Source organism: Mytilus trossulus, unplaced genomic scaffold (genome assembly GCF_036588685.1).
Source record: "Mytilus trossulus isolate FHL-02 unplaced genomic scaffold, PNRI_Mtr1.1.1.hap1 h1tg000253l__unscaffolded, whole genome shotgun sequence".
Lineage (NCBI taxonomy): Eukaryota > Metazoa > Mollusca > Bivalvia > Mytilida > Mytilidae > Mytilus > Mytilus trossulus.
Window position 1 is genome coordinate 5315 of NW_026963320.1, and position 72089 is coordinate 77403.

Below are 72089 nucleotides of genomic sequence, written 5' to 3' on the forward strand. Positions count from 1 at the left end.
CGGGACAGTTAAAATGGTGCAAGATCTTTACTATATGCGTTCGACCGAATTTACGGATGAAATCCAATCATTGAAAAATGAAAAACAAGCTTTAGAAAAAGAAAAAGCTGACCTATGTTCAAAGGTAAATTTTCAAGCGGATTCGATTTCTCATTTGACTTTTCAACTTCAGGACCTTAACCACGAACTCCATCTTGTATCCTGCCAAAACCAACAGCGACCCAATCATAACAGACACTATAAAAACCGAAGAGGCGGCCGATTCAGATAGTGCTAAGTCCGAGGACGGACTTAATTGGGAGGAGAGGCATATGTGACAGTGGAAAAAGCAGCTTCGCTTATTATTTTGGACTTTAATTTAAAATTCTCAATTTTGATATTTTAGACTTTAATTCTCTGTGTTTTATAATTCATTGTATTTTATATTTTCGTTTCTATTTACATTTCGTATCCAGGACTTAAATTCAACATGCTTTTAATTCTCAGTTTGGACATTGAGTGACATGTTGTAATCTGTTAGCTATTTAGCGACATTTTACCTTATTCATAATGTATGTTTTTAATTGTCTTAATCAGATTATTATTTAATATCTTTTCTTCAAGTTCTAAAAATAGTTTATTCTTTGTCAGTGAACAATATCACTCAAATTAATTGTTATATGTTATGTCTATACTTGTCATTTCAATTGTGTATAAATACTTGTTTATAATTTTTATAAGCAAGATTTGGACTCAGGACTTTACCCTGAACACAGTCCATCTGTAATAAAAGTATTAGTATTCCACGCTGAAGTATTGGTTTATTCGTCGCTAGTTCCAGAGTCTCAGTAGTTAGTTTCACCAGAGTTTTCGTATTCAGAGTTCTCATTGCTATTCACAGCAATCATTCGTTCGTGTGATCAGGTGCATCACACAATTTCCGTAACAAGAGACCATTCAGTCAGGCTCTTGTTACACACACTCAAAAGTCACCCTTATTTCCCCGGTGACAGATTGGTGGACGACGACGGCGTGCTGACTTCTATGCTCAGCACACGATCCAGAGACCTCAAGCAGCCAAGCGAGTTCCCAGACAAGTAGCATAAACAATATTCAGTGATGGAGTACAGCTTCCGACCACAATGGAGACCATGGAACATCCAGTCAGGTTATAGTCCAGCATGTGGAAGGTGTGGCAAATTTCACAAACATTATATTTGTAACTCTTTCAATCAGAGATGTTACTCGTGCGGAAAATTCGGACATTATTCTAGTAAGTGTTTTTCTAAAGTAGCAAAGAACAGTCAAAGAAAACCAGTGATTGTAAAATCTAAAAAGCAAAAAGAGCGCGATACAGCTAGAATACACAGCTACATTCAGAGTAAAAATAGTATACGTGCTTTACCGTTCTCTAGTATGAGAAATTCACCGTTCATTCAATATTTAGATATTTCAAATGTGCTCAAGACAGAACTAAAAAGTGTGAAGCAGAAAATTTCAAAGGAAAAGAATACAAATCTAGAACAGCAAAAGTGCATCGAGGCACTCAAAATTCAATTGAAGAACCAGCAAATCATCGAATCAGAGAGAGACCAGTTCAAGCAAGAACTTGAAAACCTGCGTCAACAGAAAGAAGAAAGTGCTTCGCGCATAAACGTACAGGAATATGTGGATCAAATTCAAGAATTAAAGGACCAAGTAATCGAAAAAGACGGGACAGTTAAAATGGTGCAAGATCTTTACTATATGCGTTCGACCGAATTTACGGATGAAATCCAATCATTGAAAAATGAAAAACAAGCTTTAGAAAAAGAAAAAGCTGACCTATGTTCAAAGGTAAATTTTCAAGCGGATTCGATTTCTCATTTGACTTTTCAACTTCAGGACCTTAACCACGAACTCCATCTTGTATCCTGCCAAAACCAACAGCGACCCAATCATAACAGACACTATAAAAACCGAAGAGGCGGCCGATTCAGATAGTGCTAAGTCCGAGGACGGACTTAATTGGGAGGAGAGGCATATGTGACAGTGGAAAAAGCAGCTTCGCTTATTATTTTGGACTTTAATTTAAAATTCTCAATTTTGATATTTTAGACTTTAATTCTCTGTGTTTTATAATTCATTGTATTTTATATTTTCGTTTCTATTTACATTTCGTATCCAGGACTTAAATTCAACATGCTTTTAATTCTCAGTTTGGACATTGAGTGACATGTTGTAATCTGTTAGCTATTTAGCGACATTTTACCTTATTCATAATGTATGTTTTTAATTGTCTTAATCAGATTATTATTTAATATCTTTTCTTCAAGTTCTAAAAATAGTTTATTCTTTGTCAGTGAACAATATCACTCAAATTAATTGTTATATGTTATGTCTATACTTGTCATTTCAATTGTGTATAAATACTTGTTTATAATTTTTATAAGCAAGATTTGGACTCAGGACTTTACCCTGAACACAGTCCATCTGTAATAAAAGTATTAGTATTCCACGCTGAAGTATTGGTTTATTCGTCGCTAGTTCCAGAGTCTCAGTAGTTAGTTTCACCAGAGTTTTCGTATTCAGAGTTCTCATTGCTATTCACAGCAATCATTCGTTCGTGTGATCAGGTGCATCACACAATTTCCGTAACAAGAGACCATTCAGTCAGGCTCTTGTTACACACACTCAAAAGTCACCCTTATTTCCCCGGTGACAGATTGGTGGACGACGACGGCGTGCTGACTTCTATGCTCAGCACACGATCCAGAGACCTCAAGCAGCTAAGCGAGTTCCCAGACAAGTAGCATAAACAATATTCAGTGATGGAGTACAGCTTCCGACCACAATGGAGACCATGGAACATCCAGTCAGGTTATAGTCCAGCATGTGGAAGGTGTGGCAAATTTCACAAACATTATATTTGTAACTCTTTCAATCAGAGATGTTACTCGTGCGGAAAATTCGGACATTATTCTAGTAAGTGTTTTTCTAAAGTAGCAAAGAACAGTCAAAGAAAACCAGTGATTGTAAAATCTAAAAAGCAAAAAGAGCGCGATACAGCTAGAATACACAGCTACATTCAGAGTAAAAATAGTATACGTGCTTTACCGTTCTCTAGTATGAGAAATTCACCGTTCATTCAATATTTAGATATTTCAAATGTGCTCAAGACAGAACTAAAAAGTGTGAAGCAGAAAATTTCAAAGGAAAAGAATACAAATCTAGAACAGCAAAAGTGCATCGAGGCACTCAAAATTCAATTGAAGAACCAGCAAATCATCGAATCAGAGAGAGACCAGTTCAAGCAAGAACTTGAAAACCTGCGTCAACAGAAAGAAGAAAGTGCTTCGCGCATAAACGTACAGGAATATGTGGATCAAATTCAAGAATTAAAGGACCAAGTAATCGAAAAAGACGGGACAGTTAAAATGGTGCAAGATCTTTACTATATGCGTTCGACCGAATTTACGGATGAAATCCAATCATTGAAAAATGAAAAACAAGCTTTAGAAAAAGAAAAAGCTGACCTATGTTCAAAGGTAAATTTTCAAGCGGATTCGATTTCTCATTTGACTTTTCAACTTCAGGACCTTAACCACGAACTCCATCTTGTATCCTGCCAAAACCAACAGCGACCCAATCATAACAGACACTATAAAAACCGAAGAGGCGGCCGATTCAGATAGTGCTAAGTCCGAGGACGGACTTAATTGGGAGGAGAGGCATATGTGACAGTGGAAAAAGCAGCTTCGCTTATTATTTTGGACTTTAATTTAAAATTCTCAATTTTGATATTTTAGACTTTAATTCTCTGTGTTTTATAATTCATTGTATTTTATATTTTCGTTTCTATTTACATTTCGTATCCAGGACTTAAATTCAACATGCTTTTAATTCTCAGTTTGGACATTGAGTGACATGTTGTAATCTGTTAGCTATTTAGCGACATTTTACCTTATTCATAATGTATGTTTTTAATTGTCTTAATCAGATTATTATTTAATATCTTTTCTTCAAGTTCTAAAAATAGTTTATTCTTTGTCAGTGAACAATATCACTCAAATTAATTGTTATATGTTATGTCTATACTTGTCATTTCAATTGTGTATAAATACTTGTTTATAATTTTTATAAGCAAGATTTGGACTCAGGACTTTACCCTGAACACAGTCCATCTGTAATAAAAGTATTAGTATTCCACGCTGAAGTATTGGTTTATTCGTCGCTAGTTCCAGAGTCTCAGTAGTTAGTTTCACCAGAGTTTTCGTATTCAGAGTTCTCATTGCTATTCACAGCAATCATTCGTTCGTGTGATCAGGTGCATCACACAATTTCCGTAACAAGAGACCATTCAGTCAGGCTCTTGTTACACACACTCAAAAGTCACCCTTATTTCCCCGGTGACAGATTGGTGGACGACGACGGCGTGCTGACTTCTATGCTCAGCACACGATCCAGAGACCTCAAGCAGCCAAGCGAGTTCCCAGACAAGTAGCATAAACAATATTCAGTGATGGAGTACAGCTTCCGACCACAATGGAGACCATGGAACATCCAGTCAGGTTATAGTCCAGCATGTGGAAGGTGTGGCAAATTTCACAAACATTATATTTGTAACTCTTTCAATCAGAGATGTTACTCGTGCGGAAAATTCGGACATTATTCTAGTAAGTGTTTTTCTAAAGTAGCAAAGAACAGTCAAAGAAAACCAGTGATTGTAAAATCTAAAAAGCAAAAAGAGCGCGATACAGCTAGAATACACAGCTACATTCAGAGTAAAAATATTATACGTGCTTTACCGTTCTCTAGTATGAGAAATTCACCGTTCATTCAATATTTAGATATTTCAAATGTGCTCAAGACAGAACTAAAAAGTGTGAAGCAGAAAATTTCAAAGGAAAAGAATACAAATCTAGAACAGCAAAAGTGCATCGAGGCACTCAAAATTCAATTGAAGAACCAGCAAATCATCGAATCAGAGAGAGACCAGTTCAAGCAAGAACTTGAAAACCTGCGTCAACAGAAAGAAGAAAGTGCTTCGCGCATAAACGTACAGGAATATGTGGATCAAATTCAAGAATTAAAGGACCAAGTAATCGAAAAAGACGGGACAGTTAAAATGGTGCAAGATCTTTACTATATGCGTTCGACCGAATTTACGGATGAAATCCAATCATTGAAAAATGAAAAACAAGCTTTAGAAAAAGAAAAAGCTGACCTATGTTCAAAGGTAAATTTTCAAGCGGATTCGATTTCTCATTTGACTTTTCAACTTCAGGACCTTAACCACGAACTCCATCTTGTATCCTGCCAAAACCAACAGCGACCCAATCATAACAGACACTATAAAAACCGAAGAGGCGGCCGATTCAGATAGTGCTAAGTCCGAGGACGGACTTAATTGGGAGGAGAGGCATATGTGACAGTGGAAAAAGCAGCTTCGCTTATTATTTTGGACTTTAATTTAAAATTCTCAATTTTGATATTTTAGACTTTAATTCTCTGTGTTTTATAATTCATTGTATTTTATATTTTCGTTTCTATTTACATTTCGTATCCAGGACTTAAATTCATCATGCTTTTAATTCTCAGTTTGGACATTGAGTGACATGTTGTAATCTGTTAGCTATTTAGCGACATTTTACCTTATTCATAATGTATGTTTTTAATTGTCTTAATCAGATTATTATTTAATATCTTTTCTTCAAGTTCTAAAAATAGTTTATTCTTTGTCAGTGAACAATATCACTCAAATTAATTGTTATATGTTATGTCTATACTTGTCATTTCAATTGTGTATAAATACTTGTTTATAATTTTTATAAGCAAGATTTGGACTCAGGACTTTACCCTGAACACAGTCCATCTGTAATAAAAGTATTAGTATTCCACGCTGAAGTATTGGTTTATTCGTCGCTAGTTCCAGAGTCTCAGTAGTTAGTTTCACCAGAGTTTTCGTATTCAGAGTTCTCATTGCTATTCACAGCAATCATTCGTTCGTGTGATCAGGTGCATCACACAATTTCCGTAACAAGAGACCATTCAGTCAGGCTCTTGTTACACACACTCAAAAGTCACCCTTATTTCCCCGGTGACATATTCCACCAACAGAAAAATTAGAGGTGGATACTCAACCCTTGACCCGCGTGAAAATAAAACCACTAGGGCTTCAGTGTCCCTTGAGTCAAAGGTTTCATATCCAAATTAAAATAAAAATTATTAATCTTTTAATATTAATATTACCCTGATAAAGTAACACAAACATTACAAAACATGCTTTACAACATTCCTTCTTTAAATATCTCTAATCAATCTGCTATGTAATGACCCTTTCTTTCACAATAGTGACACCTTTCTTTTCTTACACAACAAGGTTAGACATATTTGTCATTTTTCACTTAGTATTCTAAAACACCGAAGAGCAGTCAAACAAACCATTAAACATCACAACAGGCTATGCCATGCACCGTTTTCCCTTTCAATATTTTATTTTATTAACATAAAAAATATGTTGTAGTTGTCCAACTGTCAAGTTTGTTCAATATCTAATTTATCGGCCTCATATTCAAGATACTAAAAATATGTAATTTAACCATAAAGCCAACCAAACCTTACTGACCATACTTCTTATAACAAACACACAATCATGTACATGTACCAGCAACATTACTCGTATAGATCTGTAAATGTTCAACTGAATGACAATTAACTTATTGCATTTGTCATCAACGCAGTGGTAGTAAGCTATGCACCTCTTTCTCTAGAAAGGTAGGTGAACACGACATGCAAGTTATAGTTAAGAATGAAACTGCCTCAGTCCCACCATCAATTTAAGCAGCTGTACTCGGTAATCACGTTTGTACACGAGATGTTTTCTTCAACACTTTCATATTGATGCATCAACTATCATTAACTACAGGTTTGAATGCAATAGCATTCAGACATTTTCCAGATGTATATCTTTCCCTGTCAGCACCATCACACTATTCACTGTTCCTCCTGTTAAACCATCATACTCATAAACACGTTTCTCTACAGAGTAATCTATAAAAATATTGCTCCTTTCAAGCTATTCAAATCTTGAATCTGATATCTGCTCCCCTTGAGACCGCACTACAGGATAACCTGGATAAACAGCTTTCCTATCAGCTAAGTTTCAACAGACCAGCAATATAAATCAACTGAAAGAAACAAAAAGCTAACGGTCATAAAGCTATTCTACAAAGTTGACAAATATTCAAAGTCTGTATTCATTAAGACATGATGCAAAATAAGTTATGACACTTATCAAATATACAACAACCAAAAAAGGTCTACTCGACTATACACACCTCAAAAGAAAATTTTAGTTCTAACTATACAATTTACAAGTTCCCTTCTAAATTATGTAATAAAATCAGACTTATAAAGTTAAAGAACATCTTTATTGATTTTTAAATAAAAAATCCAACCTTTCGTCAATTTCATAAAAACAAACATGTTCTCCCTTTTTTGTCTAATATGATACCCACGTGTAACATTATTGCAACAAATACTAAACAAACATCATAACTAAAACAATCTTGAACGTTTTCCCAAAAGTCGAACGCACCTTAGAAGTTGTACTCGTAAATGTCCAAATTTCACTTTAATAAAGAAAGTTACTAGGGAAAAATGCTACTTGCATCAATTATTCAATATTATGCATAATGTAAATATAACATTGAAGGAAAAGGGATGTCGATTTTCGATATAATGTGAACAACAGAATGATGCATAGTCGGCCGTATAATCACTTTTCCACCTGGCACAGTAAAAAAAAAATTAACAACAATATCCCGAATTGCGAATGATCAATCTAGACAACAATTTAATGTCCGTCACACAAACAATAAAGAACATTATTCCATATTGATAAAATATTAGTAGGTTTTTCTATTTGAATGGGATTTTGAATAAATAAGCATATTCACCGGCGGAAAAAGGATATTCACCGCGCAAAACGTCGCGTGCTTTTACGTGTATAAATTTGGTAAAAAACGTTTGATGTACAATTGGTTTTGGTAAATATTTTCCATTACATTAATTTCTCTCGGAATATGGAATAAAACAATTACTGTCTTTTTTTTCGGTAAATATGGGGTTTAATTGACTTTTGAAAAACTGATATTCACTTCGGCCGTCGGCCTCAGTGAATATCAGTTTTTCAAAAGTCAATAAAACCGCATATTTACCTCATCAAAAGACAGTAATTGTATAAGATCGTATCAGAGTAAAGTTACGTTTTTTTTTCTTCTTCTCCCTATTATTTAAATAACATAATACAATAACATATATATAACAATATACGTAAACAATTTAACGTTACAATTCAATTAACAACTTCTAACAGGCACATGCCAACACTCTGCACGAGAAAAGATGGCGGTTCTCAACAATATCCGAAAATGTAAACAGAAATACCGAGCATAACCCTTAATAACTATCTCTATGTCTAAATATAATTCCAATACATACTTTCTCTTCCAATATTCAACTACTTTAAACTAAATTCCAACGCACGCTTCTCTTCCAATGTTAAATTATCTTAAAATAAAGGCACAAAATTGCCTCGTTCAACTTTATCGAATACACCTGTGACTACATTCCGCATGTAAAACAGCGTGTAATAAAAACACTAGTACTACTCGTCTACTAGGTACACAACTATTGCAATTCTTAGGCCGCACCTATCTATTGCCAATAATTTAATTTAAACACTTTCATACACCTGTAGCTACATTGAAAAACATGTACAACAGCGTGTAATAAAAACACTAGTCCTACTCATAAAAACATATTGCAATTCTTAGGCCGCACCTATCTATTGCCAACAATAAAAGTAAATAACTTACTCAGTTAGTGCACTCAGCATAATGTCCCAAATGGACAGAATAACAGGCCAACTGTTCAGGCCGACAGTTCAGCAAAGAATGACAGGATAACTCACCTTGTCTATTCTCGCGAGATCTCATTTAAGATATCAGTATATCAATAATAGTAATTAAATAAATTTTCGGTTTGTTTGTATTCTGTGTAGATTAGTTTTCATTAAACTGGTGCGAGTTTTTATTCTTAATTATATATATATATATATATTAATCTAAATATTTAATTATTACCGTTTTTTTATAAGTAGAGCGAGTTGGAGGAGTAATATTAAACATGATTTAACCAATTTCACATGTGGGGCGATTTGATAAATTAGTTTGTGGCGTTTTTTTTTTTAAAGTGGGGCGATAAGCCAGTGGGGCGACTTTCCCTTCTTCCATTTGAAGGCCCCCTTGAAGGTTTTGTATGACTATATGAACCAACTTTCACGTAAAACCCCCATGTGCATTTTGAAAAGTTGGCAGATATGTTTCTAACTCCAGGCAAAATCTACCGGTATGAATGAAAAAAAAAGTTTTCAATTAAGGCTCTGTGGCCTTAACAGCTGTTTCATTAGCATTTTAACCACTTCCCATACTTGCAATTAAAACAATAGAAGAAAATTATTCAACGCAAAAACAAAACTTACTTGTAAATATGAAATTCTCTTTACGGTATGAGTTTTTCTCATTGTTTGAGATTGTACAGTAGTACCTGTAACTGCTTAAACCTATTTCTTATTCACTTTTGCTTGATAAACTATGGAACGCCATAGCTGTCTTATGTGTCTTTTTTAATGCTTTTCTTTTATAAGATGGTGCTTTTCTATTATAAGATGATGGTTTTCTATTATAAGATGGTGGTTTTCTATTATAAGATGGTGGTTTTCTATTATACGAAGGTGGTTTTCGATTATAAGAAGGTGCTTTTCTATTATAAGATGGTGCTTTTCTATTATAAGATGGTGGTTTTCTATTATAAGGTGCTTTTTTATTATGAGGTGCTTTTCTATTATAAGGTGCTTTTCTATTATAAGGTGGTTTTTTATTATAAGGTGGTTTTCTATTATAAGGTGGTTTTCTATTATAAGGTGCTTTTCTATTATAAGGTGCTTTTTTTATTATAAGGTGCTTTTCTATTATAAGGAGCTTTTCTATTATAAGGTGCTTTTCTATTATAAGGTGCTTTTTAGCTCACCTGGCCCAAAGGGCCAAGTGAGCTTTTCTCATCACTTGGCGTCCGTCGTCCGTCGTCCGTCGTCCGTCGTCGTCCGGCGTTAGCTTTTACAAAAATCTTCTCCTCTGAAACTACTGGGCCAAATCAAACCAAACTTGGCCACAATCATCATTGGTGTATCTAGTTTAAAAAATGTGTGGCGTGACCCGGTCATCCAACCAAGATGGCCGCCACGGCTAAAAATAGAACATAGGGGTAAAATGCAGTTTTTGGCTTATAACTCAAAAACCAAAGCATTTAGAGGAAATCTGACATGGGGTTAAAATGTTTATCAGGTCAAGATCTATCTGCCCTGAAATTTTCAGATGAATCGGTTAACCTGTTGTTGGGTTGCTGCCCCTGAATTGGTAATTTTGAGGAAATTTTGCTGTTTTTGGTTATTATTTTGAATATTATTATAGATAGAGATAAACTGTAAACAGTAATAATGTTCAGCAAAGTTAGATTTACAAATAAGTCAACATGACCGAAATGGTCAGTTGACCCCTTTAGGAGTTATTGCCCTTTATAGTCAATTTTTAACCATTTTTCATAAATCTAAGTAATCTTTTACAAAAATCTTCTCCTCTGAAACTACTGAGCCAAATTATTCCAAACTTGGCCACAATCATCTTTGGGGTATCTAGTTTAACAAATGTGTGGCGTGACCCGGTCAACCAACCAAGATGGCCGCCACGGCTAAAATTAGAACATAGGGGTAAAATGCAGTTTTTGGCTTATAACTCAAAAACCAAAGCATTTTGAGGAAATTTGACATGGGATAAAAATGTTTATCAGGTCAATATCTATCTGCCCTGAAATTTTGAGATGAATTGGACAATCGGTTGTTGGCTAGCTGCCCTCCAATTGGTAATTTTTAAAGAAATTTTGCCGTTTTTGGTTATTATCTTGAATACTATTATAGATAGAGAAAAACTGTAAACAGCAATAATGTTCAGCAAAGTAAGATCTACAAATAAGTCAACATGACCTAAATGGTCAATTGACCCCTTAAGGAGTTATTGCCCTTTATAGTCAATTTTTAACAATTTTCATTAATTCGGTAAATTTATGTAAATTTTTACCAAATATTTTTCTCTGTTACTAATGGGCAAGGTTCATTATAGATATAATTGTAAGAAGCAAGAACATTCAGTAAAGTAAGAACTTCAAACACATCACCATCACCAAAATACAATTTTGTCATGAATCCATTTGTGTCCTTTGTTTAATATGCACATAGACCAAGGTGAGCGACACAGGCTCTTTAGAGCCTCTAGTTTTATTATGTGATGGTGGTTCCCGTGATTAACCGGGAGTGTGGGGAAGCACTAATGACAGGACGATTGCCCGGATAGTGACAGGACGGTTGACCGGATGAGATATTAATAGTCATAACTTTTTTGTTATTCTGTAGATTGGTTTAATATTTGTAGACCTTAAAGATATTAAAATATATTTTATGAAAATCAAAGAAAATAAGTGAAAAAAATATTTTTGAGCAAATAAAGTTGACCGGACGGTATTCACACTCGTCGTTATATGCTGTACATATATTCAACTTGTTCAATTCAATTTAAAATATTTTATTGTTCAAATATCAAATGTACATTTAAATAAAGGGATTGGACAAAAGGCAGTGCCTATACAAATCCTTTCCCATACAAGATGGATTGAATAACATGCATGATAGTTTATAATTTTCTGGTAAGTTGGCCTTTTTTGCAATACATAAATAATTTAGTGTACCATCTTATTACATGACTATTAATTTCTTGATTTTTGAAAATATAATTTCTAATACAAAAAATTAAATAAAATATATATAAATTTATTTGCAAAAAGATGCTAACCATAATTGGTTGTTTTTTTGTGTTAAAAGTTAGGTTTGTCTTTAATTAAGACTAAAGGGTGGTACACTGTGGTTATAGGCTGGTTTCTAAACAGTATATATCACATGAATTATTATAAAATCTTCCAGTTTCATGAATATATTGTTGTACATATGTAAATATATCTGTGTTTTCGTCAATATTTAAGTCTGTGCAACCCTGTAGTAGGACATCAAGATTGACATTTTCAAAGTTACTTATTTTTTGAAAGAGAAATGAATATTATCTTCTACTGGATCTCCACATGCACACATAGAGCTGTCCGACAAATGATCACAGAAGAGATGATCTTTTAGATCACTAGCCTCATTTCTTAATTGGCAGTGGATTATATTAACTTTACGTGAACCAGTGGAAAAGAAAACAGGACAAGGACTTATGTCCTCATTCAGTTTTCTTTTAAATCCTGTGAAGCTTAAAATATTTTTAACTTCTCCATCAAGGGAATTCCACTTTTCAAGAGTATGTGGAATAAAACTGTTTTTATAGGCTGTGGTTCGACACTGAGGAGTTTTAAATTCCTTTTTTTTTCTCAGACCATACTGGTCATTAGTGTTTGTATATGACAAGATATCAGCAGCTTAATTAGCGCTTATTTATTGGAACATTGTAATAAAATGATGCAACTTTTTCTGTTTCTTTTTCACCTGTAGTTATTTTTTTTTTTGTTAGTTTGTTTATATTTTTATTCAAATTTACCTTTCTCTTTATTTAGTTTTGTACTGCGCCAGACAAAATTTTATGTAACACTATTTGTATTAATCGTGAGTTCTCCTCTCAGTATTAACTTTTCTTCACGTAAATAGTGGGTGTGGCATAGTTGTACATTTCACATTCCTGTAGGCGGAGTCTTGTGTATTCATAATGTAAACATTTGGATACTCGGAATCTCTCTATAGTCTTGCTCTGCTACAATCATACAACACAATGGAAGCCTCCGTGGATAAACACATGTTATTATTTAATCCTAAGTCTCGTCACATAAGTGCTGTGTAGTGGTAAAAGCAATAATATCAGGGTTTACACTTCCACAAGTCCTATACATGCAACTTTTGATTTAATTATTTTTCAAATTTCAGATCCCGAATTCATGCAATATGAAAGTGTAAATCATATTTATATGATTTGTTCAATACTAAAATGAACAGATTTTTTTTTTTTTAGATACAATCAGATTACAGATAAAACTTAATCTAGGTAACAAGGTATGGTCTCCGTTAATTTACGCATTATGCTTCCAATTTTGGAGTGAGCTGCAACACCATAATATACATGATATATAGTTAGTAACTAGAAACATTTTAGAACTTTCTCAAAATCAACTCCTACATTGAATGGCAGCTTAGACCAATGTTGAACATGCTGACTGCTTTTGGTGCTTAAATGCAGTATTTATCTTTTGTTTTAATGTTGACAAAATGCGGAGCTGTTTACTGCTTTCTGCTTTCGCTACTTTAGTTTAAGCTTTGTTTTTGTGAGAGCATGTTGCTTGATATGCTTATTTGTTTGCTGCATGCTATGCTTATGATTTATTTAACTGTTTGTTACTCATGCATGACGAGTAGTAGTAAAGTTCTGTTTACATGTGTGTATTGTCCATATTTTACATGTATTTGCTTTGTTCAAAATTCACTGTTTAGTTCAAAAGTTATTAAAACATGGCCTTAATAAATGCTTAAGGGGCTTTAAAAATTTGCACATTCATTATAAAGTGAATTTTGTACTATGTTATACCAACAATATTAGGGATTCAGGGGAATTGTATATATGTTTAATAAATTTTGGCTACATGTATATAGTGTTCTACAGTTTAAGAGGAGAAAATGATTTACCTGCAGATCTGTTATCAAAATTCTTACTATACCAGGACCATAACTATTACTGAATTATTATGAATTTAAACAACTTATTCATGGTCTTGCAAATTTGGTTACTATTTATAATGACCCGGAAGGGAGGGAGTAAAAAGGGAGGGAATTCGAAAGGGTGGGGAGTTATCATTTTGAAAACCCTGAATTGCTACCAAGCTTATTGTGATCTTATTTACTTTATATATTGTTTACAGATGTCTAAATGTATGATATTGTTTATTTATCAGTATGTTGAAAAATCAGGAATGACATACCATCATATTATACTTAAAACATTTGACTGTTGGATAGAGTTACATATTACACCTATTGAACTGGTTGAGAAATGACTAGTTTAAAAATAGGATCTCTTAATTGTAGGGGTCTGTCAGAGGAGGTGAAGAGAAGAGATTTTTTTTCAAGATATAGGAAAAAATATGATATAATTATATTAACAGATACACATTGTACTAAAGAAAAAGAAAAGCAGTGGGCACATGAGTGGGGGTATAAGGCATTCTTTAGCTCTGGTTCTAGCCGATCAAGAGGGGTAGCAATTCTATTAAAAAATAGTTTTGCATTTACTATTCACCAAGAAAAAAAGGATCAGGAAGGCAATTTTATCATTCTAGATATGACCATTCAAGATTATCGACTTTCTCTTGTTGCAATATATGGTCCCAATGGGGACTCTCCAACTTTTTTTGAAAATATAAAAGGTCTAGTGTCTGGTATAAAAAATAGCTCCATAATTATGGCTGGAGACTGGAATGTGGTGCAAGACTTTGATAAGGACACCTCAAATTATAGTGCAAAAAACAATATAAGAGCACATGATAAAATTTTAGATATGATAGAGTCCCTGGACCTTGTTGATATATGGAGAGCATTAAATCCAGATACAAAAAGATTTACATGGCGTGGTCCTGGACTTAAGCAAAGCCGGTTGGATTACTTTTTGATTTCATCTGATCTTGAACCATTTGTAAAAAATGTAGACATGGATATAAGTTATAGGTCTGATCATTCTCCAGTGTACCTGACCTTACAGTTTTATAATCAAATTAAAGGTAAAGGCACATGGAAGTTTAATAATAGCTTACTACATGATATGGTATATGTAACTGAAATAAAAAATTGCATTAGGGAAACTATAAATCAATACTCTCTGCCTGGGAATGACCTGGAAACAGAACTATCAGTAAACCCACACATGTTTTGGGAACTCTTAAAATGTATGATAAGAGGGAAAACAATATCATATGCCAGTTATATAAAAAAGAAAAACACAAAAACTGAAAATGATTTAGAACTCAAGTTAGCTAAATTACTTGAAAATTATGAAATGGACCCCTCAGAATTATTAAATTCAGAAATTAAAATTTTAGAAAATGAACTTGTTCAAAACAGAGAGAAAATAGTAACAGGTATTATGGCAAGAGCAAAGGCAAGATGGGTAGCCGAAGGTGAAAAATGTACTAACTATTTTTGTAATCTTGAAAAAAGAAATTATAATGAAAAGATAATTCCAAAATTAATTAAGAATAATGGGGAGGAAATTTTCAATCAAAGTGAAATTTTAGAAGAACAAAAATCATTTTATGAAAAACTGTACTCCACTACAAATCCTATTCTTCAACAAGAACATAAAAATCTATTTTTTGATGAAAATAATCCTTTTATCCGCAAACTTTCTGATGAACAGAGGTTACAGGCAGAGGGTAAGTTGAATACTAATGAATGCTTAAAAACATTGAAAAATATGAAAAATGGTAAATCTCCAGGCATGGATGGATTTACAACAGAATTTTATAAATTTTTTTGGATAGACCTCCACGAGTTTATTATAAAATCTTTTAATTATAGCTTAGAAACTGGATCTTTTTCGGTTAGTCAGAAACAGGGAGTAATAACATGCATTCCAAAAGAGGGTAAATCAAAATTTCAATTAAAAAACTGGAGACCTATCACTTTATTAAATGTTGATACAAAAATTGCATCAGCTGCATTAGCAAATAGAATAAAACCTTTTCTTGGGGATATAATTAGTGAAACACAGCAAGGTTTCATAAAGGGTAGGTATATTGGAGAATGTACCAGGCTTATTTTTGACATTATGGAAAAGGCAGAAGATGATAATCTACCAGGTCTTTTACTTTTATTAGACTTTGAGAAAGCTTTTGATACTCTTGAGTGGTCATTTATAGACTTGGCTTTGTCTTTTCTAGGATTTGGTCCTATTTTTTGTAGATGGGTCAAGACCTTATATTCAGATTCTCAGAGCTGTATTATAAATAATGGACATTGCTCTCAATTTTTTAATATTGGGAGGGGTGTTAGACAAGGTGATCCTCTATCTCCATATCTCTTTATATTATCTTTAGAACTTATGAGTGCTGCACTTAAAAATAACCCAGATATAAATGGTATGAAAATAAATGATTCTGAGTATCTACTAAGCCAGTATGCAGATGACTCATGTCTCTTATTAGATGAAGATGAGCAATCTTTAGAAAATTGTTTATATACTTTAGAAAAAATTTCTGAGTGTGCGGGACTTAGGGCTAATTTTGATAAAACTGAAGCCATATGGATTGGGTCAAAGATTCACTCAAGGGATAAATTAACAACTACAAGAAATTTAAACTGGAATCATTCAGGAAAATTTAAAATTTTAGGAATAAAATTTGATCTGTTCAGTGAAAATAAAACGCTTGTAAATTTTGAAGAAAAAATAAAAAAAATACAGAGCCTGCTAAATTCCTGGGTTTATAGAGATTTAACATATATGGGAAAGATCACTGTCATTAAATCACTTGCTCTACCTATTCTTATTCAATCATTGACAGTTTTGCCAAACCCGCCGGATGATAAAATAAAAGAAATCCAAAATATTTTTTTTAGTTTCTTGTGGTCAGGAAAACCAGACAAGATTAAAAGAAAAGTTATGATAGGGTTATTTGAAAATGGGGGGTTGAAAATGCCAGATATAAGATCCTTTTGTTATTCATTAAAGATGACATGGATAAATAAACTTTTAGACCCCTTGAATATATCCCCATGGAAAACATTGTTAATAGATCAATACAACAGATTAGGAGCAGACAAAATATGGTTGATGACCCCTGATGGTATCCAAAAGATTTCTTCAAATTTTAATAATTTCTGGAAAGATATTTTACTAAACTGGAATATCCTAAACACTGCCACTAATGACACTGCTGAAGGGATCATGAAACAATCCATATGGCTAAACAAGAGTTTGAAAATTAATAATAAAACTATCTTTTACCAGAGGTGGGTTGAATCAGGAGTTTTCTTTATAGGTGATTTACTTGATGAAAACAGCAAATTTTTTACTTTAAAGGAATTCTGCGAAAAATATAATCTTAATATTAATTTCTTGGAATACCACTCTTTGCTGCATATGATACCAAAAGACTGGAAAAATTTAATCACTACCTCAGAGAAAATTATGCACATATCTAACGATAAATTTGAATTTATAAAAAACAATAAAAAGTCATGTCAGTTCTTTTATAAAAAATTCTTGTCAATGTATACAGAACGTCCTACAAAACAAGAAGACAAAATGTGTAAGGAACTAGGCACTCATATAGAAAATTGGGATTTCATCTATAGTTTACCCTTTTGTTGCACTAAAAACAACAAATTTAGTATGTTCCAGTTTAAGATTTTACATAGAACTCTCGCTACAAATGCATTATTGCAGAAATATGGGTTAAAAGAAACTAATTTATGTAGTTTCTGTAATGAAACTAAAGAAACTATAAGTCACCTATTCTGGGAATGTAACCTAGTTAGAAATTTGTGGTTAGAAATTGCAGCACTTTTTCAAGTTGAAAATAATATAACTTTAATTCTTAATGTGGAAAACATTGTTCTTGGGTCAGAGTCTTGGGATTTTTCCCTAAACTTATTCACTATTCTGGTTAAATATTACATTTATACATGTCGCTTTAATAATTCATTACCGACTCTTACAGGTGTCATAGCTATGATTAAAAATTCCTACCAAATAGAAAAAATATCTACCTCCTTTTACAGATCCCCTAGAGCAAGAGAGAAATTTGATTGTAAATGGGAATTAATTAAAAACATAGTTCACATGTGAGGAGAGATCTTTCTATTTTGTACTTACTTAAGGCTTTATAATATTTCATGTAGAATTAACTATATGTTGATGCACATCACAACTGGACAGTGATTTGTGTGCATCTTAAAAGTACTATCTATGTTTATTGCTATTGTTATACATGTTATATATATTGATATACTAATTTTTGTTTGATTGTATTTGAATTATCTCCCCTTGACTTAGGTTGACATTTATTTATGTGACTCTGTCCAACATGTTGTCCAATATGTTATTTGTTAATGATCTCTGGTGGCCTCTCCTGGTACCTCTCATGTTCAACATCATTGTATAGGGAGTGATGCATGTGGCTAGAGGAGAAGGCTGATGCCATCATTAACCTTATCAACATATTCCGGTATTCTAATCCAGAGTGATAAAAGATGTGTATGATCTGGTAGAAAATTTAGACTAATTAGCATAGCATAACTAACTTTTTAATTTTAGACTGTTATTGGAAAATTTAATATCAATATATGTAATATGAAATAACTATATAACTATATATCACAATATATACTTGGTGTATTTTCAGATGAAATAAAAATAAATTACAAAAAAAGATATCAGCAGCAATATAATTTGGAATATCTCCAGAAATAGTTTTATGAAGAAACAATAATTTGTTTTTCTGACGTCAACAAGTGTTAATATCTTTGACAATATTTGTCCAAGTAATTCAGGAATCTGTGAGATTTAAAAACAAATTATACGAAAATATAAATTTATAGTAAAAAAAATTATTTTCTGCTAAAAAAGTTGACCGGACTAAATTCACATTCGCCGATGTGTTTAACAGAGACATATATGATACATGAAGAGATTCGCACATCTATAATTGTATTTTAGGTCTTTGGCTTTAAATATATTAACAGGATTTTCTTTCTTCACAGAAGGTTGACTGTCAGTAAGAAGTATCTGATGATCTTGACTGCCATTATCAGCATACCTCAATCTTAGTAGATTTCGGTGTTTATACAACCTTTCTGTTTTGACTGAGGTATTTTTAACTTGGCTGATGTTTTGTTGTTTTTGGAGACTGAGGTTCCAAGGGAAAGGACATTCAAATAATGTGCCTCCTAAGAGTCCGAGAAGCTCTCGGGATGCACGATTTTGCGTATTTTTTCAAGGCTTCTGGGGGTCTTGAGCGACCGCCAGACCCCTCTCCGAATGATGAATATATTTTGCCTTACTTTTAAATTCAAATATAGTGACAGACTAGTTAGTGACAGTGCAGTATTATACAAGAGTAACTTTGTGTTCGATGCCCGTCCTTTATTTTCTATTGTAAAGTGTCTGAACACGACTGAATGCAAGTCTACTCCTTCGATGTTAAAGGTCATATTGGAATACATTGTTGTTGTTTTTTCAAATGATTTGATACCGGCAGATTGGTGGTCTCACTTTAATTAAATCCATGTCAGCTATCTATTTACCAATTCTATCATTTTGTTTAGTTTCTAATCACAAAATGGTGTTTTTTTCTGTATAATCCATACAACATGTGTTATTTTGTCACGTCCTGTAGCTTGAGAAAATGCGCGGTGACCTATCATTTTTATTATATTTTTCAACATATATCAATAGATACTATGTTTTGGCAAAGTATAAACAAATTATATCCTTTTTTTTTAAACATTCTTTTCTTTTGATAACTGAACACGCATAATTCGTGCATTATCAGTCTCTAGCTAAGGGGTTAGATTAAAGGTCACATGAATACGGATTCAATGAGGTCGAATTATTGCTAGTGAATAATTCGTTTTAAATGATCTTTCTTCTCTTATTTTGACATAACTGAACCATACTGGTAAAAGCTAATTATGATTTCAATATTTTACTTTCATTATTTATTGAACAAAAAAAATAAGATACCAACTTGAACTCGAACGTAAAAGAGTAGATACAAAACATGAACTAGGTCATCTATGTAGTGATAACTGATTTGGCCAGTGGAACTTAACTTTGAATCCGGAAACGTTAAAAAAACAAAAAGTAGAAAACTATTGAAAGGTCATTTCAAAAACCACCAAAAGAACTTTTCATAGGTTAGGAAAAAGGTTAGATGCTTTTTAACCTGTTTAAGACCGCCACATTCTTTAAATGCCTGTTCCAAGTAAGAAGCCCACAATTGAGAGTTGATCAAATGTATATGTTATATTTGTTGTCTCTGCTAATTTGGTTTTGTCTCTTCACACTTGGGTATTGCGTTTACAGGATTTTGACGTATATGTCACGCTCAGGTAACTGAATACGTAAAACATTGCCTTGAAAGCTTTTATTAAAATAATTAAATTTCTTTTTAATTTGGACAAATTAAAGAATGTTCTTCTGACAAAGTAGACGTTCATAAGTCTTATAATAAAAACTAGCCATTAAAAGAGGGACGAAAGATACCAAAGGGACAGTCAAATTCATAAATCTTAAATAAACTGACAACGCCATGGCTAAAAATTAAAAAAAGACAAACAGACAAACAATAGTACATGCCACAACATAGAAAACTAAAGAATATACAACACGAACCAAAACTAGGGGTGATCTCAGGTGCTCCGGAAGGGCAAAGCAGATCCTGCTCCACATGTGGCACCCTTCGTGTTGCTTATGTGATAACAAATCCGGTAAATAGTCTATTTCGGTAGGTCACATTCATGAAAGGGAAGGGGGTGGTAGTTACGACGTAAGGAACATATCCGATATCATTTGTGAAACGGTTATTCCGTAAGGGTCAACCAACTCGCGATGGCGTCCGTAAAATTTACGAAGGGATGATTTCAACTTCACCATTTGTAACTCTTGGTTTAATAGCTTCCTTGTGAGCAGCAACCCTCTATCAAGAAAATCATGATAGGAAATGCAAGCACGGAAAAACGTAATTTGTTTAAGATATAGCCAATAAAGGGTTGGATGCTGTAAATATAAGCAATATTTTCCATCAGAAATCTATACAAAAACTATACCTGATTACTTCAAAATTAAGCTTCACCTGTTCTTTCTTATACTTACACCAATTTTATTGCATACAAAATTTTCCACAACAAGACGGTTTTACAGGCCTTCAACCTCAAAGATGTGAAACCCAAGCCTCCGGATTGCTCATGTGCATCGTCACAATACAGTTAAAGTCTAGCTGTTGTGGACGCTTTATCCTCTTTGAATGACAAATATGTCGTTGTTTCAGGAGATAAAGCCTCTAATAATATTGTCTTCATATGTAAAAAAAACATTATTTACAATGTCTCACAACAGAGCTGGGAATAAATAGAACTACTGGTAATCCTACTTATTCCTTAACATCATTTACCAAGGACGAGATTTTACAAAATCACAAATCTGTCCTTCTTTCTTTTGGTATCAACATCAAAGAAAACGGAGAAAATTTACAATCATTATACAGGATACCAAAACTCCATATAAAGAACTGACTGCTATTCTTTCTACGGTTAAAGATGGGCTTCAAAAATATTGAGATACATTCTACCAGTGGTGTTAACCAGATGAGGATTCTCAAAAAATCGAAAGATCTGCTGCTTATCTTCGATCACATTCTTTGCAAAATTGAAGCAACATAAAGATTTTTGATTTTTCGACCCTTTACACTACTATTCCCCATGCTCAGTTGAAAGATCGACTTCACCATCTCATTAATCTGAGCTTTTTCTATAAAAATGGAAATCGTAGATACAAATTTCTTGTTTTGTGTTACAATAATTCATATTTTGTGAAGAACCACACTGAATGTACCAGAAAATATACTGAAGATAATATTATCAAAATGCTAGACGTCTTGATCGACAATATATTTGTTGAATTTTGAGGATTCATATTTCAACAGACAATCAGTATTTCAATGTATACTAACTGTGCACCCCTACTAGTCGATTTGTTTTTGTACTCGTATGAAGCAGAATTCATTCAAACCCTTCTAAAAGACAAACAGAAAAAGCACCTTGCAAAATTCTTTAATTTCACTTTCCGATATATTGATGATGTCCTATCACTGATTAACCCATATTTCAGCCAGTACTTGCGTCTCATATATCCAAGCGAACTTGAAATTAAGGATACTACTGATACTAGAAGGACTGCTTCGTACCTTGATCTTTTCCTCAATATTTACACAGATGGACGATTTTAAACGAAGATCTACGATAAACGGGACGATTTCAACTTCGCAATTACCAATTTTCCATTTCTCAGCAGTAATATATCCTCTGCCCCTTCGTATGGTGTTTACATGTACATATCTCAATTAATACGTTATTCTCGTGCATGTTCACACTATACGGACGTCATATACAGGAGTGTGCTCCTAACGTAGAAACTGCTCCAACAAAGTTATGAGGAGGACAGATTAAAAATGACACTACGTAAATTTTACGGACACCATCACGAATTGGTTGATCCATACGATGTATCTTTGACCAAACTTACTATGGATATTTATACCACGTGTTAGCTTGTGGTTTGTCATTACGTCGACTGATCTTTTTATTACCAAACGTGACTTATTCCCGAATGTGGATTCGTATTGCTTTAAAGGGGCACTAGCTGTCAAATTCATGGTCACAGATTTGACTAAAATTCTCATATTTGATTTATAACAATGTAAAACATTTATCCAAACTACCAAAAGTCAAAAAGAAACTGTTTACAGAGCATGGGGTAGAGAATATGTAGGTTCGTTTCGTGTGAATTTTAGTCTAGATGCCATCTAATTAACTATCGATTTGACCTCAAATTACCATATAAGCGATGTTAACATAATAAAGATATAAATAGATTAAACCAACACGTGCAATTATATTTTTATAGGTCTGTTTGATTTGATTTTATAGATTAAACATATATGTTTCTCATTGTTTTAACCGTATAAGAATGATTTTATATGGATCGAATGAGTAATCAAATGGTTTACCGTCGTTTCACTTTCATTGTTGACATTCTTTTTCTTTAAAAATAACCAGTACACGTACAATGCATGCATTGTAATTCTCTAGTTAGGGTTTAAACTTAAGTTCACATGAATACGGATTCAATGAGGTCGACTGATTTACTTGCAAGTGAATTAGGAAATATCAATGTTTCTTCGCTTAATTTGACAAAATTGAACTATTTTGGCTGCTAAAAGCGAATTATTATTTCACTATTTCACTTTCATTATTGATTTATCAAAAAAAATCTTACTTTAAATTTTTTATATATCTTGTAGCTAGTACCCCTTTAAGACGTGACACGGTACTTTTCCATTCCAAACTAATTTGTTGGTTTTTTATGTTGTGTTTGTTGTTGTCATCGGATTTTTAAATGTTTTAACGTTTGAAGTTGTAAATCGTATTTTTTCACTTGTATTATTGTGTTGTATTGGGTGATAACTACTCATTCAGTTCATTTGGTAGACTTAAGGGCATACGATACAGTTTTGATCCTGTATTTACAAGTTCATGAAAATTTGCATATAGGCTATTTTTTACCTGATTAAATTAAATATGTAATAAAAAATATACCTTCATGTGCTACTTTTTGAGTAAAATGAGGTCGAAATTTTGTACATTTGCCCAAAATTCAGATTTGTGGCAGTAATTTCTTTTTCGAAAGAAAGACATAACTTTTTTGTTATAAAAGATAAACACAAATTGTTTTTTGTTAAATAATCGGTAATTTCTGTATTTTATAAATATCCTACAAAATATGCATTTTTTTTATTCAGAAATAACTCATATTTATCAAATGTCCATGAATTGAGGAAAAAACGTCATTTTTTACTGCATGTTTATCAAAATTTAAAAAAATCCTCTATTTACAGTTTTATAAAATTTGGGTCACATAATCTCCCTGCAAAATGAAACAAAATGCCGTTTTGAAAAATAGGGGTCCATGAACTCGTTGTCATGTTAAATCAGTTTGAATGATAAAAATCAGTCGAAAAATGCATCTTTTCCCGATATGTCAGAGTTTGACGTCGCGAAAATAACAAATTACGTTAGCAACGTCACTGCCTTCCCTGTAACTGTATCGTATGCCCTTAATTTTGGATCAACGAAATTTGCACTATATATATTTGGTTTGCAGTTTGATCAGAAGAAACAACCACAAGGCTAGATACAATTGATTATCTAATTACTACTTCAGTTAAATATTAATTAGTATTATAATTTTCACTGTTATTAATATAAGTTAGATAAGTCATCAAATCTTATCTGAATTTCGTCCTATTTCTCTCAATTTTTGAAACACGTTAAAGAAATTTATATGTGACGTCACTTTGGGCGTTGCATTGACTATGGCTAACAGGGCTTTTATTTTGTAATTTGTTCGTTTTTCATTCTATAGCTAATCACCACTCAGTTTAATCATGCATATCTATCATATAGTCATTTCATAAAATTTACTGTTTACTAAAACTAAGTATTATTCTTGATAATAATGATGTTCTGTCCCAGGCGGATAACCCTGGCCTCACAACTTTTTGGAACTTTTGGTGTTCGATGATCTTCAACTTGGTAGTTGTTATGGCTTTCAAACTCTTTACATCTGAGCATAGTGTTGTGTTGACGTAGCAAGGTCTGTTGTATAAAAATATTTTTTAACCTGTTACCTTTGGATGGTTATTAGAATCATATTCAAAACAGTGTGGTCCTGGCCATTGATTGACGACAAAAATTTTCCCATTGACTGGGACAGATTAGGTGAACGTTTGTCGGTAACAATCACTGCTCACTATGTACTTGATAAAGACACTGAATCTGTGGGGTCACCAAAGGTTCTCAACACCTAAAAAAAGCAATTCGAAAAACGAATCCGGAATAATACAATGTGTTGATTTATATCAATGATATAAATCAAAACATAAAGGTTATTCCTGAATATTGTTTTCAAATTATTTTATTATTAAAGGCGTTAAGAACCTTTGGTGACCCCACAGTTTAAATTCTATAATAAGTAAGAAGTGAGCAATGGTCGTTACAGACAAACGTTCACCTAATCTGTCCCAGTCAATGGGATAATTTAGGTCGTCAATCAATGGCCAGGACCACACTGTTTTGAATATGATTCTATTAGTATGTTTCTCTGTCCTTTAATTTCTCCCATTTTTCTATTTCTTTATTGTAACCCTGTCGTGTAATGCTGGAATTTTAATGTTATAATTAAAACTGTTATTAAAGCGGGAGGTTTGGCATGTCACACAACCAGGTTCAACCCACCATTTTTTTCATAAAATGCCCTGTACCAAGTCACGAAAAAAGCCATTGTTACATTATAGTTCGTTTCTCTGTGTGTTACGTTTCGGTGTTGTGTCGTAGTTCTCTTATATTTGATAGGTTTCCCTCAGTTTTAGTTTGTAACCCAAATCTGTTTTTTTCTCTATCGTTTTATGAATTTTGAACAGCGGTTTACTACTGTTGCCTTTATTTAGACAATATCTATATAGTATTAAGACAGACTCCAGTTGAGCTATTGTAGTTATAACGCAACTTTATACGTAATGAATACGAACTTTAGACACAATTTTGTTTCTGCCGTGAAGCTAATATAAATCAACTGATTGAACTAACAGCAATGATAAAATACATGTTGCAACCATTTTTACCGAACGAGTTGCTTAATTGTCATCGTTGTATAATATATATGTAGTATCTAACACATTAAAAAACTATATAATATATAATTGATACGTCACAGTAATAGTTCTAACGCAAGAAATTGAGGAATGCTTTGGTTTCTTCTCCAGTTCCTGTTTTCGTTGCCGTTACTTCTATTTCTGTACCCCCGAACGTCAGTTGAACAGATACCTGGCGGTGCTTTCCTCCTCTGGTGTCAGGCATATGTACAGTGAGTTCTCCTAGATAGGCGCACGAGGGGTCATCCGTGTACCGGGGGTCTTCCTCTGTAGATGTATAGATGGAAACTCGCATTTTTGTCTGATCAGAGTACGACGGATAATACATTTTTTCTTCTATTGCCTCATTGATATGAACGGCCTGTCCAATTATTACATGTTTACTGAAAGAATCTCCACATTTTGATTTTCCGTCTCTAATTTTTCGTTTGCTCTCAGGATCAACACCCTCCTTGAACCTGGAGTTTGTCCGAACTCCGTATGTGAACTTACAAACCCGCGTAGATATAATTCTTGGTTCATAACCGTATTGAACCGCTCCTTTCAATACTGCCAAACCAGCCTCGTGTGGAATAATTATATTTTTATCTGGAAAGCTTAGTTCAACAGCTTTTCGAAGCATGGGAGAATCGGAAAACCCACCAACCATTAGAATTGTATTTGTACCTCTCACGTTTTCTTCATTAAAGATGCCTTTCAAATGCTGAACTATGTGTTGACAGGTTGAATCGAAAAATCCCTGCGCCAAAGCTGCATCGACACGCAGCTTGTCACCCACCCATGTTACTCGCTTAGATGAGGACACCGACTGTTTAAAATCTGTACCTTCTTCCCTTTTGAATATTTCGCTTAAAGTACTAGGAACTCTGAATGTCACTTTCGACGTTTGATCTGGTTGGATGTTACGCTTCTTGATTTCGAATTCTCTGCAAAGGTCCAAGTGTCCAGCCTTATCTTCATCCCGGAATTTGTAAACAGTCGTAGGTCCTGCTAGCTCCATCATGTATTCATCAAACGCCTGGTCAACTTTAGTTCCTCCCCAGTCGCCCCCATTGGCCATATACAGTTGTTTAATAGATCCATCCGTTTGTACTTCCTGAACAGTAATATCAACTGTGCCACCTGAGAAGAAAAACATCAATGTAGAATTTGAAACTAGTTTAATTAAGCAATTAAATAGTGTTATAACTAATTTCTTGGATAAAGTTTTATTGTAACAAGCTCAAACACCATAAGTATGTATCAGTGATTCGCTTACATGGATATGACGACGCCCCGTTTCATGTACCTGTATGTTTCAAGACTCGGTCGTCTTGAACATTCATGACACTTGTCACTGGACGTTAATAATCTACAATATATTAGTCAAGACTCTCGAGATCGTTTGGTTAACTATTGGATCATGAAACTAATACGGATATAGAGGGTTGCTCGGATTCGTATTTTTATAACTCGTTCAACTCGACGGATTTACACTGGAAATAACTTCTCTATTGGGGAACCGCTTGTCCCATACACTGTCCCCTTTTTGAAACGCTTTGAAACTATACTACATAATAAACTTTAAAGTATACATACCCCCAGCATCAAGTATAAGATATTTTGTGCCTGGTGAGAACGCTCCCAGTGCTGATTTTCCACCAGAATCTAAACGTTCAGTAGGAAGATGTTTGCAGTATATAGAAGCAGCTTCTGGTTCCAAGGCTAACATCAATTGGCTGTTGGGGATGCCTCCCTGCAAATGAAATATATTTCCACAATTACAATACTGTTTTGGTGATTGTATATTTGATGATACACTCTGTTCTATTCTAACATGGTACTAGTATGAGGTTCAACATATACAAAAAAAAACAAAGTTGTTTCGGAAACCGTGCAACGTCATTGCTAATTATTTCGATCGTCCATCCTGAAATTGTCGACAGACTTGATTTGACGTATACAAATGTTATTAATTGGCCAGAATTTAAAATTTTTGAATATGTTGTATCGATCATTTTTACAACTTTTAATTGACAAGTAGCAATCAATGACCACGTCACAAATAATCAAGATTTCAAGATTCTTTATTTCTTAAACACCATAAAGATACAATGGTACAAAGAAGTTCATCAAAAGTCATATAACATAACACAAACACACATGACAAGATGAGATGAAAATATCAAATAATACATGATAAACAGTATAGTAAAGAAGAGTGGTGATTAACCAGGAAGACTCACTTGAAAAGTTATAACCCTGATAAATTTGCACAGCTTTTTCAACTAATAAGAACGTACCTCTACAGCAGCTTCCCTCATAAACTGTTTGGCTGGATCAGACCAGATAGCAGGCACGGTAAGAACCCATGTGATCTCCGTCTTTTTTATCTGGATATCTCTCTTGGCTATTTGTTCCATCAAATGTCCCCTAAGGTAGTTGATACTTTTTGAAATTACTTTTAATGCTTCCAAATGTTTTCCTTGGTCATCCTCTATTGTAAGATTACGTGGTATCTCCTTCAATATAAAATATGTACTTATACTAATTGTTAGTGTTATACTAATCTTAATGCATTGAAATGAAAATCCTCATGTTAGTATATGGTTTTTTTTCTATCTTAATATTGGTTTAAGACTTCATAATATGGTCATACTGTTGACAGAACTTTAAAAGGTAAAATATACATAATAATTAAAAAAAAAGAAGAACAATTTTAATGTTTTTCATTAGAAGAGCTTTCTTTACTACATGTTGATATCAAAATTCGGATCCATTGTAGCTTTCAATAATTTTTTTAGTAATATTATGTGTTCCATATTGATAACGTATTGTCCAACCAAAAACAAGTTCAGTTACAAGTGCAACGTATGACTTATTCCAATTAGGGTTGAGATTAGGGATCAGGTTATGGTAAAGGTAAAGTCGTTTCCACTATTTGTACCAACCGGCAAATCATGTTTCGGCGTTTTGGTCCTAGTTGGTCGGCACCATAAAGTATAAAAATAAAATAGAGAATCGAAATGGGGAATGTGTCAAAGAGACAACAATCCGACCAACGAGTAGAATAAAACTGCTACCGAAAGCCACCAATGGGTCTCCCAACACAGCGAGTAAATCACGCTTCCGGAGTCGGACTGCAGCTTGCTCCTTAACAGAAATATGTACTAATTTAGTGGACTTCATGCTAAACTCCATATAAATGAACTAAACTTAAAAAACATACAACACTAACAAAGTTTAAATACGTACATGATTTTTGTACAACTGCATTTTAAACCTGCTGAAAAAGTACCAACTTTGATGATCCTCACTTTCTGCAAGTGCTGTATACTTTTCCTCGGCCTCTGCTCCAAACGAATCAAATTCTCCTCTGGGATTAAACAATACACATGTTGGGGTCTTGAGAGAAAGTCCTGCCTGAGAACCTAATGTCCATGTGAACCCTGATATTTTTAGAGGGTCTTCCATGTAGTCACCCTTAAAGGCAAATGCATACCCAGAAAAGGTCGTACCAAAATCAATGGCCGCCACCAACAAAGAATCAGATATCGTTTCATAACTATTAGCCATTTTTGTTTTAGTTTTCAGTTTCAACTATCATCTTATGTTTTATGTCGATCCTACAAAATTCATGGATAATATATAAATAACAACAAATGCATCGCACTAAATTACGAATTATGAATTAATAGTTTGGCGCAACAACGATTAATTAATATTAACCTCTCTCTAATTACCAGATTTATACTTGCCATAAAACACTTCTAATGCCACTTTTTGTGCAAAAGTAGCTTATCCGTTCAGGACCCTTGATTACATTCCTTAATTGTGGGGTTCATTCAGCTTTCACTGTAGTACTTTGCGTTACAAATGTATATGTTTTCAATATATTTAGGAATAGCTGTGGAGATGTCTAATCGTAACAGGTTTGTCTTAATAATACTATTATATCTCTGCTGAAAGAAATACAATAGCAACAACAACAACATATTTCTTTATTTAAACTTTCGTTTTTGGATGTAGGGATCTGCATATAAACATTGGGATGTTTTGTGGGTTTGTTCTGCTGAAAGCTTGACAAGAAACATATTCCTATTTGTTATTAACGGTGTCAATTGATTGATTTTATATTGTTAGATGCTAAACGTCCAGTGGCAAATATTTCATGCATGTTCAGGACGAATTAACGATGTCAGACCACTGAATATATAATTCATTACTGCATTTCATAAGAATCACAACAATGATATTCAACATGTTCAATAGTTGCATGAACTTTGTTCTTCAATTTTATATGAAGTGGTTTTTTTTTCTTTTTCTTTTGGTCATTGTGGTGATTAATTTCTGCGACTTATGGGGTATTATTAATGTCCCCCGTTTTCTTAAACCTATTTTTGTCTTGAGTACCATGTCATGAAATAAAATTCAAGCTTTTGGTGGAGCTGACCTACTAAACGTTTTTATCTTTAAAAAGAGTAATTTGAATTTAGCAAGCAATTATAATGATGCAAAATGTCCCTGTTAGATTTTTGTTTGCAAGGTCAGTGGAGGGAGAAATTTATTTTCCACAGTAACTCAGTAAGTTATATAAATATGACTTTGAAGTTTCTGGAAAGTGTCTACTTTCAGTTTCAGTTTCAACTTCATTATAAATCTATTATTACATATATATTTATATGCATTTAACATGTTTAAACAACTGCATTTTTTTTTACATTTAATAAAAATATGTGTCACTACGAAATGATGTGTAGAAATTTTTATTATAGTGATGAAATTATATAGTCACATACATATAAAACCATCATGGGTTAAAACATTATCTTTGATTATATTATCATATTTGTTATATAAAATCAGCAGCTCTTCAAATATATTCAGATATATTCGATATTGAAAACCAAAATATTCAGAAGTTATGTTCAGATATGAGATATGTTAAAATACCTTACCGTTTTATTTCACGGTTCAGATTCAATGCGTCAATAAACACAAGTTGTATAACACTCTATTGTATTTCTGATAAGGCACAAGTATTTTTTTTTTAGATCAATGACGTTTGTATCACGTGAACAATTAGCTTCCTTGTTGTTGATTTCGTGACAACCCAAAAATACACAAGATTCCAGCTTCTGAAATACAGGTATATACTGATTGATTTAGTTTGAAATCTAGACAATTCAAATACTCGCTAAAATGTGTTTAAACACAATATAATAATGAAACGATGCAACTTTTCTTTCAATATCGAAAGTTATAAATATACGTCATTTATTTAAAAAAGTTAACCTATTTGTAACAAAATGTACACAGTTTCATAACTTTTAATAACTGGAAGAGGTTTGCAAAATGCATGTCTTCTACATACGAATAAAAGTCGAGTATATGACTAGACAATATGTGATTTAGACTAAAATAAGCACTTTAAATATATCATTTTCATAGTTGTCAACATTGCAATGTTTTGTTGTTAATATTTATAAGTGGTCATGTTAGGTTTTTTTAACAGCAAAATCTAGAATTTATCTGAATATTTCTTACTATGTCTGCATTATCCCTTCTTTATAATGGCCATTTTTTCAGAGGACCAGATATGACAATTATTTGTTTCACACAGATATATAAAACAAAGTATAATTATACATGATAGAACACGTAGAATGCGTAATGTAATACAAGAGACTTCTTTGCAGTTTACTTACACTAATCACACTAATGCATGCCTACACTTAAGTGACATAGTCAGTGGGGGCCCACTGACTGCCCTAAGAGGGGGCCCGCTCCAGTCACGCTTCAGTGATGCCCTATATAAGCAACCAAATTTTTTTCCAAAAAGGGGGGCGCCCCCCCCCCCCCCCTAAATCCGCCTCTGGTATCTTCCCTTGCAAAAATTCAAAAAAAAGACTGTTAAATGATTATTCATTTTTTTAAATAACATTTATTGAAAACAAGATAGTTTAAATGCGTGTGCTTAGCGCTTTCAATAAAATAAAATAAAGAGACAAACATGTAATAAGGAAATCTTAAAATTCAAAGAAAAATTTTACAAAGAAGTTTTAAATAAAACAAAAGTGGTCACTTATGCAAATTTCTTACATTTCTCAAATTGTATGATTTTTAAGCCATCTTATAAAATGCTGGATATACAAATTGCACCTGAAATTAAATGAACATATTTGATTGGCGTCATTTTAGACGTAGCAGTACTTCAATATGGCCGCTGGTGAGACAATCTCGGAGTCTCTGTTTGTAGCAGCTATAGACTTTGGTACAACGTTTTCTGGGTATGCTTTTGGTAATAGAAATGATTACAAAGATGATCCCTCCAAAGTAGCCGGCTGTCACTGGAGCACTGGGTCACAACCAGGGCTATCCCTTAAGACACCGTCATGTATTTTGTTTGACCCTGAACAAAACTTTGACTCCTTTGGTGGAGAAGCAGAAGATAAATACACAGAGCTAGCACAAGAGGATGAACATGGTGACTGGTATTTTTTCAGAAGATTTAAAATGCAGCTTTATGGCAAAGAGGTATTTTGTACTTATGTATACACAAATGCAGTAGCTTATTCTGCTACGTCATGGAGACATAATTTAACTGAAGGCGGATGTGATTTTGTTTTTTGTTATTCTGTTCTTTAAACATACAGGCGAAATGATTTAGTTAAATAAACTTGAAACATACAGTTCAGTTAAATAAACTTGAAACATACAGTTCAGTTAAATAAACTTGAAACATACAGTTCAGTTAAATAAATGCCTAATAAAAAATAGAAATTGTTCAACTAATCCGAATTGTGTTTGTTATATACCTGCAATAATACTGATCTGTTCATCCTCTGTCCTCAGCAGTTGTCACGGAGCTGTTCTAAGGCACTGGCTTTCAAGACTGATGTTCATATATACAAATTTATTATTAACAGGTTCAAAAATATACAGTTAAATTAATTTACATTGTTTCCTGTCTAGCCACATCCATTCACTTTCATAACTTATTCTCAACTATCTCGTATCTCAACATTTACCAAGTTTTATTCTCGCGAAGGCCTTCACTTCTTTCCATCACTTTCTCACACATAAAATCGTCATACCTCCCCAGACCACACAACTAAAGGGGCAGAATATAAACAAACAGAGACATAAGTTCTATGGCTTCTAATTATAAATGACACAGTTAAAACACAGCTGCATCATACATTAAATTTAACGGTTAATCAGACGGTCTGCTAAAGTTCACTAAAGCAATAAATTTACAAATACTTAACACTCTTTTACTATAGGAAATTAATGAAGGCAATTAAATACTGATCTGAGATAAGAATAAATATTGCAAAGTTTCACCCTATGACAGAGTAATGAATGTTCCATGTTGCATATGTAAATATTTACTATCATGATAGCATACACGTAGAAGGTTGACAAACTGCAGATGGTAACACTTTAAGTGCGTCGTACTTCATTATTTAACAGATACTACTGCTTGTACGTAAGATTTCAATTGATATGTTAATTAATCGAAACAGCAATTATACAGAATATCTTATTATGTATGCAGGAATTATCAAAAGACTTCATGTTGGAAGGAGAAAATGGTTTACAAATGCCAGCCATAAAAGTGTTTGCAGAAAGCATCAAATTTCTGCGAACACACTTTGAAGACCATATAAAGAATAAAGCCGATGAAATCAAACCACGTGATGTAGAATGGGTGTTGACAGTACCCGCCATCTGGCCAGATCCGGCTAAAAAGTTCATGAAGGAAGCTGCTAATGCTGTATGTATTAGGTTCTGATGTAAAAGATAAATTGTTCGATATAAACCTTTTCTGGTCACATACAATACGATGGGTGTTTAAACGGTTTAAATCTGAGTAGTTCCTTGCAGTAAAGTGCACGTGGGACATCCTTCTGGTCAACCAAAAGAGTGTTATTGAAAATATAATGATTTATTTATGTTTTATCTTTTTGCCTGTTGTTACTGTTTTATGACTATGACATTGTTTTCTTTCTTCAACTTGTAAATCTCATGTCGGCAATAACAGCTTCTATAAAAATCACGTTGATTGCTAAATGGGAATACTCTATACAATCATGTTGTTTGGTGTTTCTCATTACGACTAAGTATATTTCATTTTCATAAATACTCTTCTTTATCTATCTATTGAACCTCAAATCGACAGACTCAAGCGAACATGATTGTAAGTAATATATCCTGCTCGAGTAATAAAACACCTTTATTGATCCTATGGGGACTGAGTCGAGACAGTCCTTACTTTAGACCTGGGCGCAGTATATCTAATATATATGTTCCGTATTAGACTTTGAGATACATGTGTTTTTTTTTATTAATATCTTCAACTTGCGTTAATTGGAACTTCTCTTTCCATAATCTTGAAATTTTATTTTGTCAGGGAGGAATACCCAACAGTCGCCTGATCTTGGCGTTAGAACCAGAAGCTGCATCTATCTACTGTAAAAACTTACCTGTCGACAGAACTCTTTCTACTGGTGGAAGATCTACCCTCGATGCGTTTGCTCCGGGGACACAGTATCTTATACTGGATGCAGGAGGTAAATGAATGTATATACCGAATCATTAACAACATGTATCTACCGAATCATTAACATCATGACATACCTAAACATTATCAACGTTTATTAACCAGTTAGTATAATTATAAGCTTAACTGTCCTATCATTATAATAGGTGTCAATACATTATTTTACCCAAAATAGTCACCCCGGTCCATTATGACTTTTACCCGGTCCATTATGACTCATATCCGGTCCATTATTGATTTGTTGCCAGTCCTTTATGAGCACGTGCAATAATGTTGATAAACCAAAAAAAAAATGGCTGACATCAGTGTCCGCTTCGATTTCAATTTTATGTTTTGAAAAGATCTGTGCAACTTTTCTGTGGAATTACCTACAAGTCCAGGACTGCGTAACTTCTTTTAGCAACATTTCTCAGTCTTAATAATTATCAGACAAGTTCCTAATTCAATCTGTATTTGTTGTCCTTGTTGAAAAATTTTGTTATCAGTAAATAATTAAGAAAATATACAATTCCATTTTTATTGCCTCAGAACTGGTTAATAAAAGTATTAAGAAATGGGTAATTTAATAATGGACTGGTTATATATCCTCGGTCCGTAATAACGGCCCGCGGATTACTGTAATGGCCCTCGGCGTTGCCTCGGGCCATTACAGCAATCCTTGGGCCGTTATTACAGACCTTGGATATATAACCAGTCCATTATAAAATTACCCATTTATTAATACTATATTATGTAATTGCCGAAACATCATCAATATGTATCTATCGAACCATTAAGAACATGATGATCGTACTTACCGAAACATTAACAACATAAATTTACCGAGGCATAAACAACACGTACCTATCAAGTCATTAACAACACGTACATATCGAGTCATTAACAACATGTACCTACCGAATCATTAACAACAGGTACCTATCAAGTCATTAACAACACGTACATATCGAGTCATTAATAACATGTACCTACCGAATCATTAACAACATGATGATCGTACTTACCGAAACATTAACAACATAAATTTATCGAGGCATAAACAACACGTACCTATCAAGTCATTAACAACACGTACATATCGAGTCATTAACAACATGTACCTACCGAATCATTAACAACAGGTACCTATCAAGTCATTAACAACATGTACATATCGAGTCATGAACAACATGTACCTACCGAATCATTAACAACAGGTACCTACCGAACCATTTACGTCATGTATCATTTGAACCATTTATACAACACTTGCATATCGAACCATAAACTACACGTACGTATCGAGCCATTAACAACACGAACATTTCGAGTCATAAACAACACTTTCTTATCGAGTCATTGACAACACGTTCCTATCGAGCCATTAACAACACGCACTTATCGAGTCCTTAACAACAAGAACCTATCGAATCTATTATTACACGTACTTATCGAGCTATTAACAACCTGTACTCACGAGCCATAAACAACAAATTTTAATTCACATACATAATCATGCATTGTTGCTAAGGACCAATTTCTCTAAATCATTAAATTACCAATGTCATTTAGAGAAATTTGATAACCCTCACGATTGGTCAAATTTGTATATGTATAGAAAAAATGTAGATAAGGAACGACATCATTATAACCAATTAGAAATAAGAATATGCGGTGTCATTTCTCATGAGACAACTCTTCAACAAAGAGTAATTTTTCAGAATCAAATTGATTCATTTTAGACAAAGATGTCCCTCCATTCGATTTGACTTTTTCGGTGTACACTATATTCCGGTTTGATATTATTTAGAAGCGAACGAAAAACCTGTTGCTCCAGATGAGCTGGTTATATTCGGGATACCGGAAACAAAACAACTCAATTGAGAGATATGAGAGGCCAAATATAATTACCGGTACATATTGAGTCATTATCAACACGCACATATCGAGTCATTTATAACACGTACATATCGGGTCATTTATAACACGTACCTATCGAGTCATTTATAACAGGTACCTATCGAGTCATTTATAACACGTACATATCGGGTCATTTATAACACGTACCTATCGAGTCATTTATAACAGGTACCTATCGAGTCATTTATAACACGTACCTATCGAGTCATTTATAACACGTACCTATCGAGTCATTTATAACACGTACCTATCGAGTCATTTATAACACGTACCTGTACCTATCTAACTGAAACTTCAGTGATGATCGTGGCCAAAACTAGATACTATGTATTTCAAAAACTGAAATAACCAAAATAGACAATTACATATAGGCTGTTAGTTTTCTCGTTTGTATTGTTTTACGTTGGCCTTTTGGGGTCTCTTAAGCTGAATATATGTTATGGGCTTTGCTCATTGAAGAAGGCTGTACGGTGACCTATAGTTGTTTATTTCTGTGTCATTTGGTCTTTTGTGGAAAGTCTCATTGGCAATCATCCACATCTTCTGGTTTTCTTATATTTTAAATACTATTATAGCCAAAATTAGACAATGAATTTCAGTGCTTTATAAAATTGCAGAAATACATTTTATTCATAAATTTTTATCAACTCTATACTGACGTCCATTATCACTGAACTAGTATACATTTTGGTTTATGTGCAAGTTGTAGCACGCCTCAGGAAGCGGGAGTTTCTCGCTGCATTATGAACCATTGATGGCTTTTGGCTGTTGTCTCCTCTTTGGTCGGGTTGTTGTCTCTTTGAAACATTTCCCATTACCATTCTCAATTGTATTTACATTTGCCTTTCTGATCTGTGACTAAAATAAGTACATAGGAAATGTGCTACATGTTTTTTTCTTTGTCAAAACTAACGTAGTAACAGAAAACCGCGATGCTTGCAAATCACACACTATAATCAAATAATTTTCATTACTGTTTAATTTCAGGTGGCACGGTTGATATTACTGTACAAGAAATAAAAGACGATGGCGACATTAAACAGATCTTCATGGCCAATGGTGGAGATTGGGGCGGAACTAAAGTCGACGAAGCATTTGACGAATTCCTGACGGATATCGTTGGATCAGATACGGTCGACAAGTTCCGGAAGGATGACAAGGTCGATTATCTAGGTCTGTGTAGAGAATTTGAAGTGAAAAAGCGAAGTATTCGCCCAGACAGCACAGCTAAAATAACAATTCGAATTCCATTAAGTTTAAGTGAAAGATTTCAAGAAGTAAAAGGAGTTTCACTGAAAAGTTCCTTCAAATCAAACAAATCAATGTCATGGGTAGGTGATAAATTACGTGTTGATCCCGACACCGCTAAAAAGTTCTTTGAAGAACCATGCCAACGCATTGTTGACCATCTGAAGGATTTATTCCAGAAAGGAGCAGTTGTCGATACGGACATCATTTTAATGGTTGGTGGTTTTTCTGAATCACAAATACTGCAGGAAGCAATAAAGTCGGCATTTCAAAGCAAAACTGTAATAATACCAGAAGATGCAGGTCTTGCTGTGCTCAAAGGTGCAGTTCAGTTCGGATTTAATCCTAAGGTTATCAGTCCAAGAATCCTTCGATACACCTTTGGAGTCAGTACAAATATGCAGTTCCGTCCACATACTGACCCAGAAGATAAGAAACATATTACTAATAATAAGATGTATTGCCGGGATAGATTTGGAAAGCATGTCGGGAGAGGAGAACCGGTGGAGTGCGATGATCTAACCAATACGAAAACATACAATCCATTAACAGAAAACGCGAGTAAAATTGTACTTCCCATCTATTCGTCTCGTTCCGAAGATCCACAATATATAGACGAAGAAGATTGCACTTATATCGGGAAATTTGAGGTAGATTTGTCAGATGTAACTGGTCCTGATCGGGACGTCGAGATCGGGATGAAATTTGGAGGGACTGATATAACTGTCGAAGCAACGATTAAGTCTACTGGACAAAAAATTGAAGCACGTTACAGGTCTTATTTAAACCAGTAAATGATGTGCCATATGCATTGTAAACATCGTTTATTGAGACAATTTCATTGTACATTTATATAGTTTAGAGTTTGTTATACTTAACATGTTGCTACGCGTGAATTTCATTAATTACATTATAACTGTAGTTATAGATTTATTACTGTTAAAAGGGCTTTTAAATTTTTCTGAGTTCGATTCCAAAAAAATGAGTATTCCCTTAATATATATCAGTATATCAGTACAAAAAAATCATTCCCGTTATTTTGTTTAACAGTTTTTATCCAATAGCTATATTTGTCAGAAGAACATTAAAAACAAATTTGATACTTTTGCGGTCAACTTTTTAAAAAGTTTATGCCACGTCGTAGGCAGTTGTTTTACTAATAATTTAATAATGTTATTTGACTGGTCTCTTAAACTTTTTGATTACGCCCAGTTAAGGGGGTTAATTTTTAGCTCACCTGGCCCAAATGGCAAATTGATCTTTCTCATCAATTGGCGTCCGTCGTTATCATTATTATTGTCGTCCGTTAACTTTACAAATATCTTCTCCTATGAAACTACTAGGCCAATTTTACCAAACTTGGCCACAATCATCACTAGGGAATCTAGTTTAAAAATGTGTCCGATGACCCCGCCTGCCAACGAAGATGGCCGACATGGCTAAAAGTAAAATATAGAGGTAAAATGTAGTTTTGTCGAGCCTGCGACAAAAGTCGCAGAAAGCTCGACATAGGGATAGTGATCCGGCGGCGGCGGTGTTCGCAAACTTCTTAAAAGCTTTATGTTTTAGAAGGTGGAAGACCTAGATGCTTCATACTTTGTATATTGATGCCTCATGTTACGAAGTTTCCGTCAGTTACATGTCCAATATCCTTGAACTCATTTTCATGGTTCAGTGACTACTTGAAAAACAAGTTCAAAATTTTTGTAATGTTAAATTTTCTCTTAGTATAAGTGATAGGATAACTATATTTGGCATGTGCGTACCTTGCAAGGCCCTCATGCCCGTCAGACAGTTTTCACTTGACCTCGACCTCATTCATGGATTAGTGAACAAGGTTAAGATTTGGTGGTCAAGTCCATATCTCAGATACTATAAGCAATAGGTCTAGTATATTCGGTGTATGGAAGGTCTGAAAGGTTTACATGTCCAACTGGCAGGTGTCATCTGACCTTGACCTCATTTTCATGGTTCAGTGTTTATAATAGTTAGGTTTTTGTGTTTTGGTCTGTTTTTCTTATACTGTATACAATAGGTCAACTATATTTGGTGTATGGAATGGTTGTAAGGTGCCCATGCCTAGCTGGCTGGTGTCATCTGACCTTGATCTCATTTTCATGGTTTAGTGGTCAAAGTTAAGTTTTTGAGTTTTGGTCTTTTTTTCTAATACTATATACAATAGGTCAACTATATTTGGTGTATCGGTCATTATCAAAAAACATGCAAAACTATGTTATTGGGTCTTTTTAAGTCACAGACATGAAAATATACCAAAATAACACTTGCGTATGTTAAATATGAATGTTTTGTGATACACAATATACAGTTTACAGTATGAAATGTTATAAAAATCATCCTTAATGTTTTTTAAAACCCTTGGAGATAGCCAGAATTAACTGTTACTTTTTACTATAAATCCTTTCAGACTTGAAGTAGGACTATTATTCATATCATTTGTTATTATGATTTATCACTTTTGATTGCATTTTGATACATACAAACATTTTTTAATGATTTAGGAGGTGTATGTTTGTTTTATAATAAAAATTTTCACCAAAAGGAAATGTTACATTTTTTTAAGTCAATGGTGTTACCAAAGGAGAAATTAGTTGGATAAGAGTTATCTTTCGCAAGATTTGGGCATTTACAACAGTTTCTCCCTTAGCAATGTTACCTGTAAGCATGTTATGAAAAAGAAAACAAACAATTTTGTTGAAAATTTAGTGAAAAAAAACTTATATAAAAGTGAAAGCTATATCATAAATGAAAATAGTGTCCATGGTGTACCCTTGTAAAAAATATTTTTTTGAAAACATTTCCTCAACTTTGAATTAGGAAATATATTGCTTATAGAAACATGCACCAGTAACAACATATAGAATAGGGGACTGGAGCACTTATTTCGAAACTGAATCTTAAAATACACCTTAAATCATTGGTGTTACTGTCAATGGTGAGACCATTTTGATAAAATAACACCTTTAACCAGTTTAGTAACACCACTGAATATATCATGACAATCGGCATTGTTTTGTGTTTCTTTCATGTTTAACAAGCGAAACATCATATTATTTATGAAAAACAATACTGTTTCAACAATGTTTTAACAATATTATGTATCACAAAAAAAAAGTTTTCACAAACTGATGTATGCTGGCAACACCAATGACACTATCTAGTAACACTATTGACATTTTTAGTAATGGATGTTATGTTATATAATTTGAGATTTTTTAGCCTAAGAAGTATTTTTTCATCTTTTTCTTTTGCTCGGTGTTCTTGGCTTTGTGGTCAGTAATTAATAAAAGTAAAATTTGAAATGTGATGTCAGATCATGTCAATGGTGATACTTTTGTGTCATTGGAGTTACTGAAGGGTCAGTGGTTTTACTATATAATAATTTTAACGGCTGTACTATTTCCTGCATCAATTGTAAATAAAAATAGCAGGTAAGCGACAAAGGCTCCTTGGAGCCTCTAGTTTTATGTTTCTTCCCCTTTACATTTTTTATTCATAAATGAAAGTGTTTTAGGTCATATACAAAGGATTAGGTATATTATTATCATTTAATCTCATACATTTCACATATATTCAGTTTAAGCGTAATTTTTGGTATTTACAACGACCATAATAAGGACAGACAACTTTTTTACGACAATGTATTCTGAAATTTATGTTTGAATAGAATGCACAGCTATATGAATAATGTCAATAAGTAATAATTTAAACCTTAACAACAAATTGGAACAGTTGTTTGATGTTTAACAATAATATTTAGTACCTGAATATATATATGTTTTTAATTGGTAACACCATTGACACGATTATCACGATTATATCAAAGGATGACCTAAAATTGTTAAAATTGAAGGAACTCTTCATTTTCCCCATTGCACATTTCTGAATATTGTTGCTACTAAACTATAGAATAGAGGGCCACATTCAAATGTTTTAAACAATGACATCATTTTTCAAAATATTACCTCGTCGAAATTTGCACTTTTTTTTTAATGACATCAGGTTCAGATCTCTCTGCTGTAAATATTCCAGATGAATCAGACAACCCTTTGTTGGCTTGCTGTCTCTGAATTGGTAATTTTAAGGAAATTTGCGGTTTTTGGTTATTATCTTGAATATCATTATTGATAGAGATAAACTGTAATCAGCAATAATGTTCAGCAGAGTAAGATCTACAAATAAGTCAGCATGACAAAAATGTTTAATTGACCCTTGAGGAGTCATTGCCCTTTATAGTCAATTTTTAACAATTTTTCGTAAATTTTTGTTATCTTTTACAAAAAATTTCTGAAACTACCGAGACAAATTTAACCATACTTGGTCACAATCAGCCTTAGGGTATCTAGTTAAAAAATGTGTTCAATGATCCTGCCTGCCAACTAACATGGCAGACATTGCTAAAAAGTACTTTGAGGAGGGAGGAAATACAGTTTTTGACTATTATTTTGAAAATAAAGCAAAAGAATAACGGCTGTACTATTTTCTGCATCAATTGTAAATAAAAATATCAGGTAAGCGACAAAGGCTCCTTGGAGCCTCTAGTTTTATGTTTCTTCCCCTTCGAAACTTTTGCTACTTGGTACCTTTAAAGTTATACACCAACAACACATGTGTTCTTTTGCTGGTTTCAAATATTTCCTGTCGCAGTAACATGTGTACCTTTGTTAGTGTCGAGGATTATACAGTCCAGGTACATAGGTCTATGTTGGTTTCTAAGCAAATTTGTCACTAACGTACATTGTACAGGTGTTCTTTTGGTTTGAAGCCTTATTTTGCATATCTTTGTATCTCCATTATAAGGTTTGTTATGTTTACTTTGAAGTGATTTGGTTTCTAGCAGCACTATAGTTGAATAATTTAATTTTGGATGTAACGCGTCTTCTGATTGGCTGACTTTATTTTGTTATGAGCCCATAGACATAATTAAGTCATATAACAGTCATTCCTTAAATAAATGATCGAAATTCTGTTCCATCATGTTATAATCGTTATTATGTAATTCCATATCACTATTTATACTCGTAGTATTTGACCTTTTCTGTGTATGAAAGTCCATTCAAATAATGATACTGCATATTATATATTCTCCCGTGTTGTTTACCTTATGTAACATGGGTTTTAACGTAAAAATGTCGAAGCAGGTGAATAACCCATGTGTGCCTTGTAATATAATACTACAGGGCGTACAAAGATGCCATCGAAACTTTAATGAAGATGCATTTCAATAGGCCTCTTAAAATATGTCTTAAGGTGGTACCTAACACTACAGGGAGATAACTCTATAAAATCAGCTAAACGTTTTAATTACGTTATGTTGTTAATGGAATATTTTTTACATCACTGGGTCGATACCTCTGCTGGTGTACTATCAGTCCCCGAGTGTATCATCAGCTCAGTAGTCAGTGCTTCGGTACTGACATGATTTAACAAACTTTACTTAAATTGTCCGTTTATAAATTTTTGAAATTATTATAAAACTAAGGTTTCAACTCCCTCAGGCAAAGTTGGCTTTAGACGAATTTGGCTATTTATTTTAGGTATTTTTGACATATAGCTCTTCAACGATTTTCGGTACTTATACATCTTCGGATTTCAAATGTTTGGCTATGAGCGTTCCTGATGAAGGTAAATCCAGAAAAGCGCTTCGGACGCAATAAATTATAAAACGTGTTGTTTTCAATTTTTTAAGCTTCTCAATGATCAAAATTAGTGTTTGTCAAACTGCTATATAACCAGTGTAATTTTTCTGATAAAACGGTTGGTTCAAATTTTTTGAAATTTTTATATTTTTGTCAAAGGGTCAAAGTAAGTATTTTGTAAAAATTTTATGAAAATTAAACGAGCCAAATAAATTTTAGTCAAGGTGTTGGGTACCACCTTAATGCAATTATTTTAGTTTTTTTTAATACACTCCTAAAACTATCATTGTTTTCGTGTATATTTATGTGAGGAGTTCGATAAGCATACATACAAAAATAGCAGCAGTAAAAGTTTTTTTTTAATTTATTTTAACACAATGATCCTTACTAAACTTGATTATTGGTATTTTCTAGATTCCATAAGCCGTCAATTTTGCTTTTTTTTTTTTAAATATTTTTCTTTGCAAGAAATGTTTAAATTGTTAAATACAAATACAGGAAGATGTGGTACAATTTGTCGATTGATAGAAAACTCTACATTACAGACAAAAATTAGGATTAAATGCTACATGTATATGTTGGCTTGCGTGCGACCTCAGCACAGAGAAAAATATATACCGTATTAGTCAATTGTCCTGGCACCACAAATATAGTTGTAAAAAACATTCACGAAAACACATTGGTCTGATTTACACTAAAACAACAAACGAAATAACAAATATGGCAGAGAAAGAGCAACGACAACCCCTTTTTTTTAAAAATTAAAAACTCCTGACTTTAGATAGACACACTTAGAGAATGTTGAAGGTTAAAATATTTGTGTCCGTTCAACTATCCAATTAACCTGGAAATGTGGTACACCAATAAAACAAATAATATAACCGCAAAAAAAAAGTCCCAATAACTTGACAGATCAGCAAAACAGAAAGCTAAACAAAGACCAACACGATACCGATAAATAAGATTACTCGTGGATACTGAAATTAGTTCAAAGCAAAACATGCAATTTTAAATAAACATTGTTTTCCCAGACTAAAATATTGATCGAGACACATCCATCGAATTTAGTGTAAAAACTTCTTATGCATCAATCTGTGAAAGTCCGAGAAGAGACATCATCGCTATTTTTGTGCATTTTTCCTTTGATCTTTTTTTGTGATAATTTTCATATCATGTTTCTCGCTTGAGATGGAAAAATTATCGCTAGAAACTAAGGAGACCACGTGGACCGTGTGGCCATGTTAACGAAATTGACATTGAAATTGACAACGTCGTCATAGGTAAAATAGCGATAAACAGATTATCATTGGTCATCCCAACTCGATTGCTTTTCTCACTTTCGCTGTTCCAGCTCAAGCGAGAAAATCAATCTCGTTGAGATGATCAACGATAATCTATAAATAATCATAATATTGAAATTTCCTGGGACAACTCAATACAAAGAATTGTACTCTTTGTTGCAGAAAGTGTGTTTACCAGACTTATGTAGACACATTAAAGGTGGTATGCATATGGTCAGGGTTTTTATTTTGTAAATTTATATTTGCTCTTTTGGGACATAGTTGAACATTTTCATTTTAGGAGTATATACATTTCTTGCACAAGAGGTTTATAGCGTTTCCGAATAAGGCCTCACACAGAGAACCATAGACCAATGTGCTCCCATGCCCAACTTTGTGCATTTTAAATTAACACTTTGTTTCAGAGGGGGAATCATTTATGTCTCCCGGATACAATAATATCTCAAAGAAAGTCCTACATTGACTTTGTTATAATACATTCAGTTACCTCAAAGTGTAGTGCGGGCATCACTCGAAGACCTTAATAAGTTATTAAACTTGTGTCTAATACATTTGGGACAATACCCCTAATGCACCTTGAAATGAGGAACACAAAAGTCACGTGTAAACAAAAAATCTCTGTGTAGTGATATTTGACACATTTCTATGATAAACAAATGACTGAGCTGAACCATTAGTGTTAATTTAGAAAATAAGGGAACACAGAATATATGTGTAAAAACCATGGAGCTATGAAATAAGTTCAAAGTATTAAAATTTCAAAGAGCTTATTGTGTTAAAATTGGGATTTTTTAACATGAGGAGCGACATCGCAAAAGGATACTCGGGGTTTGCTAAATTACGGAAAAATGAATCACACTTCGTACCCCGAAAATTTAACCACATATGTAAAAATGTCTCAGCTTCGAAACAAGCCATCATACATATACAAGTTTACGATATGGGCTGAGCAACAGAAGAAAACGTTACCATTACGGCCTATGGAATAACAATTGCGCATATTGCCCCATCTTGTAAGAGAGGATCCAGAGATATCTTAAGCTAATTTCACCTTGTACACCACAGAAAATTGTTAAAATGATGGTTAGTAGTTTTTTATTTATACCTAGTTATCATAAATGATTTCAGATAAATATTGTTGGTAAAGAACAGCAAAAATTCAATAAAATTTTCACTTTTAAATGCATTACTGGCACGGGGCTGAACATTGTTTTTAGGCACAATCTTAACTTTGTTTACCCCGAGAGATCCGAAATGAATTGTTTATTCAATTGAAAAAGGCAAGAAAAAACTTACATGTAATATAAATAAATTGTAAGTAAACATGACACAATATAGTCTTTGTTATGCAATTATCACTCTGGTCTACAGGAATAGCTGATAATCAAGGGAGATAACAAACTTCACACGAGTAAAGTGAGATACATTATACATGTGCTTTTATCCAATGATTTGACCCTGGTCAGTAGATATCATATGCAAATAAACAGGAAAAAAACATGTACATGTATTAAGAAAATCACGAATTACTACTGTTAATGCACACGAGCAAAACACAAGATATTGTCATTTCTTAGTGAAAAAGGGGGAGGGTCAAACCTTCTTGAAAACAATATTGCTATTCAACTACATGTATTAAGCTAGTTAGCTACTACTCATTGCTTCTAATATAAACAGTTTAAATGAAGGTGGCTAAGACACAAGGGAGAGGCATTTTTCTTTCTTTGTGATAAAACTTTCAAGAATTAGATTTTTCTCTCTCAATAATACTTATGTATTTAAATTAAATGATAACACAGTTTGAGTTAATTTTTTTGTCTTATTTCAGTTCCAGACATATCATTACTTTCAAATATGAGATGACAAACTAAAGGTTTTAAAAAGTCCTGAATAACTGGAAAGCATTTTGATTTATTAGGTAAGCTCTAAATTATTTATTAATGGTATTTGTGCAAATGAAATTTTTTTTTTTACAGTCGGTATGTTAGAAATATGCTTATATGAAAACTGTTGCTATGGTCTTGCTATTAAATGAAAAGGCTTGGTTACTGATCTTTTCGACTCAACATTTCGAGTTTAATCTTGCGGCAACTGATTCTCATGTAACACTGCAAACTCTATTTAGCACTATTTTGATCTGTCATTATTTAATGACGCCATAATACGTGTGATGTCACAATGTTTCCTTTAATACCTCATGTGGATTTCTCACTGATAAAGGGTTTTCACTGAAATACATGTAAAAAGCCTTTTTTTCTCTAATAGAATTATGTGAATGGACAAGTTTTGAAAATTTGCACTTCATTGCACTCTAATTACATGATAAGAATGACTTTCCCAGTAGTTTTGAGGGGTTTCCACAGTATTATATACCAGATGTCCACTAGTAAGAATAGTTATTTTGGTGTGGTTTTTTTTATGAAATCTACATTTTTGCATAATTTCTCTGTCAAAATGCACTTTAAGACACAAGAAAATGTTATAGCATGCTTTAATAGGGTCTGTGTATTGCAATTTAAGGTTATCATCAGAAGTTTTGTCCTTGTTTTGACTAGTAAAGGTATACTGGAAGAAATTAATTATACATACACGTTGTATTAAAAATAAATGAATATAGCGATAAAAGTGTCATTGCCATATAGTGCTGAAACGACTTTATTTTTTTTCAGAAATGGACAATAATACACAGATTTATTCAGAATGTCATACCGATGAAGATCACCTAAAAATATTTGGAAAAATCAGAACTATGGATTTCAATATGGGACAATACCCCTAATGCACCTTGAAATGAGGAACACAAAAGTCACGTGTAAACAAAAAATCTCTGTGTAGTGATATTTGACACATTTCTATGATAAACAAATGACTGAGCTGAACCATTAGTGTTAATTTAGAAAATAAGGGAACACAGAATATATGTGTAAAAACCATGGAGCTATGAAATAAGTTCAAAGTATTAAAATTTCAAAGAGCTTATTGTGTTAAAATTGGGATTTTTTAACATGAGGAGCGACATCGCAAAAGGATACTCGGGGTTTGCTAAATTACGGAAAAATGAATCACACTTCGTACCCCGAAAATTTAACCACATATGTAAAAATGTCTCAGCTTCGAAACAAGCCATCATACATATACAAGTTTACGATATGGGCTGAGCAACAGAAGAAAACGTTACCATTACGGCCTATGGAATAACAATTGCGCATATTGCCCCATTTGTCATTTTGAACAATAAAATATGTTTAAACTAAACTATCACTTTGTTTTTTTTCGTGAATTATTGATGTCATGTAAGAGTTTTATATAAGTTTGCTTTCATTTTAATACAGTGTGCTAATGTAATACATTTGATCGATATTGTATAATCAGAAGGAAATTCAATAAAAATGTTTTATAAATTTGAATGTAAGATTTACTTTTTTAATAGTCATAGTTCTACAATTGTGTTTCTACCAAAACGATAAATGTAAATATAATCCGTTCAAGTGTTTAATGAAATTCATCGCAGAAAGTCAAATTCAGCCTTTGTTTCCTCTCCTGTTGCTTTGTTAACAGCACGCACCTGCAGCTCGGTTCTCCCAAAAATCATTTTAACGCCTACTTTACGGTTCTTTCCCCCTGTGGTGTCGGGCATTTGGACATTTAATTCACCATGATACATACAACCAGGGTCAGTGGTATATCTTGGATTTTTATGTAATGATGTCCAAATTTCTACTCTCATCGCTGTTTGATTTGAACGGCAGGGTACGTAAACTTGTTCCCCAAACTCTTCATCTAATCCGGCAGGCTGTCCGATTTCTACGTGCTTATCAAAACGATCAGAACATAAGACGTCGCCTTCTTCTATCACTTTCTTATCATCTGGGTCTACTCCTTCTTTGAAAGGCGAATTAGTCTTAACTCCGTACGTTGCTTTACATATTCTAGAAGAAATTATTCTTGGTTCGAAACCGAATTGGACCGCTCCCTTCAGTACCGCCAATCCAGCTTCATCTGGAATGATGATGATTTTCCCGGGGAACGCGCTTTCCACTGCATCACGTAACATGGGTGAATCGGAAAATCCTCCCACCATTAATATTATATTTGTTCCTCTTACTTTCGGGTCACCAAATATTTCTTTCAAATGTTCCGTAATGTAGTTACATGGTGATTTAAACAGTTCTCTTGCCGAATCTGCTTCCATTCGAAGCTTGTCACCAACCCATGCAACACGTTTTGTTGACCTTGACATAGATTCCTTCAAATCTTGTCCGGTTTCCTTTTCGTGTGCGTCTTTTAAAGATATTGGTACTTTGAATGTTACCTTCGAAGACGAGTCTGGTTTAATGCTTCGCTTCTTAATTTCAAACTCTCTGAGGAGATCAAGATGTCCCGCTTTGTCGTCCTCTCGGAAGCGGGAAATGGCTGGTGCTCCTAATAAATCTACCAAGAATTCCTCGAAAGCTTCATCTACCTTGGTCCCACCCCAATCACCGCCATTGGCCATGTACAGTTGTTTGATAGTACCGTCAGTTTGTACTTCCTGTACAGTGATATCTATTGTACCTCCTTTTAAAAAGAAAAAGCAAAATCATATATCAACATAATATTTCACAGATTTATTAAAAAAAAAACCAACAACACTGAGCAACTGACGGATAATTCTTTTATTCAAATTACAAAATTCGGACAATTAGAGTGATAACCAGGGACACTATTCATAAAAACGAACGAAAAAGTTCACTTTAAGGTAATTTAATGTGTTTTTCTGTGTTTGCATCAGAAGCTTTAAATTTCTTTTTTGTTTTCTTTTTTTTTTGCTTTCTTGATTTCAGATCATTTTTTTTTAAACTATATTTATATAATATTTATATTTATATATTTATATAATTTTTTTTTTATATATATATATATTTAGCAAAAAACTGAATAAGTGTAGTATCTTTAGTCAAATTATAGTCTTACATAAGTTTTGTCATTATCACTCTGACAATTTAAATAATTAGTTTTAAAGTACGTGGATATCGTGTTCATGAACATAGTAAAGGGTTGATAAAAAATCGTTACATTTTTGTCTAATAATAGCTGCTGAAAACCAACCTCCAGCATCCAGAATAAGGTATTTGGTTCCGGGAGAGAATGCGTCTAAAGTTGATTTCCCACCACAAACCATTCTCTCACTAGGGATATGTTTGCAGTAGATAGAAGCAGCCTCCGGTTCAAGGGCAAGCATTAACTGACTGTTAGGTATGCCTCCCTACAATTGCAAGCACAATGAAACTTTGAATTAAAAAATAAACATTTTCTATCAATCTTCGCTTTATCCAGTTCAGTATTTTTTCTTGTATCGAAAATATATAAATTTGTGAAGGTCGTATCTAATTCAATCTCTTCACACCAGTTAAAAAATGGACCAAAAGAATCTTATCAGATGAAATTATTTTGCTGCGTACTCGATTTTTATATAAAAAAAGATTTATTTGTCAAATATATTTCTCATATAAATAATTCGGTTTTATAATCATCAAATGACTATAGTTTCTAATGATAACATATTGAACTACAAGATGCACCTTAGCTTTGTTAAACATTTAAAGGACATTACATTTTTACCAAAAATATTGGTACCAAAGTCATAAAACATCAGTTGGCATGCAGTACCCGACTTTTTCGAAAAAGCCGACGTACTTAGACGAACAAAATGGTTTAAATAGCCTGACGGCCATTTTTTTATGCTGATAAAACTGTACAGCCCAAGGAGGGGAAAATGGAAGACAAAAGAAAAAATATTTTCATGTTTATACCTTAACAGCTGCCTCTCTCATAAATTGTTTAGCAGCGTCGCTCCATATGGCAGGTACAGTGAGGACCCAGTTAATCTCGGTAGGTCTTATCACATCCTGTCCTTTCTTACTCAGGGTCCTCATTAAATGTTCCCTCATAAATTTGATACTTTCCGATATCACTTTCATTGCTGGGAGAAGTTTACCTTTGTCATCTTCTAACATTAAGTCACGTGGAATTTCCTAGATATGAAAGTAAATAAAAAAAACCCTTACTAAACAATAAATTCATGCGTAATAAGGCAAGCATAATAAAGATAGTTTCTACCTTTGACTCTTTTATTTTATATAGTTCTAAACTCATAATTCAATCACATATGTAAAATTGTATTTGTTTTCAAATTGCCTACTTATAAAACATCTTCTGCACGAAATATTACCTGGCATTTGTATAAGTTCATTTTAAATCGACGGAAGTAGTACCAGTTTGCGTGGTCCTCTTCTTGTGCAAGCTCTGTGTATTTGTCTTCAGCCTCGATTCCAAATGAATAAAAATTCTGAGCGGGATCAAACAAAACACATGTTGGAGTTTTAAGTGATAGTCCAGCATTTGACCCAGTGGTCCAGCTGAATCCATGAATCCTAAGTGGATCCTCCTTGAAGTCTGCTCGAGTCTGGAAGGCGTATCCAGAAAAGGTAGTACCGAAATCAATGGCGGCCACTAACAATGGTTCTGACACAACTTCTGCACAAGCCATTATTGTTTTATGTTATCAAACAACCTATACAAGTAATCTGACCCTCCAACAAGAGTGTGTATTACATCTGAAAGAATAAACGAGACACATTATCTTTTTTTGTAAATTCTATATATATGCATTGGCGGATCCAGGGGGTCCGGGAGTTGGAATTCCCCCCCTTTTTTTGGCCGATCAATGCATTTGGATGGGGACATATAGTTGGAACCCCCCCTTTCAGTGTCCTGGGTTGGGACCCCCCTTTTTAAAAAAAGGTACTAATTACGGGAAAAATGCTATCTTGTGCCGTTATGTAATGGCAAAAAAATAATTAACTCAAAGATTTTTATTTTCCTTTCAAGCAAAAGGATATTAAATTGTGTTAAAATGAAGCCGTGTTCAGACCGACCGTGCAAGGGCTGTATAGCCAGTCAAGGTCGTTTAACACTTCCATTTGATCATGTTCAGAGTTCCCGGACATAGTCCAGTCGTATTTTCGATACAAAGAATGTATGATCATCCAAATTCAAATTAAAAATATATCATTCTTGATATTAAATATCATACATATAATCCAAATTATATTACTTACGGTTGAGTGACAAAAACTAAAGAAAGTCAAACCAGCAAAAAATGCAGTGGCGGATGCTGCCTTTAAAAACTAGAGGCTCTAAAGAGCCTGTGTCGCTCACCTTGGTCTATGTGAATATTAAACAAAGGAAGCAGATGGAATCATGACAAAATTGTGTTTTGGTGATGGTGATATGTTTGTACATCTTACTTTACTGAACAATCTTGCTGCTTACAATTATCACTATCTATAATGAACTTGGCCCAGTAGTTTCTGTGGAAAATGTAACCGGTAGTAAAAAATTACAAATTTTATAAAAAATTGTTAAAAATTGACTATAAAGGACAATAACTCCATAGGGGGTCAAATGACCATTTTGGTCATGTTGACTTATTTGTAAATCTTACTTTGCTGAACATTTTTGCTGTTTACAGTTTAACTCTATAATAATATTCAAGTTAATAACCAACCAGATGCTCCGCAGGGCGTAGCTTTATACGACCGCAGAGGTTGAACCCTGAACGTTTGGGGCAAGTATGGACACAACATTCAAGCTGGATTCAGCTTTAAATTTGGATTGTGATTAAATAGTTGACACAGCATAGGTTTCTGACACAGAATGAATGTGTTCAAATGAAATTAAAATTTTTGTTTTCTCTTAGAGCAATTCACTATGCTGTTGAATATTATTCCTCTCAAAAAAATGTTTGAAGAAATTTTCTTTTTATTTATGAAATTTCAAATGAGAAAATTGAACCCAATTTTTTTAATCACATCCCCCTTTCCCTTATTCCAAAACTAATCTCAATTAAAATTTCTAATGGAGTTTGCAACAATTACTACTCATTTAAATACATCATAAAATGTTAAGATGTAAAAAAACTGCTTGTTATCACTGAATGGTAAAGATTATTTTAATTTATCAGTTGGTAGTAAAAAGTGAATGTATATATAACAAAGATTTAAGTTGATTCTGGACAAAGAAAGATAACTCCAAATAAAAAAATTCTTACAATTAGATATTTCTTGCTTACTATTCTGGACAAAGAAAGATAACTCTAATTAAAAACAAAATTGCTATTTCACAATATTTTGCAATAAGATATTTCTTGCCATTGCGCAATACTGTGCAATTGAAAAGACTTGCTATTGCACAAAACTTAATATAATTTTAGATCCTGATTTGGACCAACTTGAAAACTGGGCCCATAATCAAAAATCTAAGTACATGTTTGGATTCAGCATATCAAAGAACCCCAAGATTTCAATTTTTGTTAAAATCAAACTAAGTTTAATTTTGGACCCTTTGGACTTTAATGTAGACCAATTTGAAAATAAGACCAAAAATGAGGAATCTACATACACAGTTAGATTTGGCATATCAAAGAACCCCATTTATTCAATTTTTGATGCAATCAAACAAAGTTTAATTTTGGACCCCGATTTGGACCAACTTGAAAACTGGGCCGATAATCAAGAATCTAAGTACATTTTTAGATTCAGCATATCAAAGAACCCAACCGATTAATTTTTTGTCAAAATCAAACGAAGTTTAATTTTGGACCCTTTGGACCTTAATGTAGACCAATTTGAAAACGGGACCAAAATTTAAAAATATACATACACAGTTAAATTCGGCATATCAAAGAACCCCAATTATTCAATTTTGATGAAATCAAACAAAGTTTAATTTTGGACCCTTTGGGCCCCTTATTCCTAAACTGTTGGGACCAAAACTCCCAAAATCATTACCAACCTTCCTTTTATGGTCATAAACCTTGTGTTTAAATTTCATAGATTTCTATTTACTTATACTAAAGTTATGGTGCGAAAACCAAGAAAAATGCTTATTTGGGTCCCTTTTGGGCCCCTAATTCCTAAACTGTTGGGACCTCAACTCCCAAAATCAATAACAACCTTCCTTTTGTGGTCATAAACATTGTGTTTAAATTTCATTATTTTCTATTAACATAAACTAAAGTTATTGTGCAAAAACCAAGAATAATGCTTATTTGGGCCCTTTTTTGGCCCCTAATTCCTACACTGTTGAAACCAAAACTCCCAAAATCAATCCCAACCTTTCTTTTGTGGTCATAAACCTTGTGTCAAAATTTCATAGATTTCTATTAACTTAAACTAAAGTTATAGTGCGAAAACCAAGAAAATGCTTATTTGGGCCCTAATTCCTAAAATGTTGGGACCAAAACTCCCAAAATCAAAACCAACCTTCCTTTTGTGGTCATAAACCTTGTGATAAAATTTTATAGATTTATATTCACTTTAACTAAAGTTAGAGTGCGGAAACTAAAAGTATTCGGACGACGACGACATCGACGCCAACGTGATAGCAATATACGACGAAAATTTTTTCAAAATTTGCGGTCGTATAAAAACAGCAAAATTTTCTTAAAATTATACCAATTCAGGGACAGCAACCCAACAACGGGTTCTCTGATTCATCTGAAAATTTCAGGGCAGATAGAACATGACCTGATGAACAATTTAACACCATGTCCGATTTGCTCTAAATGCTTTGGTTTTTGAGTTATAAGCCAAAAACTGCGTTTTACCCCTATGTTCTATTTTTAGCCATGGCGGCCATCTTGGTTGGTTTGGCGGGTCACGCCACACTTTTTTAAAACTAAATATCCTAAAGATGATTTTGGCCAAGTTTGGATTAATCTGGCCCAGCAGTTTCAGAGGAGAAGATTTTTGTAAAAGATCTATAAAATTTACGAAAAAAGGTTAAAAATTGACTTTAAAAGGGCAATAACTTCTAAATGGGTCAACTGACCATTTTGGTCCTGTTGACTTATTTGTAAATCTTACTTTGCTGAACATTATTGCTGTTTACAGTTTATCTCTATCTATAATAATATTCAAGATAATAACCAAAAACAGCAAAATTTCCCTAAAATTACAGATTCAGGGGTAGCAACCCAACAACGGGTTGTCCAATTCATCTTAAAATTTCAGAACAGGTAGATCTTGACCTGATTAATAATTTTACCCCATGTCAGATTTGCTCTAAATGCTTTGGTTTTTGAGTTATAAGCCAAAAACTGCATTTTACCCCTATGTTCTATTTTTAGCCATGGCGGCCATCTTGTTTGGTTTGGCGGGTCACGCCACACATTTTTTAAACTAGATACCCCAATGATGATTCTGGCCAAGTTTGGTTTCATTTGGCCCAGTAGTTTCAGAGGAGAAGATTTTTGTAAAAGTTAACGACGACGGACGACGACGACGGACGCCGGACGCCAAGTGATGGGAAAAGCTCAGTGAGCTAAAAAAGGGGGAGGGGTCCCAACCCAGGACAAAAAGGGGGGGGGTCCAACTATATATCCCCGTTCAAATGCATTGCTCGGCCAAAAAAGAGGGAGGCCCCCCCTCTTGACCGCCAATGAAATGTACTAGTATGACAACTATTTGACTGCCAATTTCAAGCAAAACAGAACACTCAGTCTGGTACAAACAATAACTTACCGACCACACGTACACTATATATATGTGGCAAACCGATTTACACACCTTAATCATGTTAATAAGATTTTAGGCCTATAAGACTTTTGTTAGTGTACAGAAGCGATCAACATGCAGTTTTTTTGCTATAAATGATTTCTCGTTTCAAACTGCAAACAAGAAGATATTTTGATACGCGCAGGCCTGAAAGCCCAGCTGTTTATTTACATTTAAATTGTAAAACAGTATCAAACAAAATATTCATTTGAAATTGAATGCTAGTAAGTTAGGACTGCTGCATTTTGTATGTCAATCGAATGATTCCATAATAAATGTATTGCTTAGAATAACGAAATTTCTTTTAGAAGAAATAATACGTTGAACAACATGTGACTAACGTAATCGACAAAATATTGACAAATATACACCATTTGCATGTTGGTGGATAGTTGTCTAAAGGCACACGTTTCCTGATTTTAATGTACAAAAAAAAACTACTGTTACTATCCAAGAATCCTGAAACAAGTGTATACATAGACAATAATAGTCCATTGACTTGACATATCAACGATATAAGGAAATAGCAGTCGACAGAGCCTCGCATTTCCCCGTTTCTAAGCTTCATCCTTATATCGTTGATATGTCAAGTCAATGCAAGATGAAATTGACATGGATATTTTATGAAGTGCTGGGTAACCATACCCAACACTATGTACAGTTCTCCAGACAGTGGAGGAAAGATACAGAACAACAACAACAGGACCTGTTAAAATTCGCAATCGATGGTGAACGAATTTGTTTAATAATGAACTAAAATATCAACTTTAAGCATAGAACATAATCATGATTTATAGTTTGCAGATCAAAAATATTAAGAAGTGAAATGTTTTTAACAAAATTTGCAAAAGAAATAAGTTTGAGTCGTTGTATACATGGAAAACAAGAACAGGTTGAATAGGTGGTATGAATAATTAATTATAATTTCGGAAATTTCTATTTAAATATGCATGAGGAAAATCGATATTATGTCAGTGACTGTATATGACATAAAATTAAAATATACGGTCAACACATTTTGACTGCTCAAATAGAACGAGTGCAGTATAAAGAAATATATCATTATAATCTTAACATAGACATACAATTCGTTCCAACGTTTCTTGTAAATTTAATTTGATAATCCATTCATAGCCAAAGATGTATTAGGCAGCAACCATTTGATTTTCGGGGGGGGGGGGGGGGGGGGGCTATGGATATTTTGGAAAAAAAGTTTGTATCCAGTTTTTGGAGAGAAAAAATAATCTGTTTGTTTCACCCTCAACTGCCACTATATGTAATGCTAAAATTGAAAGAAAAAATTGTTGTCGACTTGTCGCGAAAAAGATAGATTTTTTTTCGCCGCAGGCCGCAGGCGAAAAAAAACCGTTTGGCCAGAAAAAAAATCCCCCCCAGAAAATCAAATGATTGCTGCCTTACCCCTGTGACAAGTTGTCGGACTGACGTATGTTTTTTATCCTAAAATAATATTCTAATAAAATATTCTGTTCAAGCAGATGACCTATACAAAATATATACTGAATCCAGATTTTCCCCATACCTCTTGAAGTTAAACGTTAACAGGTTGCTCCCTTACAAATAGTCTCGATAATCCAGACGCTCCATATATGCATATGTAGAGACGTTATTGTTGGCTGTAAGAACGATAACTCTGGTGCATCGAGACTACCTTACAAATAAAATAATTAAATGTAAACCGAAAGTAATCTTTTCAGAATTTCTTGATTTTTAAACATTATCATATGAATACTAAATCAAAATGTATCTTCCATGATCATCAGCAATGTATTTGTATCAATTAATATATATTGAAGCATTCACAGTTTATAGTCTAAAAATACAATAAATTGACCCATGATTGATTATAAATCCAACGTAAATGGAAGTTAAAAGGGGGAGGTTACCCAGAACTGTTGCTATGTAAACCAACGTAATATAACCAATGTACAATCTCCTTTCTGAATATGGATGTTGATGTCAAACTAGTCATTTGAGGGTAATGCACTGCAGTTATATAGGAGGCAGCTATCATTCATATTGTATTGTTTTGCAGTTATCACTGAAAACTAAGGGAAAACGAAAGTAGAAATGTGAATAGAATATAATCGTTATTTTTTAACATCTTTCTTAATTTCAGACACTTAAAATGAATAAAAATGTCCAAACGTACCTTTTCTGCTGTCCAAGAGATTAAAGAAGATCTCCCATTATTGTTTTATTACTGTGTAATCTCGCCTGGATAAGGTACGCTAACTAGGAAGGTAAATTCAATCAGGTGTGTTAATATTGATTTCACTGTTACAGTAAATCCTGGCTTTAACGAAGTTTAAATGGTTTCGCTATTTTAATAAGCAAATAACAAAACTTTCACACTAAAGATTGTTCAGGTTCTTGAATAAGTTATTTAAAATAGGTATTACTTAAAAGATACTTTGTTGTTTTCTTGTCTTTTCCTAAATATTTTCCGGTAATTTTGAATTATCATAAATTGCTGTCATCTCTCATTTTCAAAGAAATACTTCAGAAACAAGCGAAAGCTATTATTTTAAATGCCATATATACATAATATCGTTAATCAAATGACGATCTATTGTTATTAGGCACGGAATATTTAACATTTTAAGGAGTAAGTCCATTTGAAATATACTGTTTAAAATAATGTTCAACCAACACATGACTACAACAGAGTAATAACATTCGAATGAATTAAAACAATAAAAAATAAAATTCAAAATATCATATTTTAGTACTGGAACATTCGCTAGTTTACATTCTCACAATCTGTAAAAGTTGCTTTTAACGGACGTTTTTGTGACTCAGAAGTTGGCAACATCCTTTAACTTTAATTTCCGCTATATAGATAATGTTCTCCCCACAAAAATTTGGTGACTATTTCGAACGCATCTATCCAATCGAACTAGAGATAAAGGATACAACAGATACAGCAAAGTCAGCCTCATATCTTGACTCACATCTAAAAATTGACAACGAGTGTCGGTTGAAAACAAAACTTTACGACAAAAGAGATGATTTTAGCTTTCCAATTGTAAACTTTCCATTTCTATGATTAACAGTAGCAACATTCCAACAGCGCCTGCATACGGAGTATATCTTTCCCAATTGATACGATTTTCCAGAACGTGTGTTACCTATCATGATTTCCTTGATAAAGAGTTGCTGCTCACAAGGTACGTAGCTATTAAACCAACAGTTTCAAGTAGTGAAGTTGAAATCATTCCTACAATCCACTACCCTTTTCACCACGAACGTGAGCTACCAAATTATACTATTTATCGGTTTGTAATAACATGAACAACACGTTGGGTGACACATGTGGAGCAGGATCTCCTTACACTTCTGGAGCACCTGAGATCACCCCCCAATTTGTGGTAGGGCTAGTGTTGCTTAGTATTTAGTTTTTTTATGTTGTATCTTGTGTACTATTATTTGTCTAGTTGTCTTTTTAATTTCAGCCATGGCATTGACAGTTTATTTTCGATCTACGAGTTTGACTATCCCTCTGATATCTTTCGCTCCCACTTTTTTTCATTTTCGATGGTTATCTGAAAACTTATACAGTGTCAGTTTCAGTCGTTCTTCCTTATTACTCTGTTGGAACAGTGTTTTTTAGATAATAAGTTAATGACAGCACATACATGTTAATATAGTCTATTGTAGTGTAAACATGCACGAACACAATTGATGCTATGTTGAAATTTGTACCCGTTCAATTTTTGTTATTCCTTTTTGAATATATATTACTTCTGATATTCGCGTCTCGGTGACAATAGAATTCCCCCTAAAAACTTTTGAATGGTTTTACACTAATAATTTTGGGGCCCTTTATAGCTTGATGTTCGGTGTGAGCCAAGGCTCCGTGTTGAAGGCCGTACATTGACCTATAATGGTTTACTTTTATAAATTGTTATTTGGATGGAGAGTTGTTTCATTGGCACTCGCACCACATCTTCCTATATCTACTTAGTTAATTCATAGTACGTTTAAAATTGTTAAACGTTTTATTCACGTAAGTTGGATGCAACACCAAACAGCACTTTGGAATTGCAAATTGTATAAAGCAAATTGTATAAAGCAAATTGAATAAACAACATTTTGAATTTGCGGAATATCTGAATATTTTAAGTGATGAAGATAAAATAACATATTGTAGATTTCGAACGGGTAACCATAAGTTACCCATCGAAACTGGTAGATGGAATAAGATTGAGCGAAACTTAAGATACTGTAACTCATGTCATTGTAACGAGATTGGTGATGAATTTCATTACACTTTGCAGTGTAGTTCTTTGGCAAATTTTCGAGCACAACATTTGGATACTTGCAGAGATCAGAGACATATAAATACAGAGATTGACAACTTATCGTTACGGCTATCAACCAGCGGTCAACTTCACTCGTGTGCACGAGATTTTTCGAGAGTAGAAAAATCGCCAAATCATCCGCCATATTGATTATTTACAAACAGATTTAACGTACATAAAACAACCAAATTATAATAAAATACAATCTTTATCAACACAATTCAGTTAAGAATAAACGGGTTCTTCTATTATAGTTGGACTAGGATAATCCTGAATAAAATGATCGTTGGATAACAAAACTACTTGAATGGTCTCAAAATGACTTCTCGAGGTCGCTATTTAGCACAATTTTGAGTGAGGATTTATATCCACAAATATGTAGCTGTGAAATATTTTAAGAAATAGTTTTAATAGCTCTTTACTCTGAGAGGCTGAAGCTTGGTTCTGAGGACACACGAGAGATATATATTTATTAAGTCTTTTTTATTCATGGTATATAATCTTGAGTTTATCACAGTATAAGCATACATTTTTACATGCTCATCCGAAAGTAGCATATTTAAAGAAAAAATGTTTTTTTTTTGTGTTCTTAGTTGTTGTTTTCATATACTGTTTTAAATAACCAGGCAACCTAAGGCAAGTGCCTATCATTTGTACCTAGTGGGCAAAAAAGCTTTGCCGTAGGGAAAATTTTATGAACGAAAGAAGGGGGATGGTAGGGTCACCCTACCCCGACTTTGGACCTCCAAAAAAAAAGTTCCGTAACTTTACCCACCGGGGTATTTAGGCCCAGGCAACCTTTGTTGCTCATTGTTGAAGGCCGTACGGTGACCTATAGTTGTTAATGTCTGTGTCATTTTGGTCGTTTCGTGGATAGTTGTCTCATTGGCAATCATACCACATCTTCTTTTTGATACCACTTCTTTGACAAAAAGTGCATATAATTGTTATCAGCTTTAAATTTCTTCATTACTTTTCAATCGTATATATAAGCTTGAAGATCTAATTGTATCGCTACACTAGTTTAGTGAGACCTGGTGTTATCAATTGTTATCATTATTATAAAGAGAATAAACCAACTCTAATCAGAGAGAAAATAGAAAGGGTTAGCTAAAAGAATTTAAGATGCAGTTGTATTACATACATTAATAAATAGTTAAATTTGTCTGTGTTAAAATGAAATTTCGTTTATCTTTCTACTGTAGATTATTTGACATCAGAATTATAAGTACGTGTCGTGTTATTGCAAGTCTTCGGTTTTGATGCATGATCAGTTTGGCGACGGTTTTTTTATTGTTCGCTGGCTTATTGTTCGCTAGCTTGATGCATCTTATTGTTCGCTGGCTTATTGTTCGCTAGCTTGAGTCTGGTGAACACATGCTAATGTTCTTGTTGTTAAGCTCAATTGATTCAGGTTTTAATGTTGGTAATTAATTTTATTTTTTTATTTTTAACAATATTTATATAGCGCATTATCTAATTAAAAATTACTCTAAGCGCTTAACATAAAACAATCAATGCAGTTAAAATAAAAAAGGTGTTAAACATTAAAACAATCAATGCAATAAGAATGAAATAAAATTTTGAAACACATATAAAAAGTATAAAAAAAAAACAAAATCTACAGAAAAGTTAAAAAAAAAATAATTATCATAACTAAAAGGCATATTTTACTACAACGAAAAGAACAAAGTTAAAAAGTCATTGTCAGTATAAAAACAGTTACATGTAATCACTAAAAGCGAGTCTAAAATAATGGGTTTTCAAATTTTTCTTAAAAAGTTCGATTGAGTGTTCATGTCTTAGATGGTTAGGAAGATTGTTCCAGAGGCTCGCAGTAGCTTTGTCGAAGCGTCTTTCACCATAGATTTTGGTGCGTACACGAGGTTGTATCAGCTGCATGGCATTTTCCGATCTAAGAGATCTTGATGGTTGGTAGGCGCTAATGAGTTCCTCAAGATAGACGGGCGCTAGGCCATGCAGGATTTTGAAAGTATACAAAATAAGTTTAAATTGTATTCGGTACTGCACCGGGATCCAATGAAGGGACACAAGAACTGGTGTTATATGGTTATGTTTCTTTGTACGTTTAACGAGCCTTGACCATGGTAATAAAACTATTTATAATTTGACACCTATTAATAAGTAAACATCATGTAAGGTACATGAAGTAAAGATTAAACATGTTATGTTATCAGTAGCTGTATGATTCTTCCTCTTAAAAAGTTAGTAACTCGTGTAATTAAACCACTTGGATATGCAGAAATGTCACCTGTTGTTAACAAATTGATGAAGTCTTTCTAGATCAATTATTAACATAAAAAACAAGGTAGTGTGAACCCCTGGTGTTAAAACTTGAAACTTTTTATCACAGTGTAAAGTAGCCCAACATATCTTATCAAGTTGTTATAAATTATAAATGTATTATTATTTTTGTTTGAAGAAGAAAATATCTTTTTGCAATTGCAGAGACATATATGCACCCCAAAAAGGGCTAAAAACATAAAAATAAGTGTAATATGCACTATTTAAACAGTTCCTGGCGTGGGGCATGTATATTTTATAGTTGCTGTAAAGTGTAAGGGTTGGACATTTTTTATGCTGTATTCTCCCTATTTCAAAATTGTCTATCATAAAATGATAGTATTGATCTAAAGCTATGAACTGATATATTTGATGTAGGACTTGTCAGTAAAAAAAATAGACATGGAAATTCGATGAAATTTACAATACGACCGACACGAGTTAAAAAAGACGAACAGTTTTTATCAAAATGTCTGATTAATTATGTTTCATCCAACGTTACCATAACTATAAAGGGAAACGAAGTGAGGGGTTCCAAATCCACCAAAGACTACGAAAGTGTCTGAAATGACAACATAATGACGGTCGACAAATGGAACAATAAAGGTCACACCCGCCAGGCAGGTTACAGTCTGGTCTTGAGAAAAGTATTCAATATATATAAGTCCGGCGAAACATGCATTCCGGTCAGACATGCAAACCCCGGCAACAAAAAAATACGCCCATATTTATTCATCATTTTCATTTAATGCTAAATAATTTTGTTGGAAATTTTTGTTTTTAGTAGCAAAAAAGTGGACAAGACTATTGTTTTCAATCTAGATACGGCCAAAGTTTTTGTTTAGGCAAGGATCAGAGTCAATTTTTTTTCTCTCAAATATCTCAGACTGCCTCCTCTAATCAAATGCTTCGTACCTGAGGCTTGAAATCTTTCTGGAGCTAATACTGACTGGGGATCATTATTCTGCTATGTTATTTTAAAAAGGCTGGGGTGTTTGGGTTAAACATGTTTTCGTAGGTAAATAATATTGTGGAACTTATTTTTCATGAGAGTATAATAGTCTATAGAGTATTTACTAAAAATTTTTTGGTGGAATAGTGAAACAGAAGTCAATACGTTCTTGCTCAATCCTGTGTCGCTTTGAAGGTCCTGATTGTCATGACATCCTCAGCCTAAGCAATGTGTATTACTGTAATTTGAATTTCAAAATGACCGAGTGACGTTTTTTTCAACACGCTGATCAACTCCACCATATAGCAAATCACATGACTTTGACAGTCTGTTAATACCAGCGAAAAATATCTTTATAAGAAAAGAATTGTCGTATACAAATTAAATACTCGGCCGGGAAATGGCAAAGTTCACGAATTCTAGTTTGATTAATCATTTTACAAAAACAAAAACAAAAAAGTCCGAACAAAGGGACTCGGCAAAGTACGCCCTCTACGCCCCTCTGAATCCGCCACTGACTATCTACAATATTGGGTCAGTGTCTGTGTATTCCCCTAACAATATAACTTAATCTAAATCGTCGTCCCATGATAAAAAAACTGTCTTGGACATCGTGAATATCACAACAACCACCAGAGACATGTTTACATGTATTTAAATGTCTCTGCAACCACCAAGCATCAATTTTAATATAGATATAAATATTGAGATGAAAGTAAAGTTTAAAAGGGGAAATTTCGATTGCTGACATCTTCGAGTCTTTGTCCTGGTCCTTAATACAAAGAAAAACAACAGGGTGTTCCGAGTGATTATTATCGATTGTCTAGACTACCGCTAATCTCGTTATCGTATGATTAGAGGATGCTGGGTACGAGTTTACACGCGTGAAGTCAGCGAGATTTACAAGTCGCTAATCTCTTTAGTATACATGTCTCTGCAGAGATGTAACATACTAAAATTGAAAAAACTATTTCAGTTGAAATAAAAAAAAATAAGTTGAAAAAGCTGTGCAAATTTACCAGGGTGATAACTTTTCAAGTCAGTCTTCCTGGTTAATCACCACTCTTCTTTACTATACTGTTTATCATGTATTATTTGATATTTTCATCTCATCTTGTCATGTGTGTTTGTGTTATGTAATATAACTTTTGATAAACTTCTTTGTACCATTGTAATTTTATGGTGTTTGAGAAATAAAGAATCTTGAATCTTGAAATCTTGAATCTTGGAATCTTGTTGAATTCATAATAATTACGATGTACTAAGTAATATTATTGTTCTGCTTATGTTTGATAATGCAATCACAAATATGTTTACCCTTTTAAGATCGCGATTAGTTGTGCATATCAAGAATTTCCCCCCCCATTTAGTCCAATAATTTGCAAAAGGCGGTGCCTTAGATTCAATTGCAAAAGACAGTCATTTAAAATTAAAGATTTGAATTCGAGTATTTAATATTTCATTCGATGATACATGTATATATAAAAACAAGGTAAAATACAAAACAAATCAGTTTTCGGGTCATAATTTAACCCAGATTTGAACTGGTTTTTTTTTTTTTTTTTTTTTTATTAACGTAGGAAGTCAAATTTGGCAGCAGTGCTTTTCCCTGTATGCCTAACAATGGCTTTCACTTCTAATTCCGTCTTGCCAAAAATCATTTTAACACCAACATCCCGACAAACGCCTAGTTTTGAATCAGGAAGTTCGACAGAAATTTTACCGTGAAGACTACAACCCCTTTCATCTGTGTATCTCGGATCTTTGTTTGTAGACGTCCACACATCAACTGCCATTGATGTCTGATCGGAAGAAACCGGTGAATAGATTTGTTCTTTAATCTCCTCATCGATTCTCACAGATTGTCTGATTTCTACGTGCTTACTAAATCGACCTCTGCACAAGACATCACCATCCTCATCAATAAACTTTTTATCTTCCGGGTCTTTCCCTTCATCAAAAGGACTGCTACTTGCTATGCCGTATGTCACTTTACACACCCTGGTTGAGATAACAGTTTGATCAAAACCAAACTGGACTGCTCCCTTAAGTACAGCTAGACCTGCATCTGGTGGGATGATAATGGTTTTGGATGGAAATGCTTTCTTGACTTCATGTTGTAGTAAAGGTGATTCAGAAAATCCCCCCACCATAAGAATGGTGTCGGTTCCTTTTACTTTTGGGTCATCAAAAATCTTCTGAAGATGTGATACAATGTACGCACATGGTTCTGCAAACAGGTCAGTGGCCGTGTCTGGTGCCAGACGCAGTTTATCTTTCTGTAATTTTGCTACATTTGTACTCTGCAGTTCCTTACCAGAAACAGCCGTGTAAGCATCTTTTAAGGACACAGGCACTCGTATTGTAGTCTTACTGGTCTGACCAGATTTAATTGTTCTTTTGTTTGTTTCAAATTCACGTTGTAAATCTAATTGACCAGATTTATTTTCTTGTCGAAATTTCTGTAAAGCAGGCTTTCCTACAAATTCCTCCAAAAGTTTTTCGAAGGCCAGGTCGACTTTCGTACCACCCCAGTCGCCACCATTAGCCATGTACAGTTGTTTAATAGATCCGTCCTCTTGAACCTCTTGTACTGTAATATCTATGGTACCGCCTGATATAAACAATATTGATATATGTACATAAAACTACAAAATGAATAATAAAATTCTTTTACATTACAATCTATTATGATGATAAAATTACCCTGTATAATTATATTCATAGTATTTAATATCAAATCAAATCAATCATAGTATTAAGAAACTATACGATTGGCTGTATTTTTTCTACACCCTTTTCGTTAATTAAAATGTATCGAATAATATCCATTCTTAGTTTATTTAAAAAAACGAAATTTCCAGTTAGTCATTTCTTAAAACAATCAAAATAAGTATACGAGTCTGTCTTTACTTTTTAGTTTCTTGAACTCTGCATTACTGGTAACCAGAAGAAAATATGACTAGAAGAAGCATTAGTGAATGATCTTAATTAAGAGAAAGATACTATACACATGTGCCAGTCACTTAGGATTATTTGATGCATATGTAAGAGCAGGATCTGTTTACCCTTCCTGAGCATCTGGGATCACCCCTTTTTTAGTGGGGTTCGTGTAGCTCATTCTTTAGTTTTCTATGTTGTGTTTTGGGTACTATTGTTTGTTTTTGTTTTATTTTTGTTTAGCTATGATTTTGTCAGTTTATTTCCAACTTATGAGTTTGAATGTCCATCTAGCATCTTTCTTCTTTCTCTATCAAAGATTCATAGCTTCATTTTTAGTTTTAGTTTGCGCTATACAGAATACTCACCTCCAGCATCCAGGATAAGGTATTTTGTCCCTGGTGACAGTGCATCTATTGTAGTTTGACCATCTGTAACTGTAAGTTCGTTAGGGATATGTTTACAGTATATAGAAGCTGCTTCGGGTTCCAATGCTAAAATCAACTTAGTGTTGCGTATACCTCCCTGAAATCATTATTTATTAAAATGAAAACTCTGTCAAATTATGAATGTCAGAAACATAAAAAAATAATGATTTGTGCAAATTTGCAATGGGTACCATTTTGAAATTTTGCACAGTTATTCGTGATAAAATACATAAATACTCGAATATTAACATTTTAGATTTGTATTTATTAACACTGATCATGATTTATGAATGTCTTATGATTCCTTCATCATACAAAAAGTTAGCGTCGATAAGGATTGTATTAAAACACACCACAACCACATTCAGTGGACCCTTGTTATTTTACTAACCGATTGTTGATTCACAGGTCTGCTCAAACTGCAACTGATAATGTGTATTTAACTTCATTATTCGTTCTAAAATTAAAACTAGATTCCAATTATACTACAATTAGTAAACAATGTACTAAACAATATACTACCTCCACAGCAGACTCTCGCATGAATTGTTTAGCCGCATCACTCCAAATGGCGGGAACTGTTAAAACCCATTGGATCTCATCTGGTTTAAATGCTTTTTGCAGATTTCTCTTGGCCCATTCACCCATCATATGATTTTTAAGGAACTTTATACTCTCTGCAAACACTATCATGGCTGACATAGACCTGCCTTGATCGTCTTTAATTTTAAGATCCCGTGGCATTTCCTGCAGTTATACATTTATTTTGAAGGAGTTTATTGATGAATCAACTCGTCTGGCTCACTCACAAACTATGTTTAGTCGTAATGACTTGAGGTGGTTAGTTGAATTTGTACGCAAAAGACAAAGTTTATTCTATTTTAAATGTTTCTTAAATTATTAATTCGCCATACAATACTAATCAGCGCTTACTGAACTATTTCGCCTGTCGTGTATGGGAATTTAACTCGTGGTATCATGAAATGAGTATGTCCATTTATAAACTTCTTTGTTTCCACGAAGAACAAAAGTGAATTCAGACTTCGTGTTTGTGTAGTTGAATGTCAAACATATGTGTCTCAGGAATTATAAAGAAAATATATGTATATAAATTCTTTTAACCCTATTCAATTTGTTCTCTTGCAGCAGTTTGACAACAAATTGTTAAATCCGAGAGATAACCATTTTCTGTTCACTGCTCTTATGGCAATCCATTGCAATTTTGGTCCTCAATGCTCTTCAACTTCGTACTTTATTTGGCCTTTTTAACTTTGTTGTGTTCGAGCGTCACTGATGAGTCTTTTGTAGACGAAACGCGCGTCTGGCGTATATACTAAATTTAGTCCTGGTATCTATGATGAGTTTATTGTACAATTAATTTTCTTTTGGCATTATTTTTGTCATGGCGTTTTCAGTTGTTTTCGATAATGAGTTTGTAAAACTCTTTGGTATCTTTCGCTTCTCTTTTTCGAGAATTGAACCAAGTGTTTGATACTTTTAACTAAAAATTACCTGCGGCCCGGTTTTATACAAATCCATTTTAAATCTTCGAAAGTAGTGCCATCCTTTATGGATGTTTTCGTTTGCAAGCTCAGTATACTTGTCCTCGGCATCTTTTCCGAATGCGACAAAATTTTCATCAGAATCAAACAGAATACATGTTGGAGTTTTCAAAGACATTCCAGTTTGAGACCCTGTTGCCCAAGTATAAGTTGATATTAATAATGGATTAGTTTTGTAGTCATCCAGTGTAGCAAACGCATAACCAGAAAATGTAGTACCGAAGTCCATAGCTACCACTAGCAAGGGAGGTTTCTCCACCTCGGAAGCAGCCATGTTGATATTTTGCTATAGTCTGAAATAATATATATATATATATATATACGAGTCTAAATTGAAAACTACGTTCAAACCTATGACTGCGTTGGATAAAAACCGCAGTTTTTATACGTGTGCATGTCAAACAAATTTCTTTGTAGAAGGGTCTAAAAACAGCACAAACAACATTTCCCAAAAGACCAAAAGAGTGAAAAAGTATATTTAAACAAAACGCATTTGACTAACAGGTCGAACAACTGATGTTCTTTAACCCTGCTGACTGCCATTGACGATTGCCAAATAAAATTGATGACAAGATGTAACAAAATGGATCCTAATATAAATTTAATACGTCACAGAAAGAAAAAAAATTGTTAACTTGTGGACAGGATATTGTGCCACAAACATTCGGTGTCAATATTTCTTTAGTACACCATATCCGGATTTCGACAATAAATGTCTCTTCAGTGATGTTAGGGATCGAAACGGTATTTGGAAGGCCATATAAAAAGTACCCTCAATTTTAGAGAAAGTACCCTCATTTTTAGATTAACTCTTGAATTTTAAGAGTCAATATATAGGATGAACGGATCATATAAACCGGAGGGAAAATATGATACATGCCCAAACAAAAAATATAAACGAGTCTAAATTGAAAACTACGTTCAAACCTATGACTGCGTTGGATAAAAACCGCAGTTTTTATACGTGTGCATGTCAAACAAATTTCGTTGTAGAAGGGTCTAAAAACAGCACAAACAACATTTCCCAAAAGACCAAAAGAGTGAAAAAGTATATTTAAACAAAACGCATTTGACTAACAGGTCGAACAACTGATGTTCTTTAACCCTGCTGACTGCCATTGACGATTGCCAAATAAAATTGATGACAAGATGTAACAAAATGGATCCTAATATAAATTTAATACGTCACAGAAAGAAAAAAAATTGTTAACTTGTGGACAGGATGTTGTGCCACAAACATTCGGTGTCAATATTTCTTTAGTACACCATATCCGGATTTCGACAATAAATGTCTCTTCAGTGATGTTAGGGATCGAAACGGTATTTGGAAGGCCATATAAAAAGTACCCTCAATTTTAGAGAAAGTACCCTATATAAAGCACTTGAAAGTTGTTTGATTTACACCCTGTCTTCGCATTTCAATCAAATGTTTATCAATTTGAAAAATAATACTAGTAAACATAGATCCTAACAACATAGCTAAACAGATTAAATGATATCAAAGTTCTTCATAAACAGAAAAGATATGAAAATCAGCCTTACTGTTATGAACGAGGTCTGTGTATATTATAAGTCTAATTTGACTTCTGTTTGCATGACTTTGCAGTTAAAGCCATGGTATAATTATTTTTCAAATAATCACGTGTGTGATGTTACAATGAACTACCCTCTAGACTATTTGTCATTTGTAGTATGCGATCATTGATATTCTAGTCATTGTTTAGAAAACGTATTACATTCTTTAACCTTTATTATCGTCACCAAAATTACTTATGAGCATCGGTTTACTGTTGTTTCCTAAGCCCTGTATTTAGATGTTATAGGTCAAACTTTGCATGATCTCTAAAAGTTTTCTTGTCTAATAGGTCTCTTATTTACTGAGCTATTTTGGTATAGAAAACTAATTGTATTTCAAAATGTTAAACTGCATATCTATTATTTTTCATCCTTTTGCAATTTTCCTCGGAGTTCGATGTTTTTGTTGTTTTGTTTTTTTCTTTGAAAATATCCATTTGACTTGGCTCGATTATAATACATCCCGCCATTGTGTTATTGTGCTCTGGTTAATTTTGTATTCTTGTCTTTGTCTAAATGCCTTCTTGTGTTTCTTAGTTGACATATTCGTTCGTTTTTATAGTTACTAGGATTATAAAACGGTGTTGACTGCTGTACAACTAGTTTTGAAATATTTGCCTATTAATTGTGTGCGGTTTTTTTTTGTTCGCTCGTCGTTATCGATTTAATGGAATTTTGTGCGACTGTTGTACATGTGAAAGGTTTAGCTAGCTATTAGACCATTTTTTACATAAGAAAATGCCTGTAAAAAAACATGAATATGACAGTTGTTATCCATTCGTTTCTTGTGTTTGAGCTTTTGATTTTGCCATTTGATAAGGGACTTTCCGTTTTGAATTTTCCTCAGAGTTCATTATTTTGTTATTTCACTTTTTTCTTTACAGGAAAAAACCTGAACATGATCCTTTTTTTTTATTAAGAAAAGTTTTGCAACTGTTAAGTTTGCATTTTGGTGCATACTCCGTTCCTCACAATATGTCAATAAAAAGCAAATTATGTCTCTAAATTCATGTGCTTTGTAAATTATTTAATCGATTACACTGAGAGTGTCATAATGACTTTATAAAGAGAGATGTTGTATTTTCAGGTTTACATAAAGAAAATTAAAGTGAATGACAAAAATAAGTTTAATCGCCAACAAAAGTAACGATACACATTTTTGAACTCCAATTTGTCATATAATATAAGAAAAAAGAAAAACTGTTTTCTCAATGAAAAATTATTGAACACGGGGGTCAATTTTATTTTGCGGAAATTGATGACAAAAGGTCGGCACTTAATTTCGAAGATGAGAATTAAGTATTCAAATATCTGCAAAGGCCTTCAAAGTTTTAGACAGACCATATTTAAGTTTAAAGCTTTTAGTTCCAACATCGATTTTTAAATTTTTTAGTGAACATACGGTTTTTGAAAGAAGAACAAAAAAACCCCCAAAATCGTGTATTTGCAACTTGGTGCTGGTAAACGACTAATCCAGGAAAATACAGCTAAAAAAATCGCATGATACGAATGGTTTTGATAGGAAAACAACAATCTTTTAATATTTACCTTGGTACTGTGTATGTAATTTCATTTGATATGGAAAATACATTGCCTTGTATCGTTACTTTTTTTTGTTGACTAGTATACTTACAAACAGGTCCTTATTTTAATACGTATCCAATACCTATAATGTACAGTCTGATGTTCTCTGCTTTTGTATTGTTTTTGGTTCTGTCACATTGACGTATAACCCCATGCACAATGAAATTGTCAATTAAATATTAATGTTTACTACGGCTTGATAAACTACATACACCTGCATTTGAGTTGGCTAGAAGGCCTGTGAGTATATAATAATGTAAATATATCTTATTGTAGAAATACATTTCAAACCACGACCCAGATAACTTAACAGTAATATGAAGAAAAAAAAAACCACATAGGCAAGATTTTATGTATTATAAATTTATGCTTACCTAACTCTTCAAACTTGAAACCTGATTTGACACAAGGAAGGAAATTAAAAATATGCTCGTTAAATTAGAGTTTACTATAGACTACTACAGTATTTGTTGTTCTACATTATCAATCAATAAGCGATAAACGTAGCCTTTACACTATCTTATTCTATGTGTTAACAAATCTGTTTATATGAAAAATAGTCATAAGAAACAATAGACAACATTATTTTATGATTTTTTCACCATTTTGAACAAAGTTTTAACCGTATATTTGATTAAAGTTTAAGATTGGAAACCACTGTACTGTTAATAGACCTTTTCAACATCTCTCGACACCGACTAATGATTGACACCTACAGTTTACAGGTAAAATGGATGGGTCGTCTCAAAGACATAAACAATCATGATTATCAATACGTAACATACTGGATTGGCGGTTATATACTGTCTTGACTATATAGCTAAAGAATGTATTAACAAATAAATATATGTCTCATTCATATTATATTCTTATTTCGTATGTATTTGCACGACATTTCATGTTGAATTGATTAAGAAAATTACTGCCATTATTCTGCATCCTTATTCACTTTCTGTTCATTTTTCTGATTATGTGAGTCTTTCACCAAATGTTTGCCGCATGCCAATAACAAATAATTTGTTGGTGTAAAATCTTTTATGAAGTTTTTCAAAATTTATAAAAAAAATTACTAGACTGTCCGTCCGTCCGTATCACACTAAAAACACTTGTAAACACGACCAACTTAGTGTTTTTCAACCGATCTTCACCTTATTTGATGTAAGCTTCATATTCAATTTCTGGAGGGAAAATCACATATTGAATTTTAAGGTCGAAGGAAAATATCACCTCTAATTTTTTGTTATCAACGACGGACTTCTCGGCTTCAAGATATCTTGTTAGAGTTGATGTTTTTCCATGATGAATTTTGTAAAAAAAAATATAATTGACTTCTCGTTTCAATGCAAGTTACAACAATTGAGCAGTGATTGGTGAATACATACATGTAATTCAAGTGGAACACCAAATTGGTAAATTGAAAAGATACAAAGTATTGAGTACATTATGACGGCACCCACGGCCAAAACTAACAGACATTGTGGAAATATGTGCCGCCCTTTAGTCAACAGACATAATCATTGTTTAATTTAAAATATTAACTACAATAATGTTCTTTTCATTTTATAAATTCCACCAGGACCGCTA

General features: G+C 33.4%; 4 protein-coding genes and 1 long non-coding RNA gene across 5 annotated transcripts; 2 read left to right on the plus strand and 3 right to left on the minus strand.

Annotated features, from left to right (window-relative positions):
- Positions 1 to 25576: 25576 nt before the first annotated feature.
- On the minus strand, positions 25577 to 30629 carry LOC134701698 (heat shock 70 kDa protein 12B-like). The gene is made up of 5 exons (XM_063562831.1): positions 30528 to 30629; positions 28825 to 29195; positions 27873 to 28091; positions 27169 to 27325; positions 25577 to 26712 (listed from the first exon to the last, which is right to left on the minus strand). The coding sequence occupies exons 2-5, from the start codon at positions 29143 to 29145 to the stop codon at positions 25661 to 25663; spliced, it is 1749 nt and encodes a 582-aa protein (XP_063418901.1). The 5' UTR covers positions 29146 to 29195; positions 30528 to 30629; the 3' UTR covers positions 25577 to 25660.
- LOC134701697 (heat shock 70 kDa protein 12A-like) lies at positions 30630 to 41048 on the plus strand. The gene is made up of 5 exons (XM_063562830.1): positions 30630 to 30718; positions 31771 to 32106; positions 33131 to 33349; positions 33986 to 34145; positions 37022 to 41048. Exons 2-5 carry the CDS (start codon positions 31789 to 31791, stop codon positions 38074 to 38076), a joined length of 1752 nt encoding a protein of 583 aa, XP_063418900.1. The 5' UTR covers positions 30630 to 30718; positions 31771 to 31788; the 3' UTR covers positions 38077 to 41048.
- Positions 41049 to 44793: 3745 nt separating this feature from the next.
- LOC134701700 (uncharacterized) lies at positions 44794 to 47452 on the plus strand. The gene is made up of 3 exons (XR_010104180.1): positions 44794 to 45323; positions 46069 to 46158; positions 46910 to 47452. It is a non-coding gene; the product is annotated as an uncharacterized LOC134701700 (long non-coding RNA).
- A 197-nt stretch (positions 47453 to 47649) lies between these two features.
- Positions 47650 to 57138, minus strand: LOC134701699 (heat shock 70 kDa protein 12A-like). The gene is made up of 5 exons (XM_063562832.1): positions 57009 to 57138; positions 50452 to 50836; positions 50033 to 50254; positions 49329 to 49485; positions 47650 to 48797 (listed from the first exon to the last, which is right to left on the minus strand). Exons 2-5 carry the CDS (start codon positions 50767 to 50769, stop codon positions 47743 to 47745), a joined length of 1752 nt encoding a protein of 583 aa, XP_063418902.1. The 5' UTR covers positions 50770 to 50836; positions 57009 to 57138; the 3' UTR covers positions 47650 to 47742.
- Positions 57139 to 63964: 6826 nt separating this feature from the next.
- LOC134701696 (heat shock 70 kDa protein 12A-like) lies at positions 63965 to 70969 on the minus strand. The gene is made up of 5 exons (XM_063562829.1): positions 70880 to 70969; positions 67297 to 67639; positions 66307 to 66531; positions 65725 to 65881; positions 63965 to 65030 (listed from the first exon to the last, which is right to left on the minus strand). The coding sequence occupies exons 2-5, from the start codon at positions 67618 to 67620 to the stop codon at positions 63988 to 63990; spliced, it is 1749 nt and encodes a 582-aa protein (XP_063418899.1). The 5' UTR covers positions 67621 to 67639; positions 70880 to 70969; the 3' UTR covers positions 63965 to 63987.
- Between the last annotated feature and the right edge of the window lie 1120 nt (positions 70970 to 72089).

What these genes read in the sequence shown, in the direction of transcription:
- LOC134701698 (XM_063562831.1), bottom strand. Translation starts at nt 29,145, where the DNA reads ATGGCTAATAGTTATGAAACGATATCTGATTCTTTGTTGGTGGCGGCC. An exon ending in TGAGGGAAGCTGCTGTAGAG is followed by an intron (nt 27,326 to 27,872) that starts GTACGTTCTTAT and finishes TTTCATTTGCAG; the next exon opens with GGAGGCATCCCCAACAGCCA. An exon ending in TCTTATACTTGATGCTGGGG is followed by an intron (nt 26,713 to 27,168) that starts GTATGTATACTT and finishes TTTTCTTCTCAG; the next exon opens with GTGGCACAGTTGATATTACT.
- LOC134701697 (XM_063562830.1), top strand. Translation starts at nt 31,789, where the DNA reads ATGGCCGCTGGTGAGACAATCTCGGAGTCTCTGTTTGTAGCAGCTATA. An exon ending in TGCAGCTTTATGGCAAAGAG is followed by an intron (nt 32,107 to 33,130) that starts GTATTTTGTACT and finishes TTATGTATGCAG; the next exon opens with GAATTATCAAAAGACTTCAT. An exon ending in TCTTATACTGGATGCAGGAG is followed by an intron (nt 34,146 to 37,021) that starts GTAAATGAATGT and finishes GTTTAATTTCAG; the next exon opens with GTGGCACGGTTGATATTACT.
- LOC134701699 (XM_063562832.1), bottom strand. Translation starts at nt 50,769, where the DNA reads ATGGCTTGTGCAGAAGTTGTGTCAGAACCATTGTTAGTGGCCGCCATT. An exon ending in TGAACTTATACAAATGCCAG is followed by an intron (nt 50,255 to 50,451) that starts GTAATATTTCGT and finishes TTTCATATCTAG; the next exon opens with GAAATTCCACGTGACTTAAT. An exon ending in TGAGAGAGGCAGCTGTTAAG is followed by an intron (nt 49,486 to 50,032) that starts GTATAAACATGA and finishes TTGCAATTGTAG; the next exon opens with GGAGGCATACCTAACAGTCA.
- LOC134701696 (XM_063562829.1), bottom strand. Translation starts at nt 67,620, where the DNA reads ATGGCTGCTTCCGAGGTGGAGAAACCTCCCTTGCTAGTGGTAGCTATG. An exon ending in TGTATAAAACCGGGCCGCAG is followed by an intron (nt 66,532 to 67,296) that starts GTAATTTTTAGT and finishes GTATAACTGCAG; the next exon opens with GAAATGCCACGGGATCTTAA. An exon ending in TGCGAGAGTCTGCTGTGGAG is followed by an intron (nt 65,882 to 66,306) that starts GTAGTATATTGT and finishes TAATGATTTCAG; the next exon opens with GGAGGTATACGCAACACTAA.